This window comes from Aquarana catesbeiana, linkage group LG06 (assembly GCF_042186555.1).
Source record: "Aquarana catesbeiana isolate 2022-GZ linkage group LG06, ASM4218655v1, whole genome shotgun sequence".
Classification (NCBI taxonomy): domain Eukaryota; kingdom Metazoa; phylum Chordata; class Amphibia; order Anura; family Ranidae; genus Aquarana; species Aquarana catesbeiana.
The window spans coordinates 33,006,748-33,078,836 of record NC_133329.1 but is presented as its reverse complement, the minus strand read 5'-3'; the positions used below and the strand labels follow the sequence as shown (position 1 = coordinate 33,078,836).

The 72,089-nt window shown below is 43.9% G+C and overlaps 1 protein-coding gene across 1 annotated transcript; it reads left to right on the top strand.

The window, feature by feature from the left end:
* Nucleotides 1–11,379: 11,379 nt before the first annotated feature.
* Nucleotides 11,380–56,795, top strand: LOC141148284 (up-regulator of cell proliferation-like). The gene is made up of 3 exons (XM_073635573.1): nucleotides 11,380–11,787; nucleotides 23,097–23,154; nucleotides 50,378–56,795. Exons 2-3 carry the CDS (start codon nucleotides 23,139–23,141, stop codon nucleotides 55,135–55,137), a joined length of 4,776 nt encoding a protein of 1,591 aa, XP_073491674.1. The 5' UTR covers nucleotides 11,380–11,787; nucleotides 23,097–23,138; the 3' UTR covers nucleotides 55,138–56,795.
* The last annotated feature ends 15,294 nt before the right edge of the window (nucleotides 56,796–72,089 follow it).

Below are 72,089 nucleotides of genomic sequence, written 5' to 3'. Positions count from 1 at the left end.
CCTCGCCTTAGAAGTGATACCCCCTGACATTAGAGGGGGAGACCGCGACAAATCGCTATTACAAAGAGAAGCCCTCTGGATAGAAAGGCTTAATGCCACTATCCCACCAGGCTTGAATGAAGTTAATTCATTTAAATCATTTCTCTAATTTATGGTTGACCGACTCTCTGTCTACTTGCTACTCTCTTATCGATACCTGGCAGCGTTGGCCTTAAGTGATTTTGACTTCCCATGTTCATTGCCCTGCATACTATAAGTATTCCATGTACAGTTTTCATTCATGCTTGTTCCATTTATTTACTTATAGGCCCTCCAATGAGGTATTTATATTACTCTTCATGTATAATAATTTTTCATTATTTATATATTGTTTGTGACCGTGTCCGTTGATATGTCCATGTTTATATTTTGTTTTTCATATCTTACATGCACTTTCACACTGTATTGTATTCATGCTCTATTTTATTGTCCCTAATTTTTTGAGCTTCATTCCATGTTTGTTTAGGTGCGTGCGGTGCCCGCGACTCCCCGACTCTGTCTTCACGCGGCGATTGGTAGGCTCCCTGGTAAACAGATGAACCTCTCCTCTCCCCCTTCCCTGTTAGTTCCACTGGACACTTGTACATGCCCCAGCTTGGACCCCCCTTTTTGGGTCCTTATCGGCCTCCTTACATGTGCGTTCGTGATCCATTCGTGCACGGCCTTGCCGAATGACATTGGGATGCCCGCGCTCCTTACGTGGGCCCTATATGTCCACCGGTTCATTGTGGCGTTGTGTGCAGGCTCTGCGGGACCCTTGACCCTGCAATGCTGCTGCACGCCGCCGCCGGCGTTGCCGTGACGTCACAGGGTTGAAGGACACATATACTGTAGGTTTATCCCGCAGACCTCACAGGCTAGCGAGGGGCCCGGACGCATTTGGGAATGTACCTCTCAAAGTAAGTTTTTCTTTCCCATGTTTGGTTGCAGACCGCTCCTGCCCTATTCTGAATACGGACGGGCTGGCCTTGACGTATATTTATATTTAATACATGTTTTACCATTAATTCTTTAGATACATTACCTGGCTTGCTAACATTCTGGCACCCAGTTACATACATTAATGTACCATGAGTACTTACCTACTGGATCCATACTCACTCGTAGTCCTAGTCAACAGGATCTTATTCCCGGGCCCCCTCTCACCTATTTCCATCTGGTTCAGGTATATTTATATTTACCCCAGTGTCTGTCAGTGTTGTCTAGTTGCAACTTTGAGTTCATTCTGTGTGGTTTCCTCTTTGAATGCACATCCTGTTCACCCTCACATCCTTACCTAATTCTGACACCCTGTGTCTATGTACATCATTGTCACATCTTCCCTTCTTTTTTTTGGTCATCTTGCCTGACCTCTGTTCCACTAGCAGGATTTACCTTATCTCTTTGGCCCTCTCCCCTCCCTCCCCTACACCCTTTTTTCTTTTATCTTGCTTCCTCATCACATGTCTCCCTCCTTCATTTAACTTTCATTGGCATTTCTCATATTTGTCTCCCCTTCTACATTGACGATCAATGGCATTACCTTACATTGTACTACCTTATCCAGACCCTAGGTCCTGTGACCCCCCTATACGTGTCCTCCTCAGTCGCCGCTGGAGACCTTGCCGGGCTGGCCTGAGCGTTGCACACACAACATGGGTAAGCAGCCCTTTAGAAATGGTTACATTCCTTTTTTATCTTGCCCCCATCATATGTTTTGTATTAGTTTTCAAATTTTGTATATCTTACCGTATTGTATTTTATCTACAGATACATTTCCCAATGAAGTGTTCATTCTGCGAAACTAGTCGAAATCCCATGTTATCTGTGCATAATTTTTGTATTTTTTTTTTGTTGTATTAATAAATCTTGTCTTTTATATACATATTTTTTGCTCATTGCTGTATGCTCCCCTTATGTACCGAGATAGTCCGCCTACAAATTCTCCTGGTGAGTTCAGGGTTGGGGCCCTTACTCCCACATTTCTATCCCAATTAAATTCGGATTAGGGTACATTCTATCATTTTTAATACATTTCATGCTGCTATGTGAGGCCATCAAACCTTTCTAAGCAGGAACTGAAGACAGTTGCAGTAGAGGCCTGGCAGAGCATCACCAGGGATGAAACCCAGCGTCTGATGATGTCTATGCATTCCAGACTTCAGGCTGTAATTAACTGCAAAGGATTTGCAACCAAGTATTAAAAAGTGAAAGTTTGATGGATGATTGTTAATCTGTCCCATTACTTTTGGCCCCTAAAAAGTGGGAGGCACATATACAAACTGTTGTAATTCCTACACCGTTCTCCTGATTTGGATGTAAATACCCTCAAATTAAAGCTGAAAGTCTGCAGTTAAAGCACATCTTGTTTCAAAATTCCAAATTGTGGTGGTGTATAGAGCCAAAAAGATTAGAATTGTGTTGATGTCCCAATATTTATGGGTCTGACTGTATGTGTGCATGGGCACAGAGGCTAACATGAAGGGGAGTTTAGAGGCAGGGGAAAAAAATGGCAGATGCCCCTATGAGCAGCTGTAAAAACGTTCAGCGTGCATTAGGTTTTATCTGCAGTCAGGGGCGGACTGATAACTCATGGGGCCCCCGGGCAATAGGAGATTATGGGGCCCCCAGGCAATCAGAGATTATGAGGCCACACAGTATACACACACACACAGTATACAATCACACAGTATACACATACATGTACACACAGTATACACAGACAGATGTAAAAAAAACACAGACTTATACATACTGTCCCTGGTTTTACTGAGGCTGGCAACCCTGATGGGGCCCCCTAGTGGCCCAGGGCCCTCGGGCAGTGGCTCAATGGTCAGTCCGCCCCTGTCTGCAGTAACATCATTTCTTTTTAAATGGATATAGCTCGAAATAAAAGAAGTGTGTCTTGCTTGGTGTCGCTCCATTTTGTTGTCTAATGCCCTGCACACACATTAGGATTTTCCGATGAAAAATGTGTGATAGGACCTTGTTGTCGTAAATTCCAACCGTGTGTGGGCTCCATCACACATTTTCCATAGGAATTTCTGACACACAAAGTTTGAGAGCAGGCTATAAAATTTTCTGACAACAAAATCCGCTGTCCGAAATTGTGTACACAAATCCGACGCACATGCTCAGAATAAATTAAGAGATGAAAGCTATTGGCTACTGCCCCGTTTATAGTCCCGATGTACGTTTTTTAGTTCACCGCGTTCAGAACGATCGGATTTTCCGACAACTTTGTGCGACCGTGTGTATGCAGGACAAGTTTGAGCCAACATCCATCGGAAAAAATCCATGGATTTTGTTTTTGGAATGTCCGATCAATGTCCGACCGTGTGTACGGGGCATTAGGATTGCAAAAAAACAAATCATTGCTGTAAGACAAGCAATATATGTATTACATTGTTTTCTTAAGTAACGACAAAGTTATCACAGAACAAACAGGCCCATAGCTGAAATGTAAAAATTGCTCTGCTCCATAGGGGGGAAACAGGAGTGAGAGGCGAAGGGGTTAAGTTGAACAAAATCAGAATTGATGTTCTGATCTAAGAATGTCGCAGAACCGGTCATTATATCTTTTTCATTAAACTTTATGGGAATTCACACAATGGAGGGGTCACATGATAAGAAAGAAATGTTCTGCATTCTTCTGCTGAGTACAGAAACTTCAGCGTATATTGAAGAGATTCTATAAAGTATTAAAATAGAACCAGGAACAGAGAAAAAGAAAATTTCAATGGATGATGGCACTGTCATTATTTTAATTAAAAAAAAATCTAAGTACCCATTTCCTAATAGATATACAACTGTCACATGACCCAGCTCTCTCCCAGCCTGTCTACAGGGAAACATGAGCACTAAGAGATTCTAGTCCTCTGCTGCTGGTCACATGTTGAAATACAGAGTAAAATTAAATAAATTATATCAATAAACAGTTTTAAATTGTCATACAAATATATATTTGATATTAATCTTTTTTTTATTTTATGGAAATAACATGGTGTGAGCAGATTTCTGCCAGTCACAGGCTGTGTCACTCCCCTCCAGGCTGTGTCTTAGAATAAGAGGGAGGTGAAGCCTCCATTAATCTACATGTTATATCCCGCCCCCCATTGTGTTTAGCTGGTTAATGGACATGGAGGAGGAGGGAGGGAGTGGGCTGTCATTTACCATTTTGTATACGCCCACATGTGTGACTTTATAGTCACATGGGCTGCTCAGATGTGATAGAGAGGAAATGCTCAGCATAGAAACTCACTGAAAACTGAGCATGTGCAGAGCTGCCAACACTGCACTGCAAAATACCTAGCTGCATTGGGGACATGGACAGAAAACTCACTGAAACCTAAGCATGTGCAGAGTTGCCTCAGCAGCTGCAAAATCCCTAGCTGATATGGGCAGAAGTTGGAGATAGAGAACAGCAGGATCAACCAGGTTTTTTGCAGAATACAGAAAACTAATCTCATAGTGACTGCATGAAAAGCATGTGATACACCATTTATTCATAGTTTTTTATGATGTGGGTTTAATGACACTTTAAGCCTTGATGAAGGGGAGAGTGTTTGGCCCCATTGGCTTTATACTGGTATGAATTACTTTTATCATTAAATTACCCTGAACTATTGGACGTTTGTTTAGTGTTCTCATTGGATTGTATGTGTGTGGATTCTCAAATCTGGGTAGTTTCCCTTTTTTCTGAAGGTGGTCCCAATTATGTGCTGTGCTGCTGAACCACAACCTGTGTTTACTATGCTTCAGTTTATGACTGAGAAGGAGCCTCTGTATCCTGTTCATTCATCTGCGTCTGCAGCTGAGGCCACAGAAAGGAACCGGGGAATGTGTCTCCTCAGTCCCTTTCCCTGTTTCAAAAGTGAGACTTCAGGGGTCTGCTTATACCCTTGATATTTTAAAGATCCCCCTCCTCCCACAGCATTCTACAAAAATATATAACACATTATTTTAACAAATGGTAAAAAAAAAAAAAAATAATACATTTGTAAAAAACTCTGACTAAAATTTTTAATTAGACTAAAAAAGCCACGCCCAATATCTAGTATAATTTAACCACACTCACTGTTTGCCATCCCACCATCTCCCTGGTAGGGGCCCCCGTGCATTACTTTGCCCAGGGGTCCATGATGCCCTTAAGGTGACACTAGTGCCCAGTGATAATTTCAGTGACCTTTAGAAAATACAAATCCAACGTCCTGTTTTTATCCTTGTGTTTAGAAATGAAATAAAGATAGCTTAGAAGGGGGCGTGACCAAGATGGCTACCTGAGAGGACGCTGGAACCAGAGCTCTGCTGGATACGTTTAAAATATCCTGCTCCAGGTTAATTTACTGCCCTTAAACCTCTCCGGTTCTAGTCCGGATGCCATACAGGACAAGACACAGGGGGAAAAAGCTTCATTTTCTACAGACTGTGGAAGCTATATCTCCGAAAGTGCCTATACACGTGGCGGGTGGAGCTCGCAATATGGCGTCGCAGACTGCGGTGGAGGAGTCCACGACAGAGAGCCAGCTCGGATTTCAGGAGGTGATGGCGGCGATCGCTTCTTGCCAGGCGGCCTTGACTAACAAGATCGAGGCGGTGCAACTGGATGCCGGTTTAATAAGACAGGACATTGACAAGCTCCGCTCGAGGGTATCGGAGATGGAACAGAGAATCAGCCAGACCGAGGACGCAGCAGGAGAACATGCAGTGTCCATCCGCACCCTTCAAAGGTCCGAGCCTTGCAATATAAGGTCGATAATGCGGAAAATAGAAATAGGAGGAACAACCTCCGGATCGTGGGTATGCCGGAGGGTGTGGAGGGGAAAAACCTGACTGTGTTTGTGGAGGAGCTCCTGCGAGCCATATTACCAGATGCCCACTTCTCCCCTTATTTCACAGTGGAGCGAGCTCACCAGATTCCTCCGGTTCCTGGCCTGCCAGGTTCTAACCCCCGCACTCTGATCTTTTGCATGTTGAACTTCAGGGATCGGGACGAGGTCCTTAGGGTGGCTAGAAGAGCGGGTGAACTGAAATATCAGAATGGGAAGCTGCTATTCTTCCCGGATTATTCCCTTGAGACCCAGAAGTTAAGAAGATCCTTTGACCAGGTTAAGCTGGGGCTTCGGGCAAGAAATATAAAATATAACATCCTCTTCCCAGCTAAGCTGAGGGTGCAGGATGGAGAAACGGTGAAATTCTTCACCTCACCTCGTGAAGCTGCTGCTTGGCTGGTGTCCCTGCCTCCCCTCCGTTGAGGGGGGTGGGGGGAGAAGGATTCATCTGTCTCATCGAAACCCACTTGTTCAGTTACTATATACTTTTATGCCTGACCGCTTTACACCGCACGGTAATATGCGATGGTTATTCTCACACGTTTGTTCCTGCTATTGACGGTATTCAGAGTGGCTGATCTTTTAATGGGGCGGCAGACTACACTGGTTTTTCTACTCTCAATGCTTTAATTATGCTGCTCGAAGCTGTGAGGTCACGGGTGTGCTTCCTACCGCTGCAGGCTGACATGTGCAGGAGGCCTGGACTTTCATGCTATGCAAGAATTTGGAGATCCCTTATATGGCAGGCAGCGGCTGCCCGGACTTCCGTCGATGCTGGGGAGTGGTTTTTCGTACGGGCTATAGGATATAACTGTATGAGGATAAATGGTCGGGAGACAATATCGGCTTCCTGGGACAGTCATACCCGTGCCTTATCTGAACTTGTGCTGCCACCGAGGGAGAAGCGGCTTGTTTGTTCAGGGCGGACGCTGTTGACTGAGCTGCCCCTTACATGATCATGGAAAGGAACAATAGGCAGGATATGCACGTTAAAGCGGTCTAGCAAATTCCGTTATTTTGAGAATAGGCATGTTTGGTTTCAGGTTCCAATTACCTTTATACGTAACTAAGAATTGTACCCCTGGGATAACCAGGAGAACGTTAATAGCACTTTCAACCAGCATCTCTGAGGTGACTGTTAAGTAACAGGTCTCTGCCTTAAGTTCACGTCCTTTGAACAGTTCTACTAGTTGGGGTTCGGGGAGAATATGCATCGCCGTTTGATGTGGGGGATGCGGGGAGGGGGGCAAGGTTTTCTGCCGTTGCAGATAATGGGGTTTTTACTGTTATTTTTTCTTTTGGAGTCGCTTTACTATTGCTGGAAAAATGTATTTTTTTGTATGTATGATTATGATTACAAACCTACTTATGCTAAATTGAAGTACACACTATGGCATTGTGTCCGGCCAGTGGAGGTCTACTGGCTTGGGACTCCGCCTTCGGATCCTGGTTGGCGGGGGGAGGAGACATGCGGATCTTGGCAATATCTCTATCCCATGCTTAAAAATGACTAGCATTTCAATTACCTCTTGGAATGTGAGAGGTTTGAATTCAGCCGTTAAAAGGTCCCTAGTTTTTAAATTCTTGCAAAAAAATATCCCGCACATTTGTATCTTTCAGGAGACGCACCTGGTTGGTTGCAGGATTCTTGGTCTCCGTAGAGCATGGGTGGGAGCCCAGTATCATTCTACTTTCTCCAATTATGCCAGGGGGTGAGTGTTTTGGTCCGCAGGTCTCTTCCTTTCCAGTTAATCGATGTACGTACTGACCCTGGGGGCAGATATGTGATCCTACATGCACAGGTCTGTGATAAAAAGATGGTACTAGTGGGTTTATATCTTCCCCCCCCCCGGCTAATGCTCAACTACTATACAATATTATGCAGATAGTCATGGGTTATGGTACTAGAGAGGTTTTTGTATTGGGGGATTTTAATTTGGTGCCCTCTCAGGACTTGGACAGACTGCACCCTGTGGCCCGCTCCTCCTCTGAATTGCAGACTTGGGCCGATACATTTGCTCTAATGGATGCGTGGCGTCACTTTCACCCATCTGACAGTGAGTACACTTGTCACTCCACGTCGTATCGCTCCCTCTCCCGTATAGATTTGGCCTATGTGTCTACTGATGCATTGCGCTAGACAAGGGAGGTCAGACATTTAGCTAGAGGAATCTCTGATCACGCTCCATTACACTTAAATATATCTTTGTCTGAGTCCACGGGGCTGCGGCTTTGGCGTCTGTCCAGGTTCTGGGCGACAGATGAGAGATTGCAGGAAGATGTCACGGAGGCAATCTGCAATTTTTGGCACTCCAATGGGGACTCATCGAATGCTATAACCCTCTGGGACACTTTTAAGGCCTGGATAAGGGGAGAGTACATATCTCATATTTCATCGTTGCAGAGAGAGGCTTCTCGAACCTTGGAACAGTTGGAGGGGGAGGCGGCAGGACTTGAGACGGCGTACATTGCCTCTCCTAGTGCGGATAGTCATGAGTCTTGGCAGAGAGCATTGAGGGACTTATTACATAATATTGAGCAAACTAAAAAGTCCATGTTGTATTCTAAGCAGAAGGTTTTTGAGTACGGCAATAAAAACGGAAAGCTTCTGGCTTGGTTGGCTAGGGGGATGGAGGGATCCACACACATTGCAAACATAAGGGACGCTCAAGAGGTGTTATTGTCATCTCCTGAGGATGTCAGCTCTAGTTTTTGCAGCTTTTTCCAGAATTTGTACACATCACGGGCCTGTACTACACCTGTTGAATTGCAGGAATATTTAGATAAAATTCCATTCCCGACATTGTCTGAGGTCCACAGAGAACAACTGGAGGAGGAAATTTCCTTGGAGGAGGTTCAGGCAGCCATAGGAAGTCTGCAGAGCTGGAAAACTCCGGGGGTGGACGGCCTACCTACTGAGTTCTATGCCCAGCATATAGAGCTACTGGCACCTAGACTCACAAAACTTTTCTCTGGGCTAGTGGAGGGGGGACAGTTGCCCGGGTCTATGGAGGAGGCTGTTATAGTCCTCATTCCTAAGTCGGGCAAGGACCCCCAGGAATGTGCGTCCTATAGACCCATATCATTGATCAATGTGGATGCAAAAGTTTTGGCGAAAATTTTGGCCACCCGCTTATCTTCAGTTATATCCACATTGATCCATACTGACCAAACCGGTTTTATGCCTGGTAAGGGTACAGATATAAATATCAGGCGCCTGTTTATCAATTTGTCCCGAACGCATGACAATTCAGGAAGCAGAGTAGTGGCCTCTTTGGATACAGAGAAGGCGTTTGACTCTGTGGAGTGGGAATACCTTTGGGGGGTGCTGAAGCACTTTGGTTTTGGCCCTGTATTTATACGCTGGATTCGGATGCTATATAGGGCTCCGAGGGCTAGGGTACGCGTTAATAATAGAGTTTCGGAACTCTTCCCACTCCACAGAGGTACTCGTCAGGGGTGCCCATTGTCCCCAAGTCTTTTTGCTCTGGCAATAGAGCCATTGGCAATACTTATTAGAGAGTCCCAGGAAGTACATGGGTTACGGATAGGCTGCCTAGAAGAGAAAATATCTCTCTATGCGGATGATGCCCTGCTTTATCTGCAGGATGCCGGTCCCTCACTGGATGCTGCCCTGGAACTCTTTGATAGATTTGGTACCTACTCAGGTAATAGAATCAACTGGTCCAAATCAATCCTGTTCCCGCTGGAAAACCAATCTCCTAACGGGACAGGCCCCTCATCTTTAGAATGGGTCACTGAATTCAAATATCTGGAGATTAGGGTGGTTAGAGATACAGCTCAATATTATAGCCAAAATGTACTCCCACTGTTGCGTCTCATTAGAGAGAAATGTCAATCATGGTTTGCTCTTACTCTAAACCAATAGGTCGCATTAATATACTTAAGATGATAATTCTCAGCAAATTCACATATTTTTTTAGGATCAGCCCCACTTGGATCTCGGCATCCTTCTTCCGTGAGGTGGAACGGTGCATAATTTCCTTCATTTGGCACGGCTCTATCCCCCGATTAGCAAAATCTATGCTGTACTTGCCAACACAATTGGGGGGGCTTGCCCTCCAAAATCTGCAGGTATATTACTGGGCTGCGATGCTGGTTACGGTATATTGGTGGTTCGAGGGTAAACGCTCTAATGCGGCGGTGTGCCTGGAGGCAACTTGCCTGGGCTCCTTGCAGGCCCTACAGAATTTAGCCTACAGGGGAATAGGGGCCTATGAGGACCTACCTGTTCTAACAAAGGCAACGGTGCGAGTGTGGGGTGCGGCGAGACGTAGGTTTTCTCAGAGGGAGCGCTGGTCCCCAGTGCAGCCGTTATGGGGTAACCCTAACTTGCCCCATTTCAGGACCATTCCTGACCCTCAGATATGGGCGAGATATGGCATCAAGACTTTGAGAGATATTATGCCAGTGGGTGTGCTGCTCTCTTTTGCCCAACTTTGTAGATCACATGAACTACCGGGGTGGATGTATTTCCGTTACGTCCAACTCCGTCAACTAGGGCCCAATTCCCTGACCCTCCGGTTTTGCAATTCGATCCTGTGGAGGATCTCTTGTCTTGCAGTGATTTGGAGAAGCCTCTTTCTGCACTGTATGGAACCCTACTGACTACTGACTCCCCACAAATGGATAGGCTGTGGAGAATATGGAAGACAGATATTACTACTTTGGAGAGGGAGGATTGGGAGGAATGTCTGGAGGCAGGTCCCAGATTGGTGGTTGCGGCAGGGGATAAATTGATACAAATAAAATTTCTCCACAGAGTTTATTTTACCCCGGTGCACTTGTCGAAAATGTATTCTAATAGAGACCCTCAGTGTCCTAGGTGTCGTATGCATTTGGGCACATATATGCATATGTTTTGGGAGTGTCCAGCCTTAACAAAATTCTGGTCAGAGATATATGAACAACTTAATATTAGGCTGGAATTGGAGGTCCCTAGAACACCGGAGTTGGCCCTGCTGGGCATTCATGAAGATGAGCAGAGGCCACATCATAGTAAACTCCTGATTTCGTATCTCAAGTTTTATGCCAAAAAGGAGATTCTTTGTAGATGGTCCTCCTCGTCCCCCCCCCACTATATCGTCATGGGAAGATAGGGTTAAAACGGCCCTACTCCTATACAAATTGACATATATTAACAGAGGTTGCCCCTGGAAGTTTGATAAAGTGTGGGCATCCTGGACAAATTAGTAAGGTCAGTTAAATGTATTGGTGTTTCCTCCCTCCCGGCCAGGTAGTTAGCTGGTCTCGCTGGACAAAGTGCATATTGGTGAATGGCTTGGTCTCCCCTCCCTCCTATCTCTCGCTTGCCTCTCCCCCTGACCCCCCTTCTTCCCTCCTTCTCCCCAACCCCCTTTAATTTCATCTCCTTTTTATTTTCTTGTCCCTTCTTTATCACATGTATATGGGTTGCAGGTGCTCCGGAATGGCATGTAATATGCATAATACCTTTTAATGTGACGATAAACATAAGTAATATGGTGGATAGCCAAGCAATGTAAGATGTAACATAGCTGACTTATTGTAATGTGTTTTTATATGGTTATACTCGTGCATCTCAATTTTGTATGTACTTTTCTTCCTCAAATAAAGCACTCCTGATTGTTAAAAAAAAAAAAAAAAAAGATAGCTTAGAAAGAAATGAGGAAAAAAGCCCCACTGGGCTTGGCTGCAGATAAACTGCGCTGATAAGAGAAGTTGGTATTTCTTGACACATAGTTTTACTTTCACTTTGAGAGCAGCATACTTATAAAAATCTAAAACGCCCCCTCCTCAATCACTCTTCTTCACTCACACCACAACTTATGGCTCACCATTGCACGTAGCAGCAATACACCTTCATCTTCTTGAGGCAGAAGCCTTGAAAGCAACAAACAACTCTAGAAACCACCGCACCGGAACTCACTCATACAAGGTTAGTAATACCTAAAACAAATCAAGACATACATGGACAGACATTTTAAGACAAACAACCAACAAACATAAAAGACTACCTACAGAGTTAGATATGATGATGTGCAAACCTGTAGATTGTCTACATCCTCTAACAGCAAGATTCTCTAGACATAATAATGAGAATAGTGAATTAAGGTGTAGAGGGCGCTCTAAAAATTTTTAACTAAGCAAAACTGAATTAAACTCAGACAACTATCATTAAATAAAGTGCAATATGCCTGGCATGCCTTGCCCTTCCGGTGTTTGTGGGCAAGGCATGCCAGGAGTTGTAGCCTCGGCGCTCCTCTGCATTTGTTCCTCTCCTGGCAACAGGACCGCACGGATCGGGCGATCAGGCACTGTTCATATCACGTTACTTCACACACTTCCGGTCCCTTTGTTTGGTCTGGGTAGGACGGTGGAACGCACACCAGCTACGGGGGCTAGCCGCGAAGCACCTTCCGACAACAGTCAGGCTTGCAGCCCCAGTGCCGGGCCAAGGCACATCTCCATGTAAGCAGCCATTTGGTATTTGTATTTTATAACTTTTTAATAAACAGGATTACGCTATTGGTTCCTTATTATCTTTTCACATAACACATCTACGATCTCTGCGGAGGAGAGGTTCCTTATATCTACAGCTTCCATCATTGCAGCAAGCATTATCTTTCTAAAGCTTTATCTGACTCACTTTTTTATTAAAGGAGTCAATTTTCTCTGGTAAGCAGATCATATATAAGAGCACGTTGAGTGTATTCTTAACAGCCAGTGAAGGAACATTCACTATTTCTCTGGAAAAATTGAAAACAGAAGTTTATTCTGGATCTTTTTGTGTTTTTTTGGGACTTTTTAACTTTTCACGTCTTTCTGGTTTATATATTGCCAGCATCACTTGTTTTATCACCTATGTTATATTTATCTATGGCACATTGCACTTTATTTGTCTATTTAATGATAGTTGTCTGAGTTTAATTCAGTTTTGCTTAGTTAAATTTTTTTTTTAGAGCGCCATCTACACCTTAATTCATTGGTATCTTGAGTATCACAACTACTTAATTAGGGGAGCAGCTTTTTCTCAGTCAGTGTTAATTTTGGCAGCAAATTTCGATTTAGTTTTAGTCTTAGTCTTAGGACTAAAATGGCATTTTAGTTTTAGTCCCATTTTAGTCTTCTACAATTGTTTTAGTAGTATTTCAGTACATTTTAGTCGACTAAAATCTCCAGTACATTTTCGTCGTCTAAATTCTGTAATGTAATTAATTTGTAATGCACTAGTTAACATTTCTCTACAATTTCATTATATACTGCTGGAGTAAAATATCTAATATGTTATTGTTTAAGGTATTGAGATATGAAAATGCACTACAGACCAGCGTTAATTTTGAAGTCAAATTTCAATGTAGTTTTAGTCTTATGCCGCGTACACACGAGCGGACTTTCTATCCTACTTGGTCCGGCACACTTTCCGACGGACTTTGTCCGCCAGGTGCGCCGGACTTTAAAACGGACGGACTTGCCCACACACGCCGGGACTTTCCGGCGGGCTAAGTCCGCCCGTCTTTCCGACGGACTTTCGCCGGAGTTCCGGCGGACTTTCAGAATGAACGGACTTGCCCACACACGGACAAGTCCGTTCATTTTGAACGTGACTCAGGTGCGACGGGACTAGAAAAGGATGTCAATCTTGCCGCTTTTATCGGCGAGATTGACACCTTACTAGCCCCGTCGCGGGGCATACCAGGCCCTTAGGTCTGGTATGGATTATAAAGGGGAACCCCGCTACGCCGAAAAAACGGCGTGGGGTCCCCCTAAAATCCATACCAGACCCCGATCCGAGCACGCAGCCTGGCCGGTCAGGAAAGGGGGTGGGGACGAGCGAGCGCCCCCCCCCTCCTGAACCGTACCAGGCCGCATGCCCTCAACATGGGGGTGGGTGCTTTGGGGGAGGGGGGCGCCCTGCGCCCCCCCCCCAAAGCACCTTGTCCCCATGTTGATGAGGACAAGGGCCTCTTCCCGACAACCCTGGCCGTTGGTTGTCGGGGTCTGCGGGTGGGGGCTTATCGGAATCTGGGAGCCCCCTTTAATAAGGGGGCCCCCAGATCCCGGCCCCCCACCCTATGTAAATGAGTATGGGGTACATGGTACCCCTACCCATTTACCTAGGAAAAAAGTGTAAGTAATAAAACACACTACACAGGTTTTTAAAATATTTTATTAAACAGCTCCGGGGGGGGATCTTCCTCCGGCTTCGGGGGTCTTCTTCCGGCTTCGGGGGTCCCTCCGCTTCATCTTCTCCCGGCGTCCGGTTGGTTCTTCTCCGCTCTCTTCTCCCGGTGTTCCTGTTCTTCGGCCGGCTCCTCTGCTGTCTTCAATTAGCTCTCTTGCCAGCAGAGGTCCGGACTTCTGGGCTTCTGGGCTTCTCTTCCCCAGATGTTGACACGACGCTCTCTCCTGCTGGACTGCTCTCCGAGGGCTGCGTTGTGACTTATATAGGTGGAGACCCCGCCCCCTTTTGATGTCACAGTCCCTGGGCATGCTGGGACTGTGACGTTTTAGGGGGCGTAGTCACTGGGTGATGTTGACCACGCCCCCTAAAACGTCACAGTCCCAGCATGCCCAGGGACTGTGACATCAAAAGGGGGCGGGGTCTCCGCCTATATAAGTCACAACGCAGCCCTCGGAGAGCAGTCCAGCCGGAGAGAGCGTCGTGTCAACATCTGGAGAAGAGAAGAGAAGAAGCCCAGAAGCCCAGAAGCCCAGAAGTCCGGACCTCTGCTGGCAAGAGAGCTAATTGAAGACAGCAGAGGAGCCGGCCGAAGAACAGGAACACCGGGAGAAGAGAGCGGAGAAGAACCAACCGGACGCCGGGAGAAGATGAAGCGGAGGGACCCCCGAAGCCGGAAGAAGACCCCCGAAGCCGGAGGAAGATCCCCCCCCCGGAGCTGTTTAATAAAATATTTTAAAAACCTGTGTAGTGTGTTTTATTACTTACACTTTTTTCCTAGGTAAATGGGTAGGGGTACCATGTACCCCATACTCATTTACATAGGGTGGGGGGCCGGGATCTGGGGGCCCCCTTATTAAAGGGGGCTCCCAGATTCCGATAAGCCCCCGCCCGCAGACCCCGACAACCAACGGCCAGGGTTGTCGGGAAGAGGCCCTTGTCCTCATCAACATGGGGACAAAGTGCTTTGGGGGGGGGGCCACAGGGCGCCCCCTCCCCCAAAGCACCCACCCCCCATGTTGAGGGCATGCGGCCTGGTACGGTTCAGGAGGGGGGGGGGCGCTCGCTCGTCCCCACCCCCTTTCCTGACCGGCCGGGCTGCGTGCTCGGATCGGGGTCTGGTATGGATTTTAGGGGGGACCCCACGCCGTTTTTTAGGCGTAGGGGTTCCCCTTTATAATCCATACCAGACCTAAGGGCCTGGTATGCCCCGCGCTCGCCGCAATAGGAAAATGTGTTTTTCCTATTGCAGCGAGCGTGAGATGCAATACCCTGCCCTCGTGTTGTATCTGGTCCGTCGGACCAGCCTACACACGAGCGGGCTTTCCGTCGGACCAGCACACACACGAGCGGACTTTCCGCCCGAAACTGAGTCCGGCGGAAAGATTTAGAACTTTCTTCAAATCTAGGTCCGGCGGGCTTTTGGGAAAAAGTCCGCCGGAAAAGTCCGCCGGTGCCTACACACGGGCGGATTGTCCGGCACACTCTGGTCCGCCGGACCAAGTATGCCGGAAAGTCCGACCGTGTGTACGCGGCATTAGTCTTTTGACTAAAATGCCATTTTAGTTTTAGTCCCATTTTGGTCTTTTGACTAAAATGGCATTTTAGTTTGATGCCGCGTACACACAGGCGGACTTTTCGACGGGGCTGGTCCGACGGACTTTCGAAGGAACAGACTTGCCTACACACGATCACACCAAAGTCCGACAGATTCATATGTGATGACGTACGAGCGGACTAAAATAAGGAAGTTGATAGCCAGTAGCCTATAGCTGCCCTAGCGTCGGTTTTTGTCCGTCGGACTAGCATACAGACGAGCGGATTTTTCGACCGGAATCAAGTCCATTGTAAAGATTTGAAACATGTTTTATTTCTAGGTCGTCTGACATTTAGGGAAAAAAAAGACTAAAGGGAGGATTTTGTGAATGTCTGTGCAAGCATAACAAATACGCTTCGTAATGTTTGTATTATGTGTGTAATCATTTCCTTATCCCACTGAATGTAAAAACTCTAGCATTCGATCCTATGAGAAAAATAGTTTAAGAACATTTGACCCTATTAGTTAAGCAGGGTTCCCCACAGAGATGGGACTAGTTTATCATTTCCGGGAGCAAGTAGAGTAATCCTCCACGCCAAGGGATCCCGACCAGGACCATCTTTAATATCCATTGAACCCTGGGCAAACATTTTCTTGGGCCCTCCCGAATCCACTTATCAACTATTTGCAGGCAGTGTGGGCTCAAGGGGCAGCTGCTTTGGGCCTCAAAACAGTGACTGGGTCAGGGGGCAGCTGCCCCTTTTGCCCTGCATTAAAGATGGCCCTGATCCCGACCATAAACCTCTTCATGACTGGAGGTAAAACAAATCTTAATGCCTGCAATTTGGCAACGTTGACATGTGTTAGTAAAACTGTACATATCATCACAACTACTTAGCATATCCAGGTGTATTATAGTGCATTTTTTCAGGACGAATTGGTTGATATTTATTTGATAGTAAATAGTAATGGATATCTCCTAATTTTTTATTATCAAAGAAAAACTGTCTCAAAATATACAAAATATCATTTTTGCTGTCCCCTCAAAATAATTCAACACACAGCCATTAATGTCTAAACCGCTGGCAACAAAAGTGAGTACACCCCTAAGTGAAAATGTCCAAATTGGGCCCAATTAACCATTTTCCTCCCGGTGTAATGTGAATCATTTGTGTTACAAGGTCTCAGGTGTGAATGGGGAGCAGGTGTGTTAAATTTGGTGTTATCGCTCTCACTCTCTCATACTGATCACTGGAAGTTCAACATGGCACCTCATGGCAAAGAACTCTCTGAGGATCTGAAAAAAAGATGGCCTAGGCTATAAGAAGATTGCCAAGACCCTGAAACTGAGCTGCAGCACAGTGGTCAAGACCATATAGCGGTTTAACAAGAAACAGGCCTCGCCATGGTCGACCAAAGGAGTTGAGAGCAGTTGATTGCTCAGCGTCAAATCCAGAGGTTGTCTTTTTGGAAATAGACGTATGAGTGCTGCTAGCATTGCTGCAGAGGTTGAAGGGGTCGGGGGTCAGCCTGTCAGTGCTCAGGCCATACGGCGCACACTGCATCATATTGGTCTGAATGGCTGTCATCCCAGAAGGAAGCCTCTGCTAAAGATGATGCACAAGAAAGCCAACAAACAGTTTGCTAAAGACAAGCACGCTAAGGACATGGATTACTGGAACCATGCCCTGTGGTCTGATGAGACCAAGATAAACTTATTTGGTTCAGATAGTGGCAGCCAGGTAAGAAGTACAAAGACAAGTATGTCTTGCCTACAGTCAAGCATGGTGATGGGAGTGTCATGGTCTGAGGCTGCATGAGTGCTGCCGGCACTGGGGAGCTACAGTTTATAGAGGAACCATGAATGCCAACATGTACTGTGACATACTGAAGCAGGGCATGATTCCCTCCCTCCGGAGACTGGGCAGTATTCCAACATGATAACGACCCCAAACACACCTCCAATATGACCACTGCCTTGCTAAAGAAGTAGAGGGTAAAGGTGATGAACTGGCCAAGCATGTCTTCAGACCTAAACCCTATTGAGCATCTGTGGGGCATCCTCAAACAGAAGGTGGAGGAGCGCAAGGTCTATAACATCCACCAGCATCGTGATGTTGTCATGGAGGAGTGGAAGAGAATTCCAATGGCAACCTGTGAAACTCTGGTGAACTCCGTGTCAAAGAGGGTTAAGGCAGTGCTGGAAAATAATGGTGGCCACACAAAATATTGATGCTTTGGGCCCAATTTGGACTTTTTCACTTAGAGGTGTACTCACGTTTGTTGCCAGCGGTTTAGACATTAATGGCTGTGTGTTGAGTTATTTTGAGGGGACAGCAGTTTACAGTACAGCTGTACACTCACTACATTACATTGTAGCAAAGGGTCATTTCTTCAGTGTTGTCACATAAAAAGATATAATAAAATATTTACAAACATGTGAGGGGTTTACTCACTTTTGTGAGATACTATATTCTTATATATGTGATGAGCATCCATCACCTGTAAACTGAATGTTCAGTCATGAAGCAAGCACCCCTTATGGGAAGAATACACGCTTACCAACTAAATATGACCCCCTAATTAAAGAGAAGTAAACAGAGCTTGCAATTGAGCATCCAGCTTTAGATAACCATAGAGAAACTCCTCACTCTCTTCTTGCTGGCTGATGGTTATCAGTCGGTTCTCAATCAGTTATCATCCCATAAAGTTCATCTCCTTAAACCCAGTAGTCCAAACAGTATGGTCACCTGCTGACTTGGCACCATCCACAGGCAGCTTAAAGTGGTTCTTCATCTTATGTCTCTCTCTCTTTTTCTGTCTTGTAGGTGACCCTGTAGCCTAGGCAGCAGGAAACTACGACAACTTGCTGTCCACTTGCTTGATCAGTTTCAGGGTAGTGTGCTGTCCTTTATCTTCTTACCAGAATATCTTTGTGTTGTTGTCCTACTAAAGCTAATGCTGCAATATGATCCCCTGATGAAGTCACGTGGTGTGTGACGTCATGCGTAGGGACGGGACAGGCACTTTCCACTGATTGATTCACACGAGTTCGCTGCTCGTTGGTGTTTTGTCATTGCTGCTCTGCTTTATGTGAGTACCTTATGTTATAATAAACTCCAATTATGGTTAAACAATACTACACTATGTGGCACCCCCTTCTTTCTATTTACACCCCCCGCACCCACTGAGGGACTATGATGTTTGAAGAACAGGATTCGGTTCCAAGAACAATATTAGAATGAGCCAGTACCAGCACTGCTGCTAACGCTGACACCTCATTACTTTGAGGTAAGGGGCATTACTTATCAGTGTAGGATTTCTTTCACGAAGAGGAGTCACTATTTTTTCCTGGTCTAAGCACTTAACGGTTTCCATCTACCTAATAGAACGCTCTGTGGAGGAATACCTTCCTATGCTTGAAATCACTTGATGTTGCATTGGCACAATATGGATTAGAAACCTTCGTCACTGTATTGCACCAGGCACTTTATTTATATATGTATTCGTTTACTTGTTTTTTTCCATTTACTAGATACAGATGGATTTGTAGGTTTGTCACAGAGTTGATTTTCTGCACTGGACACTTTGCTATTACAGTGCGTTCTTATGCGTTTATGATACGCATAGCATTGTATTGTCTGCACTGAATTTTTGCACTTTTCACAATCTGTTTTCTGCTTTTATAGAAGTATGCACCTTTGCCTTTAGTGCATTTCTATTGAGTTTTATTGGTATGTATTTTTGAAGAAGTATTTATGCACCTTTATTGCACTCCGCACCTTACTTTTGTATATAATTATGACACTTAACCATTTTAGTTTCAGCTAAATACAAGCAGTATACTTATTTTCCCTCTAGGGATATTTGTGTCACTTATACACTCACCCATACTGCTACCTTTAGCACTATTAATATTTTTTTTTTGGATTAGCGCAGCACCACACTTTATATTGGCTTTACTGATGTTTTAGGGTTGATTTGGACTCTATTCGGTGCAAGCAGCTTTTCCACCTACTTTGCCTACCTGTACATGATAGCACAGGAATAACTACTTTACACAATGCTGCAATATGGATCACATTAATAAGTTGTATTCATGACTCCTTCTTTAAAAATCATCAGGCAAATATGGATCTTAGATTTTCCATATTGCAGCATTATCTCTAGTAAGTATATTCTGATAAGGAACAGCACACTACCCTGCAACTGGTCATAGCAACTGGAGGGAATGGACAGCAAGTTGTTGTAGTTTTCTGCTACCAAGGCTATGGGGTCACCTACAAGACAGAGAGAGACACACAGAAGGTGAAGAACCACTTTAAAGTGGAGTTCCACCCACTTTTACAACTCTTCAGCATCCCTCACTAAACTGTGCTCTGTAAACGAATTGGATATATATATATTTTTTTTCTCAGCACCTACTGTATATCTGCTGTATTCATTTTTCACTTCCTCCTCCCTGGCCGTGGCCCATCGCATCATTTCCTGTTTGCAGTGCCTTCTGGGAAGGTGCGGCAACTTCCTCTGACACTGCCGTTGCTATGGAAACCTGACCTGAAACTGCTTGTGCTGCACTGAGCATGTGCAAGATCTGCAAGGATGAGATGCAGGAAGAAATACAGTCTGGCTTCAGACGCCCACACTTAAGATGGCCACGGCCTGCCGTAAGTTTATAAAATAACAAACTACTGCTATAAACTAACAAAACAGACCTTAGTTTACAGACTTATGCCGCGTACACACGGTTGGACTTTACAGCAGACTTTGCCCGGCGGACTTTTCGACGGACTTTACGACAGACTTTCTGAATGAACGGACTTGCCTACACACAATCCACCAAAGTCCGTCGAATTCGTACGTGATGACATACGACCGGACGAAAACAAGGAAGTTGATAGCCAGTAGCCAATAGCTGCCCTAGCGTGGCTTTTTGTCCGTCGAACTAGCATACAGACGAGCTGACTTTTCGACTGGACTCAAGTTCGACGGATAGATTTAAAACATGTTTCAAATCTAAGTCCATCCAACTTTTGAGAACACAAAGTCCACTGGATCCCACGCACGATTGAATTGTCCGACGAAATCCCTTCCGCCGAGCAAAGTCTACTGTAAAGTCCGCTCGTGTGTACGCGGCATAACTTTACTAGAATACATTAAGCTTGTGTATTATAGGGGTATTTTTATTTAAAAAGTATAATTTCGGCCGGAACACCACTTTAAGCTGCCTATGGATGGTGCCAAGTGAGCAGGTGATCACACGGTCGACTGGGTTTAAGGAGATTAACTTTCTGGGGTGATGCCTGATTGAGAACTGACTCATAACCATTTGCCAGCAGGGCCAGACAGGCCTACCGGGATAGCGGGAAATTTCCTGGTAGGCTGCTTTCCCTGGGGCTGGCCGCTTTGAGCTGTGTCTGCGACTGCTTCATATTCTGGAAAGCTGGTAATCCACCTGTAGAGGTCTAACAGCGGCCTGCAGTGTTTGGGAGTCACCGCCATTTAGTTGTAGCCACCGGCTCACTATCGGGAAGAAACGCAACAGTTTCCGTGGCTGTAAAGGCTCTCGGTGGCATTTTGAGAATCTTGAGAAGCCTGAAGGGCTTGCAGAATGCGGTACAGGAGTGAGGGCGGCTCTGGTTAAGGGCTGAATTCCCAGCAGGCATGCGGAGCACTCGGCTTATGCGGCCATCTTCATGAGTAGTCACCACGCCCCCCTTCTGTGAACTATTAAAGGAGCATGGAACTCAAACTCAAATTGGGTCTTTAAAATCAGTAAACAGACATTTTTTCTAGGAGGATTAAAGAAACAAAAAACAGCCACCATCTCCTAGAATGCTACTAGATGTCCTTACCTACCCTAGGGAGAATAACTAAAAAAGCTATACCTTCATGGACTTTCAATGCTTAGCTACTTACCATATTAAAATAAATGCATATTAGCATATACAGTGCAAAATATGTATGTACCTATGACCACCTCCTGTACCATGTCTGCACAGCCTATGACTACCTCCTGTACCGTGTCTAGGGTTGCAACCTGTCTGGGATTTACCCAGACAGTCCAGGTTTTAAATCATGTGTCCAGGTTTCAGGTGGACTGAATCGCGGACACGTTATTCAGACCGGGCTGTTTTCCCCAAGGAACCAAGATAGTCACACACAAATCTGTTGCCGGAGCTGCAGGCGGCTGTCTGTGGGCAGGTACAGCATCACTGGGGGGCAAGGCGATGATATCAGCAATTTGGCCACACCCACTGTTGGCTGCGGCACACTATGCGCACTGCAATACTACTCACCTTTGTGGCACCCATAGGTGTCCCAGGCTGCTAAAGTGTTCAGGTTTGGCTTAAAGAAAAGGTGGCAACCCTAATCATGTCCGCACAGCCTATGACCACCTCCTATAACATGTCCACACAGCCTATGACCAGCTCCTGTACCATGTCTACACAGCCTCTGACATCTCCTGTACCATGTCCGCACAGCCACCTCCTGTGAAAAACTTGAAATTTGTTCTTATATATATAAAGCCCTATGTGCTTTCATATCCGTCTTATCTATACAGTGGGGACGAAAGTATTCAGACCCCCTTACATTTTTCACTCTTTGTTATATTGCAGCCATTTGCTTAAATCATTTCAGTTCATTTTTTTCCTCATTAATGTACACACAGCACCCCATATTGACAGTAAAACACAGAATTGTTGACATTTTTGCAGATTTATTAAAAAAGAAAAACTGAAATATAACAAAGAGTGAAAACTTTAAGAGGGTCTGAATACTTTCCATCCCCACTTTATATAAAACACTCTTCAAATGTGCTTTAAAATGCATGATTTTCCCTTTTATGAAGAAAAGAATTGCGTTATGCTGTTGGGCTGGTATAATAATGCTATGGGGCTTGCTTTATATATATTGTACATAAAGTGACACTTTCTGGCAGTGCGACTCCTTTTGATGTCAGATTATATATCAACAGTATTATTTTTAGGAAAAGTGCCATCTGTTCTCATTAAAAGGTATCGATGAGCTCCAGTCATTGACTTTGCCTAGGCTGAGATGATGTCATCAGTCTTCTGCAGGCAGGAGTAAGAATTTCCTCAGTCTTCGCTCTATATAAGTACAATAGATAAAATACAGCAGAGAACTGCAAAAGTTGGCAGGATTTACTTGACTGTGTCATTCCTGATCCTGAAGCATTTGACTTAATAAAGTATTAGAGCATGCTCACTTAGTAAATAAATTGATGCTGTTTTCATTTTGAATACCCAATTATGTCCAAGGAAAATTTTAAGGATATGTGCTTGCACCTGATTAGATAAGTAAAGTGAACACAGCTTCACATTATTTACTAAGCAAAGTGAACATTTACTTTGCAAAATGCTTATTCATATTCCTATATGAACAGCTTCAGCAACATAGGAAAAGAGATTAGCGTAATGAAAATACAATTTTTGTGTGTATATACAGTATTTATAGAGAAATATAAAGATCTATAAATAAGTATGTTCTGCTTTAAATCTTTTAGTCCGTGGATGTGGATCACGGAAGATAACTTCAAACCTTCCAGATGGCTGCAACAGGAGGTATGTTACGTTCTCAGTTAGGATGAGCTTCAGGTTTGGGTCTTCCATTGATTGGAGGCTAATCCAGCAAATTCATGGATCCTGCTCCTCGAAAACAAATGTAACAATCTGATCACCCAAATTCTTCATAACATTAATGCACTGCAATGGGTCAGCTGACTTAGAAGGGCCAATAATGGGGGCTTTGTTTTGTGCCATACCCTATAAAGGGGGGCGCAGGGTGTTAAAAACTGTTTTTATGGTATTATTATTGATAGTCTGTTAATTATATTTATGAGGAAAGTTCGAAGAAAGCCCCTTCAGTTCTTGTGTAAAAACTAAAAAATTGATTTAATAATAAAATAGCGAAATATTGCAAGAACAATATCAAAATGTTGAATGTAAAAATAACATCAATAGTGTAATATATTCTTAAGATGAAGATTGAATCAGATATGTGTCTTTGTGTGTGTGTGTCTGAAGCAAATCTGCCTTAATCAGTCTTTCTGTTTCTAGCTTTTACTCCTAAAATCTGACCCCCACTTTATCTTTAAAAGGGCTGGTTTAAAGTTCCTCTGAGACTCTTCAAATGAGACATAGCTTCCCTCCCACCTCTCACACAAGGATGGGGGTTGTTCAGTCTCTAGGCATTGACATTCCTGAGTAGGGATGAGCTTCGAGTTTGACTCAAACATCGGCTGTTCGCAAGTTCGCCGAACAGCGAACAATTTAGGGTGTTCACGGCAAATTCGAATGCCGCGGAACACCCTTTAAAAGTCTATGGGAGAAATCAAAAGTGCTAATTTTAAAGGCTTATATGCAAGTTATTGTCATAAAAAGTGTTTGGGGACCCAGGTCCTGCCCCAAGGGACATGGATCAATGCAAAAAAAGTTTTAAAATTGGCCATTTTTTCAGGAGCAGTGATTTTAATAATGCTTAAAATCAAACAATAAAAGTGTAATATCCCTTTAAATTTCGTAACTGGGGGGTGTTTATAGTATGCCTGTAAAGGGGTGCATGTTTCCCGTGTTTAGAACAGTCTGACAGCAAAATGACATTTCAAAGAAAAAAACTCATTAAAAAACTACTTGCGGCTATTGCATTGCCGGTCCGACAATACACATAAAAGTTCATTGTCTGGTATGGATTTTAAGGGGAACCCCGCGCCAAAATTAAAAAAAAAAAAACGGCGTGGGGTGCCCCCAAAAATCCATACCAGACCCTTATCCAAGCATGCAACCTGGCAGGCCGCAGGAAAAGAGGGGGGACGAGAGAGCACCCCCCTCCTGAACCGTACCAGGCCACATGCCCTCAACATTGGGAGGGTGCTTTGGGGTAGCCCCCCAAAACACCTTGTCCCCATGTTGATGAGGACAAGGGCCTCATCCCCACAACCCTGGCTGGTGGTTGTGGGGGTCTGCGGGGGGCTTATCAGAATCTGGAAGCTCCCTTTAACAAGGGGACCCCCAGATCCCGGCCACCCCCCTGTGTGAAATTTCACTGAAAAACTGTCAAAAATGTTAAAAATGACAAGAGACAGTTTTTGACAATTCCTTTATTTAAATGCTTCTTCTTTCTTATTTCTTCTATCTTCCTTCATCTTCTTCTTCTGGCTCTTCTGGTTCTTCCTCCGGTGTTCTCGTCCAGCATCTCCTCCGCGGCATCTTCTATCTTCTTCTCCTTGGGCCGCTCCGCACCCATGGCATGGGGGGAGGCTCCCGCTCTTCTCTTCATCTTCTTCTCTTCTTCATCTTCTCTTGTCATTTTTAACATTATTGACAGTTTTTTAGTGAAATGATACCCCCTTAACATTTCACACAGGGGGGGCCGGGATCTGGGGGTCCCCTTGTTAAAGGGGGCTTCCAGATTCCGATAAGCCCCCCGCCCGCAGACCCCCACAACCACCGGCTAGGGTTCTGGGGATGAGGCCCTTGTCCTCATCAACATGGGGACAAGGTGTTTTGGGGGGCTACCCCAAAGCACCCTCCCAATGTTGAGGGCATGTGGCCTGGTACGGTTCAGGAGGGGGGGGCGCTCTCTTATCCCCCCCTCTTTTCCTGCGGCCTGCCAGGTTGCGTGCTCGGATAAGGGTCTGGTATGGATTTTTGGGGGGATCCCACGCCGTTTTTTTTTTTAATTCTGGCGCGGTGTTCCCCTTAAAATCCATACCAGACATGAAGGGTCTGGTGTGGAATTTAGGGGGACCCTCACGTCATTTTTTTTTTTTAATTTTGGCCGGGGTTCTTCTTAATATCCATACCAGACCTGAAGGGCCTGGTATGGAATTTAGGGGGACGCCCACGTCATTTTTTTTTTAAATTTTGGCTCGGGGTTCCCCTGTGGGGAATTCCCATGCCGTTTTTATCAATTAACTTTTATATGTATTGTCAGACCGGCAATGCAATAGCCACGAGTAGTTTTACATGAGTTTTTTTCTTTGAAATGTCATTTTGCTGTCAGACTGTTCTAAATACGGGAAACGTGCGCCCCTTTACAGGCATACTATAGACACCCCCCCAGCTATGAAATTTAAAGGGATATTACACTTTTATTGTTTGAGTTTAAGCATTATTAAAATCACTACTCCTGAAAAAACGGCCGTTTTTAAAACTTTTTTTTGCATTGATCCATGTCCCCTGGGGCAGGACCCAGGTCCCCAAACACTTTTTATGACAATAACTTGCATATAAGCCTTTAAAATGAGCACTTTTGATTATTCATGTTCGTGTCCCATAGACTTTAACGGTTGTCGCGTGTTCGAACAAACTTTTTTCCTGTTCGCATGTTCTGGTGCGAATCGAACAGGGGGGTGTTCGGCTCATCCCTATTCCTGAGGAGTGGGCAAGAACAATGTGTGAAACCATTTATCGTATACAATATAAGTTTCATTTAGAATCTAAATCCATTACTACATAAATCAGTATGTATATTATATTCATTGAAAACCCAATGTTCTTATTAATATCTTAATCAAGAAATTTTGTAGTATAAAGAACTTACATTCTAATATATACACAAACTAAACTAAAAGATATATATATATACAACTCAATGATTCTAAAAGATCTAATCCATTCATTCATTTGTTAAATTGTTAATTGATGTATATTAGATGTATATTATTTATTAGACAAACTCACCTCTCTCCATGATATCTTTATCGCCAACTCATTTAACCTACTCGCCATTACCAAAACCTGGCTCCACGAATCCGACACTGCGTCTTCTGCTGCCCTATCCCATGGTGGCCTTCTCTGGACTCACTCCCCCAGATCCAGCGGACGTAAGGGAGGAGGTGTCGGAATCCTTCTAGCCCCACATAGCACCTTTCAGGTACTTCAGCCACCTCCCTCTCTGTCACTCTCCTCTTTTGAAGCACACTGCATTCGTCTTTTCACTCCAATTTCTCTAAGGATAGCTGTGATCTACAGGCCCCCTAGACCAGTATCAACCTTTTTTGATGACTTCTCTGCCTGGCTACCCTACTTTCTTTCTTCTGAAATCCCCACAATCATTCTCGGGGACTTCAACATCCCTATTAATACTAACACTCTTGCCACTTCCAAACTTCTTAGCCTAACTTCCTCCTTTGACCTGAAGCAGTGGATACATGCTCTAACTCACTTAGAAGGCAATATCCTTGACCTCGTGTTCTCTCACCTTTGCACTCCATGCAACCTCTCTAACTATTCATTGCCTCTCTCTGATCACCACCTTATTAGTTTCACTCTCTCCCTTTCCTTCACCTCCTCTCCCTCCAACCACCTTAACGTTACCCGCAGAAACCTACGTCAGCTCAACCCTTCTCTTCTCTACTCTACTAATCAACAACCTCTACGACAAAATCTCACCCCTATCCTGCACCAACCTAGCCACTTCTGTGTACAACGCTTCACTTCTAGCCTCACTGAACTCACTGGCCCCCCTCACTGCACACAGAATCAAGCCCAGACCCCTTCAACCTTGGCAAACAGATGATACTAGAAGTCTGAAAAAACGTAGTCGTGCTCTTGAGCACCTGTGGCGTAAGACTAAGTCCCAGAGAGATTTCAACCAATATAAATCTGCTCTCCAAAAATACAATTCCAGCCTCCTCTCTGCCAAGCAGACCTATTTTACCACTCTCATTAGCAACTTATCATCCTGTCCCCGTCAACTCTTCTCCACCTTCAACTCTCTACTTCGTCCTCCACCGCCTCCACCCACCAACTCACTCACTGCCCAGGAGATCGTCAATCACTTCAAACAGAAGATTGATACTATTCGCGTGGAGATCTCTACTGTTCCGATACCCTCCACGCTTTACACTTCATGCCCACAGGCACAATCATTATTTCCCTCTTTCAACCCCACCACTACAGACGAAGTTGCTAAACTACTTGCTAACGTCCACTTTACCACCTGCCCTCTGGATTCTGTTCCCTCACAAATGCTATAGTCACCCTCTGGCCCTATGCTACACTCTCTAACCCACATCTTCAATCTCTCCCTCTCCTCTGGCATCTTCCCTAACTCTCTAAAACATGCACTTGTCAGACCCATACTTAAAAAGCCCTCACTAGACCGATCCAATCTTAACAACCTACGCCCCATCTCCTTGCTCCCCTTCTTATCCAAACTCCTCGAACAGCTGGTCTACAACCGACTGAGCATCCACCTCACTGATAATAGCCTTCTTGATCCCCTTCAGTCTGGATTTCGTCCTCAACACTCCACAGGAACTGCTCTCCTAAAACTAACAAACGATCTACTAACGGCCAAAACCAATCGACACTATTCTATACTCCTACTCCTGGACCTCTCTGCTGCCTTTGATACGGTTGACCACCCCCTCCTCCTTAAAAAACTCCATGCCTTTGGTCTCTGTGACTGTACACTTCGCTGGTTCTCTTCCTACTTATCCAACCGCACCTTTAGCGTTTCTTATAACTCTACTTCCTCCTCTCCTCTTCCTTTCTCTGTTGGGGTCCCTCAGGGTTCTGTTCTTGGACCTCTACTATTTTCAATCTACACCACCTCCCTGGGTCAACTGATAGCCTCCCATGGCTTCCAATACCACTTCTACGCTGACGACACCCAAATCTATTTCTCTACCCCTCAGCTCACTCCCTCTGTCTCCTCACGTATCACTAATTTACTATCAGATATATCAGTCTGGATGTCACACCACTTCCTCAAACTCAATCTAGCCAAAACCGAACTTATAATTTTTCCTCCCCCATATGCCTCTTCCCCTGATCTCTCTGTCAAAATTGATGGCACAACTATAAGCCCATCCCCACATGCCAGGGTTCTAGGTGTAGTCCTAGACTCTGAACTCTCCTTCAAGCAACACATCCAATCACTGTCCAAATCCTGCCGCCTCAACCTCAACATCTCCAAAATACGCCCCTTTCTAACCAATGACACAACAAAGCTCTTAATTCACTCGCTGGTCATCTCTCGCTTCGACTACTGCAACTCCCTTCTCATTGGCTTACCTCTACATAGTCTATCACCTCTTCAATCCATCATGAATGCCACTGCCAGACTCATCCACCTTACCAATCGCTCTGTGTCTGCCACACCTCTCTGTCAATCTCTCCACTGGCTTCCGCTCGGCCAAAGAATTAAATTCAAAATTCTAACAACTACGTACAAAGCCATCCACAATTTCGCCCCCAGCTACATCACTAGTTTCGTCTCTAAATACCAACCTACTCGCTCTCTTCATTCCTCTCAAGACCTCCTGCTCTCTAGCTCCCTTGTCACCTCCTCCCATGCTCGCCTCCAGGCCTTTTCCAAAGCCTTTCCAATCCTATGGAATGCCCTACCCCAATCTGTCTGCTTATCTCCTACTTTATTAGCTTTCAGACGATCCCTGAAAACCCTTCTCTTCAGAGAAGCCTACCCTACCCACACCTAACAACTGTATTTTCATTTTTTTTTCCCATCAGCTCATCCCCCACAGTTATTACCTTTTTTGTTTCCACTTGACCCTCCCTTCTAGATTGTAAGCTCTAACGAGCAGGGCCCTCTGATCCCTCCAGTATTGATTTGTATTGTAAGTGTACTGTCTGCCCCCATGTTGTAAAGCGCTGTGCAAACTGCTGGCGCTATATAAATCCTGTATAATAATAATAATAATAATATTAGATTAAAGAAACTTTCTAACATTATCCCTCTCAAAATGATTGATTAAACAATCCTAATCATTTTCTTATCTAAATCTATTTACAACCGTATTTTATTCATATCCATACATGCTTTTAGATCTTAAAATAATTGATTTGAATATATTTTCAATTTTGATTCTATATAGGAAAAAGTGAACTTAATAAACCTTTTGCTTCATATACCATAAAAAATGTTTTCTCCCTTATTTTCTTTTTTTTTTTTTTTTCTTTTTTTTTTTTTTCTTTTTTCTTTTTTTTTCTTTTTTCTATTTTCTTTTTCTTTTACCAAATAATCAATACCCTTAATATTCATAAATGTAACATTGTAGTATGATACTTTGATGTATGGATGTCACTTCAAAATTATATATTTCATACTTTCCCTCCGAATTGTGTTTAGCATAAATCTATAATCCATACAAACTTGTCAAAATTTGAACCTAAAATATGTTTCTTAACTTCAATTCATTCATATATGTGGGATAATTTTAAAAATAAATACATATTACATATTACATATTAAAGTTAGTCCTAACTTGTCTATATGTAGGAAAATGTTCTGTTATCTTAATTAACACCAGATGTTCCTCCTAACGAAAGTGACTCTATTGTGAAGAGGTTTAACCCTTTCAACTCTGAAAATACACTATATGTGATTATAAAATTTGATGTGTAAAAAATATCATCTTGATATGATAAACATATCACGTCACATAAAAATGTTTATATATAAAAACTGCAATATATCTGATGGATAAATTATTTCATCAGTAATCAGAAATCAAAACTCAATTGTTTTTTATAAGTGTCTCTCTTATTAGAGGCCTTGAGGTTTTTTTCTTATTATTATTCTTCTTCCTGCACTCTATAAAGTTGGAAAAACTTTATTGAGCATAAAAAGACAACAATAATTATAACAAATGAATCTCTTGTGTCAAATCTTCTCCCAGAACTGATATTCTTAAGCTTTAAGGGTTTGTTTTCATCTGGAAGCTCTAGAAATATTCAATTTCTCTTCTTTTGGTGACTTATAAGTCAGATCCTAAAACAGAATGCAGTATCATTATTTTGAATTTACTAATACAAAATATACCTTCATTTACTTATTCATTTTACATATCACAATTCTAATATTTTATTATGCCATGATGCATGACTGCGCAATTGTCATTGAAAGTGGGACAGTGCAGAAAGCTGAAAATTGTTCTGGGCAGGAAGGGGGTGAAAATGCCCGGTATGGAAGTGGTATAGATAGAAAAGGTGAACATGCCCTGCCTATAGATGGTGCAACCCCACCAACACTTTGTCCAGCAGAATCTGCTTGCCCACTACCTAAATGTAATGGCACCTATGGCAGTAGGAGTAATAAATACAGTATGTGGTACTTTGGTGCTCACTACTTTATCTCTTACGTTTGCAGTGATATGCTGCAAACAAAAGGCAGCACTGAAACACTAAATCTCAGCATATATATTTTGTTTAACCTAGCAGAAAATAAAAACAACAAAGAGAATTCTGAAAAGAAAATGTGCACAAAGTTGAGGGCTTTAGCTTTAAGTTTTTAAGTACATTTTCATAACTTTTTTAACCACTTGCTGCCCTCCCGCCGTCATATGACGGTGGGACAGTGCAGCTGTTGTTCTGGGCCGCCGCCGGCAGCGTGCGCGCGCGCGCACCGCATCGATCGGGTCCCTGAAGAATAGGCCTGAAATTGGATATCTTGTCAGTTCATTGTGTGTTGGCACAGCCACCTGTAGTATTTATCTGAGGCCGATAACAGAGTGACAATACAGGAACACAGTTAAGACACATTTGTCAGCTTATAACACAAAGATCCCTCCTCTTCCCTGTACTCTGGAGGTCGGATGCCATCTGACATTATCAGGACCAATGCAGAGACCATAGGTCTGCATTTGGACTTAAGGACTTTGAGGGACAGTCCACCACCAGAGCATGAGGGAGCACCATATGCCAGGGAAGTGGAGTAAAAGTGCTTTTAACCAACGTAGTGCAGGTGCAGCCCCAGTGCAAGGGACGTTTTTACTTTTACTGGAGTTGGGATTTAACCCAATAAATAAGGCCAATCTGTGTTCATTTTAAATACCTAATCATGCGCAAAATGTAAATAAAAAACACATTTTGCCTTGCAAAGGTTTGCAAAAATATTATTTTTTAAAACGATATAATATTTTGTTAGCAGTCTCTTTTGTGTGGTAAGATATGTGGTAGTTGTGTGCTGCCACCTAGTGGTGTGTGAATATAAAAATACAAATAAACGCAGAAAATGTGTGACATAAACCATGTGCAATCAATCTAGCTGCTACTATCACCAGGATGTTATCACAAAAGAACAATGAATAAATATCTAAAAAATGTGATAGCACTGCTGCAATCTGACAAATAATAAATAAATCCAATAATATGCAATAAACGCATGTGCTGAATAAAATATACAATCCAATAGTAAATGTATAAAAAAGTTGATTGAAACAAAAAATCTTCTTATTATGAAATGTGTTTCAAATTACACTGTGCGAAAAAAGTTAAAAATGGAAATACTGTATTCATGGGCATATAACACGCTCCGGCGTATAACACGCACCCCAAGTTTAGGAGGGAATTTTAAGGAAAAAAACTTTTAGGAGGGAAGTTTAAGGAAAAAACTTTTAGGAGGGAAGTTTAAGGAAAAAAAAACGGAAAATTGTATACTCACCTTTCCGTAATTTTCCTTTCCTGTCGCATCTTCATGGCAGCATACACGTTGGGGTTGTGACTCCGCCTCCACAACCTGATAGGACCACATAGCTATAAATTAGAGAGTAGACACCTGCCCCAGTATTCTCTGTAAATATATACACATGTCACCTCAGAGGGTGGGTGATTGTATGCTGCCATGAAGATGCGACAGGAAAGGAAAATTACGGAAAGGTGCGTATACAATTTTCCGTTTTCCTGTCGCATCATGGCAGCATACACGTTGGGGAGTAACTCGCCAAACTGGGTGGGAATGCAAAATTAAATTTATTGACAAGAAACAGAAGAATTGGCCTGTATGATGGCCCTCCCAAATTCAACTGCTGCTAAGCGTGCAGCGTCTATTCTATAATGGGAAATGAAGGTGTTTCTTGAAGACCAAGTGGCCGCTCTACAAATGGTTTCCGCTGAAACTTTACAGTAAGCTGCCCATGAAGTAGCCATTGCCCTGGTGGAATGCGCTCTTAGATCTTCCGGAATCTGCAAGGTGCTTAAGGAGTAGGCCTTCTTGATAGCTTTCACGAGCCATGAGGCGATGGTACGGGCAGAAGCTGCCTGGCCCTTCCTGAACCCATGTGGGATGACTAAAAGGTTCTCGCATTTTCTGAATGACTTGGTTACCGAGAGGTAATGCAGAATGTTGCCCTTGACATCCAGGGGATGAGGGGCGCCCTGATCCGTGATCAAAGCTGGGAGGTCAATCTCCTGGTTAAAGTGGAACGAAGAGGAGACTTTTGGGATAAACCTGTCTGAAGGTTTCAGGGTTAGCCAGTCTGGGTAAACCATCAGATACGGTTCTTTGATCAGCAAAGCTTGCATTTCTGAGACTCTCTTCGCCGATGTGATGGCAATTAGGAATGATACCTTTAGAGTCAGGTCCCAGAGCGAGGTATCCTCAAGTGGGGAGAATGGCTCTCCGGATAAAACCTCTAGGACAGTTGATAGATCCCATGTTGGAAACAAAGGTTTTCTGGGAGGTCTTAGCTTCAGGCAGGCTCTTTGAAATTGTACCACCAGAGGGTTAAGTGCCCACTTAACCCCTGTCAAAGCAGAGATGGCAGAGACTTGGACTTTCAGGGTGCTGGACCTAAGGCCTTTGTCTAGACCTGACTGGAGGAACTCAAGCACTTGTATTGCTGATGGGGAAGAAGGGTCCCAACCTTGTTCCTGAACAAAGGAAGAGAACTTTCCCCAGATTCTCTCGTAGGTGCTATTCGTGGAGGATTTCCTGGCTTGAAGCAGGGTATCGACTACCTTCTGAGAACAGCCTTGATCTAGGAACCTAGACCTTTCAGTCTCCAGGCCGCTAGGTGCAATCTCTCTGGATTCGGATGTAGTAGCTGGCCCTGGGTTAGTAGCTCGGGTGTCTAGTTCGGCTCCCAGGAAGACCATCCTTTGGGTAGGTTGGATGTTGCTTTTTTGCCAGTTGATTATCCACCCTAAACTCGTTAGGGTGGAAACCAGGATCTCACGATGTTGGACGAGTGATTCCTGGCTGCTTGAGAGGAAGAGGATGTCGTCCAGGTAATGGTGGACCCTTAGACCTTTCTCCCTCAAAAAGGCTATTGCTGGTAGTAACACCTTCGTGAATGTTCTGGGGGCTGTTGAGACCCCAAAGGGAAGGCTTCGAAACTGGAAGTGCCCTTGACCCACCGAGAATCGCAGGAATTTCTGAAATGCCACGTAGATTGGAATGTGCAGGTAGGCATCCTGGAGATCTATGGAGAGCATCCAGTCTCCCAGGTTTATGGCCTGGAGGATAGACTGCAAGCTCTCCATCCTGAATGACTCCACTCTGATGGACTTGTTGAGGTTCTTTAGGTCTAGAACCGGTCGAAAGTCCCCTGACTTCTTCTTGACGAGGAATAATGGAGAATAGAATCCCCTGCCTCGTTGTGCTGGTGGAACTTCTATTATTGCTAGTTTTTGGAGACGATCTTGAATGTAGTTCAGTAGAGACAACCTTTTTTCCCGAGATGGAGGAATACGGGTTGGATAGAACTGATCCCCTGGGGGGCGGTTTTTGAAGGACCACCTGTGGCCGAAGGTGACAGTGGCCAGGATCCAGGTATCCCTTATGGTTTCCGCCCAGACCAGCTTGAAACTGGAGAGTCTTGCTCCCACTACCGCTGGTCGGACGGGCGCACCTTCAAAAGGGCTTCTGGTCACTGGAAGCAGGCGCTTTAGGCTTCTGAAACTTCATAAAGGAGGTTTGAGGGTTCTTCCAGCTCCTTCGATACTCCTTCCCTGGTCTGTACGCTCTCGCGTCCCTATATCTCTCTGGGAGGTTCCGCTTAAAGGGAGGAGGTCTCTGCTGCTTGGGCCTCCTGTCTGAGGGGATGAGCCCGGACTTTCCACCGGTTACTTTGGAGATGGCTGTGTCTAATTTTGTTCCGAAGAGGTGCTCACCATCGAACGGAATACGACACCAGTTAGATTTGGAAGCTGGATCCGCCGTCCAGGGCTTCAGCCACAATGCTCTTCTGGCCGTTACTGAGGCCAGCATAGATTTAGACGCAGACCTGATGGTGCCAACCGAAGCTTCAGCCACAAAGTCACCAGCCAAGCTTAGCTCTTGCAACGCCTTCACTATTCTTTCTTGGTCTGCACCCTCTAATACAAGCTTTTCTGCGCTTGTGGACCAGCTCGAGATGGCTCTTCCTACTGCCGCGAGTGCTATTGCAGGCCTGCAGGCGCCTCCAGCCGACAGGTAAGCCCGCTTGAGATCCGTGTCGATCTTTCTGTCGAGGACATCTATCAGGCTCCTACTTACCAGACCGGCGAGTCCTGTCGGGCAGAGGGTAGGCTCCCTTACCCTCCGGCTATCGGCCCCCTGGTAGAGTAAACAGGGGGTACGACAGTGCGGAGTGGTATGAAGGCCTGTGTGGCTGTCCAGGTATTGCAGTCCAGGTGTCACAGGGTTAACTGCTGCAAAGACTGAGTAGACTGAAGCACCTTCACTGAGCAGAGCAGGCAGGTGTGGACAACAGGCAGGAAGTCTGCAGACAGGCTGATGGGATCCCAGGGAGCAGGCAGATGGATGGTCAGGAGACAGGCCGGGTTTGGCAACGGGCAGACGGCAAAGGTACAGTGGAACAGGCAAGCGGATAGTCAGACAAGCAAAGGTCGGTGCAGGCAGAGTTCAGAGAGAGACAAGGCCGGGTCTTCAGGTATAACAGGAAACAAACAAGGTACACGGTCAGGCTCTGGACGACTAGCTGTTGATTAGGCAGCACTGGTCACCAGAACTCACTGGCTTAAATAGGGCTTTTGGCGCCAAACGACGTGCACGCGCGCGCCCCGGCACACACAGGCACGCGCGCCCGCCAACGCCCGCGCGCGCGCCCCCGCACACCGGCGTGCACAGAGGAACGATCCAGGACACACACACCGGCGCCGCGAGGAACCCGCACAGCGAGGTCCGCAGAAACGCGCGCGCCAACGCGCGCCGACGCACCCTGACGCGCACCACCGCGGGCGCCCCGCCTGCCGAGGTAAGAACCCTGACAGTGCCCCCTCCTCAAGGGCAGCCTCCAGATGCCCAGCTGGGCCAGCCTGGGAGCATGGGAGTTCTTGAAGGCTCGTAGCAATTCATCGGCATGCAGGTTACCTTCGGGTTCCCAAGAATTATCCTCGGGTCCAAACCCCTTCCACTTAATGAGGTACTGGAGCTGATTCTGCCTCTTCCTACAATCCAAGATTGCCTCGACTTCGAACTCCTCCTCATTATTGACCAAAACAGCCTCCGGTGGCTTGGCCTTACGGTCAGGAAAAGGATCGTGGATAACTGGTTTCAGTAATGAAACGTGGAAGACTGGGTGGATTCTAAGGGACTCTGGCAGACTAAGTTCAAAGGCAACATCATTCACCTTCCTTTTCACCCGAAACGGGCCCAGAAACTTAGGTCCCAACTTCCTGGAGGGACAAGCCAACTTTAGATTAATTGTAGAGAGCCACACTTGGTCACCAGGCTCAAGGACGAGTTCTCCTCGCCTTTTCTTATCGAACATCCTCTTGAAGGAAGCCTGAGATTGGGCCATGGTTTCCTGCAAGATCTTACAGTTACTCGAAAAGAACTCCATAGTTTCCGTTACTGCGGGTAGAGAACATTCCGGGATCGAACTGGGAAGGAAAGAAGGGTTGAATCCATAATTCGCAAAGAAAGGAGTCTGGTTGATGGCAGAGTGTAGGGAGTTGTTATACGAGAATTCAGCGACTGGTAACAAGGACACCCAGTCGTCTTGTGTAAATACAGAAAAACAACGGAGGTATTGCTCCAGCGTCTGGTTAGTTCTTTCTGTCTGGCCGTTCGTCTGGGGGTGGTAGGCCGAGGAGAACGCCAATTCAATTTCCAAAGCGGCACACAGTGCTCTCCAAAACCGGGAGGTAAATTGAACACCCCGGTCAGATACAATATTCGTGGGCACCCCATGTAATCTTACTACTTCCTTGACGAATATCTTCGCCGTTTCTACGGCTGTGGGAGTACCCTTCATAGGGATGAAGTGTGCCATCTTGGATAGCCTATCAATAACCACAAAGATAGTTGAAAAACCTTCAGAGGGGGGTAACTCCACAATAAAGTCCATTGATAGCATTCTCCAAGGTCTGTCAGGAATCGGTAAGGGTCTCAATAAACCCCAGGCCTTTGAGCGATTGCATTTATTCCGGGCACAAGTGCGGCAAGAACCCACATACCTCTTACAGTCCTCCAGGAGACATGGCCACCAAAAGGTGCGTAGCACCAATTCTGAGGTTTTCCGGGCTCCGAAGTGACCCGCCAGCTTGTGATCATGACATAGTTCCAGTACCAGTACCCTACATCTTTCAGGAACAAAAATCTTGCCTTCATGCCAGAGCAACCCATCACTTAAACTGGTTCCAGTAGGTAGAGGAATTTCAGTGGAGGCCTGTTTAATCCTAGAAATTAAATCTCCCTGGAGAAGTAAGAAACTACCTGCAGGCAAAATAGTATCAGGAGGGGTATTTTCCTTGGAGTCGTGAAACATTCGAGATAGAGCATCCGGTTTCCCATTCTTGGATCCGGGCCTGTACGTGATATGAAAGGAGAAGCGGGAAAAAAAAAGTGCCCATCTAGCCCGTCGTGGTCTGAGTCGCTTGGCTGCTCTTAAGTATTCCAAGTTCTTGTGGTCGGTAAAGATGAGAACCGGATGTACCGCACCCTCTAGTAGATAGCGCCATTCTTCCAAAGCCGCTTTGATGGCCAATAGTTCCCGGTCTCCGACATCATAATTTTTCTCAGATGGCGAGAGTTTACGGGAAAAGAATGCTACAGGAAACAAGAGGGCCTTGGGGCCCTGACGTTGAGAAAGTACTGCCCCCACTGCAATTTCAGAAGCATCCACTTCCAGCACAAACGGTAACGCAGGGTCCGGGTGCTTGAGAATAGAAGCAGAAGTAAACAATCCCTTTAATTTCTCGAACGCTGCCTGTGCTCGGGATGACCAACAGAATCGTGCCCCCTGTTTAGTAAGTTCCGTTATTGGTGCAATGATCTTAGAGAAGTCTTTAATAAATTTCCTGTAGAAGTTGGAAAATCCTACGAAACGTTGAACTCCTTTCTTGTCTGTAGGAGCCGGCCAGTCCAGGATGGCCGATACTTTTTGTGGGTCCATCTTAATTCCTTCAACAGAAATAATGAGTCCAAAGAACTGAATACTTTGGCGTTCGAACTCACATTTATCTAGTTTAGCGTATAAGCCATGTTGCCTGAGCCGGTCGAGAACATTCCTGACGTGCCTGCGATGATCCGCCAAAGAAGAGGAGAAGATGAGTATATCATCCAGATAAACGATGACGTAGAGGTCCAGGATATCTCTAAAGATGTCGTTCACAAAGTGCTGGAACGTAGCTGGGGCATTACAAAGACCGAAGGGCATGACCTGGTACTCGAAATGCCCAAAACGAGTGCGAAACGCAGTCTTCCACTCGTCACCTTCTCGGATGCGGATTAAGTTATAAGCACCCCGGAGATCCAATTTAGTAAAGATTCTGGCAGTGCCCAGCCTTTGAAATAACTCAGGTACCAGAGGGAGCGGGTAGCGATTTTTAATCGTTATCTTATTTAATTCGCGATAATCAATACATGGCCGCAGGGAATGATCCTTCTTTTCCACAAAAAATAAGCCCGCACCGGCCGGGGAGGTGGACGGGCGGATAAATTTCTTTTTCAGATTTTCGTCTAAGTACTGCTTCAGGGTGCCCAGCTCCTGCTCAGTCAGGGGGAAGATCCGGCCAAAAGGTACCTCGGCTCCCGGAAGCAATTCAATTGGGCAGTCGTAGGGCCTGTGTGGAGGTAGCAATTCTGCCCCCTTTTTGCTAAACACATCCGCAAAGTCTCGGTAAGGCTCAGGGATAGCTTGAAGCAGATCAACATCTGGATGTAGACAGAGGAGTTGAGTAACCTCACGGCCTGTCCCTTGCAAGCAGTGTTGAAGACAATATCCAGAGAGGAACTCGACATCACCTGAAGCCCAGTTGATTTGGGGGTTGTGCGCCTGCAGCCAAGGTATTCCGAGAATGACTGGAAAGAGGGGGGACGAGATGGCATCCAGACAGAGATGTTCGTGGTGTTGCTGGCCCATGATGGCTTCTAAGGGGACAGTCTCCAGCGTGACCGGGCCGGAACAGAGAGTAGAACCATCAGCAAGATGAACAGCAAGGCTTTGAGTTTTGGTTTGGAGAGGAATGGCATGTTGAGAGGCAAAGGTCTGGTCAATAAAACAGCTGCAGGCTCCAGAATCAATGATAGCTGGGACTTGGATGGCCTTTCCGGGAAGCTGTAAAGTGACAGAAATGGTTAGGTGCGTGCCCATAGGGGGTACAATAGTAGCACAGGTACGAACATCTGAATGACACTTACGCATCTTGTTGGGGCAACCGCTGGCGTAGTGCCCCGATTCCCCACAGTAGAGGCAGAGGTTGTGTGCCCGCCTACGTGTCTTCTCCTCTGGAGTCAAAGAAGGACGGAACAGACCAAGCTGCATTGGTTCAGGTGCATCATAGGTCGAGGCAGGTGGTGGAGCGGGAGATCTACTGGGCGGACAGGGTACTTGTGGAATCATCCAGGTGGGACGAAAGGTACTGGTGGTTCTTTTGGTACGTCGTTCTCGCTGCCTGCGGTCTATTTGGATAGACAGATTGATAAGCTCTTCCAGGGTCTGTGGTACCCCTACTCGTGCCAACTCATCTTTGAGGGGTTCTGACAACCCCATCCTGAACTGATGGCGCAACGCAGCGTCATTCCACGCCGTGTCAGAACTCCAGCGTCTGAACTCGACGGCATAGTCTTCAGCTGCTCGACGGCCTTGACGAAGGGCCTGTAAAGAGGCTTCTGCAGTGGCAGTGAGCAGGGGGTCTTCATATAGTTGGGACATGGCTCCAAAGAAGGCCTCCAGACTATCCAAGGCGACTGATTTTTGTTCCAAGAGACGGTGGGCCCATGTTTGTGGTTCACCAGACAGTAAGGAAATAACAAAGCCCACCTTAGTGGTTTCCAGGGAGAACGTGCGTGGCTGTAGGGCGAAATAAAGGTTGCAAGCATTCCGGAAGGCTCGATACCTACTTCGGTCTCCGAGAAATCTTTCGGGTACTGGTACTTTTGGCTCAGGAGGTAACATGACCACAGAAGGCGTTGGGGCTGCCGTGGACCCTGGTGGACCAGAAGGTGCGGACAAGGCCTGTACACGTTCTTCCAAACTGGAATATCCCTCTTGTAGGCTTTTCACAGCCTGGGTTAGACCCGCCAGATGTCGGCATAGCTCATCCATGGGAGAAGCCCCCTGCCCGGACTCGGTCATGGCTGCCTAATACTATCAGGCTCCTACTTACCAGACCGGCGAGTCCTGTCGGGCAGAGGGTAGGCTCCCTTACCCTCCGGCTATCGGCCCCCTGGTAGAGAAAACAGGGGGTACGACAGTGCGGAGTGGTATGAAGGCCTGTGTGGCTGTCCAGGTATTGCAGTCCAGGTGTCACAGGGTTAACTGCTGCAAAGACTGAGTAGACTGAAGCACCTTCACTGAGCAGAGCAGGCAGGTGTGGACAACAGGCAGGAAGTCTGCAGACAGGCTGATGGGATCCCAGGGAGCAGGCAGATGGATGGTCAGGAGACAGGCCGGGTTTGGCAACGGGCAGACGGCAAAGGTACAGTGGAACAGGCAAGCGGATAGTCAGACAAGCAAAGGTCGGTGCAGGCAGAGTTCAGAGAGAGGTCGGGAGACAAGGCCGGGTCTTCAGGTATAGCAGGAAACAAACAAGGTACACGGTCAGGCTCTGGACGACTAGCTGTTGATTAGGCAGCACTGGTCACCAGAACTCACTGGCTTAAATAGGGCTTTTGGCGCCAAACGACGTGCACGCGCGCGCCCCGGCACACACAGGCACGCGTGCCTGCCAACGCCCGCGCGCGCGCCCCCGCACACCGGCGTGCACAGAGGAACGATCCAGGACACACACACCGGCGCCGCGAGGAACCCGCACAGCGAGGTCCGCAGAAACGCGCGCGCCAACGCGCGCCGACGCACCCTGACGCGCACCACCGCGGGCGCCCCGCCTGCCGAGGTAAGAACCCTGACAACATCTCTAAACGTTACCCTGTCTTCTAACGGGAGGGTAACATGCCTGGCTAGGCGCATCAGGGATGTGTCCACTACCGGAGGGGACACTAGAGGGTTCACCTTAGGCTCCTTGAGTGGGTATAGCTTCAGGAGTCTGTTATTCAGACTAGACTTTTTTTCTGGCCTCTGCCATTCTTCTTTAATTAGGTCCTCTAGTTCGTCAATGAACGGGAAGGATTCTGGATCCTTTCTGAGCTGAGGAAAATACTTCCTTTGTTTCGGTTGGGCTTCCTGGGGTTCCTCCCATCCTATTGCCTCCTTAACCGATTTAACAAACGGCTCTATCAGACCGAAGTCGAATCCAGCCGATACCTCCAGACCCTCATTATCAGACAGGGAGTCTTGCTCCTTTGATGTGCTAGCGCAGGCTGGAGAGGTAGTAGTGGAGAAATCCACATCTGATATCGAGGCCTGGGGGGCTACGGCTCCAGCTGAATCTCCGACCTCCAAGACTCTCTCTCTTGTGGCCTCTTCCAGGCATTTTTGACAGACCAGTTTATCCGGAAGAGCCGCTGCGCCGCAAACCCAGCATGCGTTCCCAGCAGGACGGGAGTGGCGTGCGGGGGGAACGATGTCTGCGTTAGGGCGATCTTCTATGGCGGGATCGGCCATGTCTAGAGTGCGACCTAGAGCGGATTCTTCTGCGGCTTCCTCTCGAGCAGCTTCTTCTATGATAGGAATGGCTCCTTCTGTGTCTGGAGCGACTCCTCCTGCGTGAGGACTCTCTTTGTCTTGAAGCAGACGTTCTTGAAGACCTGGTAGGGCTGACCAATTTAGGCAGCGTTAGTCGCGCTCTCTTTTTCAATCTTCAATACTTACACTTGTCTCCCCCCCCCTTACCTAATAGGCTGGTGGTGATCTACTGGGGCAGCGGTCTCCATGGAGTGAAAGCGGACTGGAAACCTGCAGGGAGAAAAAGAAAAGCAGAGCTATGCAGAGGGAGCAGGAATCCTGACTTAAAACCCGAGTAGAGGAAGGCCACCTACCTTTGTAGAGCGCTTTTGTAGTCCAAAACGATCTGTCATGCACAGACAACCAGCAGCAGCAAATACAGCTACTGCTGGGCTTTTAAATCCGCCGCCATCAGCGTCAGATGCTCGCGCATGCGCAGTAGCGCCGCGGAACACCCCGCGCCATCTTGGAAACTGGAAAGCGGCACAGAGGTGCCCAAACGACGCACTGCGCATGCGCGAGGACGCCGAGAACGCTCGGCGCTCTGGACAGCAATTGGAGAACCACAGAGCCCAGCAGATGGGCAGAGATACTGGTAGGAGAGGGGGAAAGAGAGGGGGGGAGACCGCTGCACACAACTAAGCCTGTTTAAGGCTTATTTCATGAGGCCACACCGAAGCTTCCCTGGCCATTCCTCCAGCAAGCCTGTTTAAGGCTTTTGTGGACTGCTGCACTTGAAGCCTGTTTAAGGCTTATATTGTGGTCAGACAGCTGAGTGAGATGAGAGAGTGCCCCTGAGATCACCAGAGTGGGGCTCCTTCCATTTAGCTCGTTTAGAGGCTGTACAAGAAGGACTTCCATCCAGGAGAGGCTAGAACCTGGCTGGGGCGAAGCGGTAAGGGGGTGCTGATCCGTGCATCCTGACAGGTGAGGAAAAATAAGAGAATACTGGGGCAGGTGTCTACTCTCTAATTTATAGCTATGTGGTCCTATCAGGTTGTGGAGGCGGAGTCACAACCCCAACGTGTATGCTGCCATGATGCGACAGGAAACTTACATTAAAATGCCCATCAATGCAGCCTTATCAGTGTCCATCTGCAGCCTTTTCAGTGTCATTGCAGCCTTGTCAGTGCAGCTTTGCCCCAGTTCAGCCTTGCCCCAGTGCAGCTTTGCCCCGCGATCGCCGTGGACATACACATAGCGTGTATATTTAAATATGGCGCCGTGGAGTTCGCAGGTACTCGGCGGAGCTGAATGAGCGCCGCTGAGATCACAGTGACTGGGCGGAGCCGAGATACACATAGCCGAGTGTACTCGGCTCTTCTCGGCGTCGCTCACAGCCATGCCCAGTCCCGCCATTGGACCTGTGTTATGTTCATCATAGGGCGGGACTGGGCGTGACTGTGAGCGGCGCAGAGAAGAGCCGAGAGTACACTCAGCTATGTGTATCTCGGCTCCGCCCAGTCACTGTGGTCTCGGCGGCGCTCTTCAGCGCCGCCGAGTACCTGCGAACTCCGTGGTGCCATATTTAAATCTACACGCTATGTGTATGTCGGCGGCGATCGCTCACAATTAGCGGGGATCGGCGTATAACACGCACCCACGATTTTCCCCTGATTTTAAGGGGAAAAAAGTGCCTGTTATATGCCGATAAATACGGTAAATCCAATATTGATGTGCAATAAACGCATTTGCTGAAAAAATTAAAAGTCCAATATCAAATTTATATGAAAGTTAATTGGAACACAAAATCTCCTTATATAGAGTGTGCTTCAAATGTGAGAAAAAAGTGCTTCTCAAAGAGGTAGAGCCTGGCTGTGACATGCATGAGACCTGTTGGATTTTAAATATGTTATATGCTGTTTTTTTATTGAAATAAATGTGAGTTTATTAGATGAAGCTGGGTGTGTGAGGTCTATTCCATTCAACACCTGGTACTGCACTATTGGAGGCACTTTATATTTTTGCATGTCGGTCTGGAGTTGCTGGCGATCATCACGGAGGCAACTTTTAATGGAGAAGTATACGAGGTACAAAGCGTGTTGTATAGATCAGTGTGGAGACCTTTTTCCTAATGGGAATTATCATTAGTTGTGAGAGAATCTGACCCTTTCAGGGTCTAAGAAGGAGGTGAGCAGCCATTTCACCTGGTGAAGGGAGCACTAGTCACAGATTGTTGGTTTATCTGAGAAGCACTCTTTTCTCACAGTGGAATTTGAAGCACATTTTATATAGGAAGATTTTGTGCTCTTTTGTGTAGTGCCATTTATTCAGTCTTAAAAACCATAGAATTCAGCCACCATTCCTTAAACAGGTCATGCATTGAAATGCAGTTAGGTCCCCATTTATAACAGAGAGTGGATGTTGTTGCCTTTTCATGCATTTTACGAGGCATACATTGGTTCTGTAATAGGCGGGAAGGCCAATCACATAGCTTCCACTTTGCATGCTGCAGAGTTTAGAAGCAATTATAGTGCTAAACATATTTGTAAAGGACAGCACTGTGATTTATAAATGTGCATTATTTTTAATCTTTCACCAATAAAGACAAGAAGCACACAAAGCACTAGTCATTAGCTCACTGTTGCTAAACTTTTCCTCATTACTTACCATGCCATGTTCTGCACGGTGTCTCTGTGTGTAGGTGGCCATCTTGATTGAGGCAGGGCTTTGCTTCCTTTTGTTAGAATTCCCCCCCTGATGTTGTAATTAAGAAGCAGTAGGAGAGGTGGAAGAAGCACAGACCCACAGAATGAATAAAGCAGAAGCAGGCAGATCCTTGCACTACAAATAGATATAAATGCAGCGCTAAGTGATATAGAAAACAGGGTGACAGCATATCACCCTAAAATTAATGTAAAGTTACTGATGGTTGTAACTATATACCAAAACAAGTAAAGTGAAAAAACAATCTCTAATAGCTAGAAAAAGGTGTCCATAATGAAGTAAAAGTTCATCAATAAATGGAAAGCAATATTGTTCATAGGAAAAAGAGGGATATATGCGGATGATACCTTTCAACCGATAGGTAAACGAAACAGTGGTCTTCATGTAATCAGGGTCCACACACAGATTGTAATGGCAGAAGAGATGAATACGCTTACCATAAAGGGTGGACACACTCACCATACGGCGGTATGTCAATCAGGCATTTGGATCAATCAATCCTGAGGGTGCTTGATAGAAGGCAATGGTGGTGTGAAGATGCGTTCCAATGGCCTCATCTGGAGCAACCATGGATGGTGATGCTCAGATCCCCAGCGGATGGATGGGCTCACATTCACGATGAGCAGACAGCTGGAGCATGCACACTCCACCACACAGGATATCAGATAACATGGAGAAAAGAAAAAATCTCCACATAGTGCATGAATCCAGTATAAAAGGTTTATTTAAAAAACGCCAGGAAAAAAGGATATACAAACACCTGGTTTGGTGAGTACTAGCAGTGATCATAAATGGGTATAAACAATTGCGTGGTGACAGGGCACAAACGGCTCAGCAACCCAAAATCCTTGCACTGCAGGCCCCACATACAGCTTCCTCTCCTGCAATGAGAACAGTGAGCAGCACAGTAGTCACATCACCAAATCTCTGTAGTGATCGGGTATAGTATTATATACTGGGTGATATGATGTAGAGTGGGTATGATAATTAATATTTAGGTATTATAATGATGATGATGTAAGTACTCTTCCGCAGCAACCCAATTCTTCCAGAGAGATGCACTTTATTGACTTCCAACACAGAACAAAGTCCAAAGTCCACAGATGACAAAAAATCCGACAGAGTAGATATAATTCAGAGACCCATATTCCTAGGCCTGTGTGTTCCCAGCCATACACAGACAAGCCTCTCCTAAAACCTATAGACTGAAGGCCGTGTTATATTCACCAGGCATTGAATGGCTGAGCAATTTGATTGGCCGTTTCAATTTAGGACTTTGATAAGCTTTAGTCTATCAAACAGACAACAACCCCCAGCCGTGAACAGCCGTGAACCACCCCAATTTGCACTCCCGCATATCAACATCAACAAGTCCCCTTTAGATATGTGTAATTATATTAACAGATACCACCTGAATACCCTTTGAGATGTTCAAATAGACTTGCATAAGATTAACACATCAAAGAGTCTTCAGCTGTTAAAATTCAGTTGGACAAATCAACCATTCTGTCATTGTCATTCTGGCCTGGTCAACATTGACTGCATGTGTACATACACACAACAATGTCCCATATAAATCGGTGAACATATTACAACATATACAACATATACCCCCACTTGGGTTGGTTCTAACTACTAGAACTGACCCATAAATCAAACAACAAAAAATATCATTATGATTTAAGGTACTGGATGCTTTACAATGGCTCATATAAAATATGAAGTTGAAACTGGTTACATCTCTCTTCGCCAGCCTCTAAAATATCCCCATGAAACAGTTATTAGATAATATAACTTTTAGACCATGACTAGAAAAGGATTTGGTAAATGTCAGTGGCCCATATAGCTGTTAGGCTTTATTATATCACATCAAGATCTTGAATATTGCGCAAAGACGAGCTGATGTCACAGTCCATCCTTTGGTCTGACTTCCTCACATCTCTCACCATCTCACTGAAAGTAAACTTGGTATGCTCTGGGAACTCCAATCCACATAAGTCCAGGATTTTTTTCATCTCCAGGCTCAAGCTTTCCATTTTTAAAGATGCTTTTAAGCAAACACTCTACTTTCATCTTTATAGTAAGAAGAACTATCAATCTACCAGCACTCACTTTCAAGGTCAAAAGGTTTGGATATGGCAGTAAAAACTGTGCTTCAAACTATTTCCTTGCACTTGACATTCATGAGTCCATCTTGCAAGCATTTTACAATTCACATCTGCTTCTATCCATTTCCTATTTGAACAATGATGACTGGGATGTGTACCTGTCAAGTATCAGAATTTGTTGATTGCCAGCCACAATTTGCTTTTGTAATTTGCTGTAGGCCGACCCCTCATTGCCTTCAATAGAGCAGTTACTTGGATCATTCAGTCCATAATTACACTTGAATGGTATACCCACATATACATATATCCCCACACGATGGTTCAGATAGAATCAGCTTGACATCAGTGTTTATCAGATCTTCCATCCAGACAAAGCGGCAGTGGAAATTCTTGTCAGTATCTTCACCATGAAAGGTAGAAAGGTCTTTTTCATCCATATATGTCATAGCCTTTAGCATATTATAAACAACTGCATCAACAAAGTTTCAAATCATGACTAGAGTGATGAATTTCACTCACCCCTCTTATAAATTTAGGAAAACCACCCAACATACTAAAATTTATGCTATGCCAAGCCATTGTGCAGCATCTCACCTTAGATGTCAAATATATTGATCAATATGCATTATGTAATATGTACAGATGTTATGAAAATTATTTTAGGTTAAAATGCTTCTCTTTGGTTTTAAGATAAAGTTCAAGAAATAAAACATAAAGAAAATAAAAAAAATGAAAAGCAAAATATATCAGGAAAAGGGAGAAAAATTAAAAATTAGGGCGTTGAAGAAAAAAGAAAAAAAGGTCCATTGCTTGATGAATTTCGAGAGAGTCCATGAATACTTTATAATTCCATGTATAATGATATATTGTCTATTCAGCATTTCTCCCATAATTCTCCCCCACTAGCCAGCAATTTCAGACTGTGCTTCTGCTATTCACATGCAAGCATCTTCAGACGTCCCTGAAAGACAAAACTCTCCAACAAAACTAATTAGCAAGGTCCTTAAACGTTGTTTGAAGTTAAAACAAAACACTATTTACACGTTTACAGTTTGGAGCTAATTCACCCCCCACTGCTAGAGAAGTGTCATCTGCATTCAAAAACAGATCTGGAGAATGTACATCTTCTGCATTCATGACACCCTGAACCCCCTTCAACTGCTCTAATAATTTATCACGTTCCCCTCTCATCTTGTCATACTCAATCTTCAGGTGGTCATATTTCTGTTTTAACTGAGAAAACGGTATCCAAGTCTTGGACCTTTTCTTATTATTATTTTGGTCAGCTCTGTTTTTCATATTAATTTCACCTATGTTTGAGCCAGAGTGTCCTCTCTGGGTGTTATCATAGGATATTATCTTCTGATCTTTATGTTCAGTATTTGTCCTAAACAATGTGGCTAAATCAATTTTGACAGCCTGCTCATTTGACTTTCTCCATAAATGGTCTGCTCTCAACAATATGTCTTTTAAATCATGAGGATTTGGGGTAACTAATAAAATATTTTGTTTGATATCTTCATGCAACGCATCTAGAAACATACTCATATGTATCAAGCCACCACGCTCAAATGCAAGATTATTACCGACCAATAATTCCATAATAGTTGCTATCCTGTGTGACAATTCATAGGGAGATTCATTTTGCATTTGTTAGATCTTCCCATGAATAGTAACATCAGAACGTACGCCATACAAAACACATAATAATTCCAGTAATATGTCCCTTGTCCTCAGAGGCTGAATACAGATTTGTTTAATTCTCATCCAAAGACCACTTCCTAAAGAATGTTGCAAAACTCTTTCTAAGTCAGATGGGTTGAGATTGTACATATCTCTGACTTGCTGCACGTCACAAAACCATTTTAAAAATCTGTTTAAATCATGGTATGGAACCATTCCTATTTCTTTAAGAATTGCGTCTAATAATTTTGGTTTCAAAGGCTTCATTACAAGCTGAACTTCACCTGTATTATAATTATTGTTATAAACTGTGGTAGTCACAGTGGGGGCAGCTGGTAATGAATTATCAGATTTAATATGAGGTTCTGTTTCATTTGATAGAGAGTCTGTGTCTGTATTTTGCTGCAGATTGCTGAATCCAAGATTTGATGCATATCTGCATTCCTGAGATCTCTTCTCTAATACCATAATTCTTAATTTTAATCTCTCATTTTCCTCTAATAATTCATCACAACGTTTAGATTTCTCAATTAAGGCTTCACCAATGGTAACCGCATGCAACTTTAAATTTACTGTCTCAGTGTCTGATTGGTTTTGTAACCTCTCACAAACATTGTTGCTATTATCAACTGCCTTCTGTAACTGGGTAATTTCCTCAACCTTACCTTTTAAAGAACTTTCTATTGTTAAACAGCAAGATAATAAGCCCTGTATAATACAACCTTTTCTTTTACTTTCTGAAATTTTGCTATCAAAAACATTTTTCTCTAAAAATTCCTTCATCATCGTCCACGTCTGCTTACATTTTTCTGGAATTTCATAAGGACCGCCATGGCGCTTAATACATTTTAATACCCATCTGTTAACTTTATCAGAACTGACACTAGCTTCACACTGAGTAAGCATTTTGACTATATTACTAATAATTAAAAAAAAGGAAATATTTTACTCACCGCATTTGTTACTCCTTCAGCTTCCACTTCAGGTCTTCTGGTACACGACACAGTCCTTTTTTTGTTGTTTCCAATCTCCAGAGAATAATCCTGGGGTTCCCAACTTGTTTAAATTTGTAGACCAGACTCTTTTATGTCACAACCAGACATTAGAGTCACAGCACAGCTCTTGGTTCTTCATCAGACTTCTGTCCACCTCACAGGATTGTTGTCAGTGTAGTGATCAGGTATATTAATATATATTGGTGGATATGATGTAGAGTGGGTATGATAATTAATTAGTAAGTACTCTTCCGCAGCAACCCAATTCTTCCAGAGAGATGCACTTTATTGACTTCCAACACAGAACAAAGTCCAAAGTCCACAGATGACAGAAAAATCCGACAGAGTAGATATAATTCAGAACCCCATGTTCATAGGTCTGTGTGCATACACAGACAAGCCTCTCCCTTAGTGCTATTGCCACCACCAGACACAGCCAAAGCCATTGTAAAGAATATAATGACAAAAAAAAAAATTGCTATTTAAAAAATACCAATTGTTAGGTTTCCTAGAACTTCCTTCCTGGGTCCTCACGGTCTTCTGTCACCTCACAGGATTGTTGTCACCACCGACTTCTGTTACTAAGTCCGAAAATGCTCTTCTGGTCGCTTGAACGGCACCAATGTAGTGATCGGGTATAGTATTATATACTGGGTGATATGATGTAGAGTGGGTATGATAATTAATATTTAGGTATTATAATGATGATGATGTAAGTACTCTTCCGCAGCAACCCAATTCTTCCAGAGAGATGCACTTTATTGACTTCCAACACAGAACAAAGTCCAAAGTCCACAGATAACAAAAAATCCGACAGAGTAGATATAATTCAGAGACCCATATTCCTAGGCCTGTGTGTTCCCAGCCATACACAGACAAGCCTCTCCTAAAACCTATAGACTGAATGCCGTGTTATATTCACCAGGCATTGAATGGCTGAGCGATTTGATTGGCCGTTTCAATTTAGGACTTTGATAAGCTTTAGTCTATCAAACAGACAACAAGCCCCAGCCATGAACAGCCGTGAACCACCCCAATTTGCACTCCCGCATATCAACATCAACAAGTCCCCTTTAGATATATGTAATTAGATTAGATTAACAGATACCACCTGAATACCCTTTGAGATGTTCAAATAGACTTGCATAAGATTAACACATCAAAGAGTCTTCAGCTGTTAAAATTCAGTTGGACAAATCAACCATTCTGTCATTGTCATTCTGGCCTGGTCAACATTGACTGCATGTGTACATACACACAACAATGTCCCATATAAATCGGTGAACATATTACAACATATACAACAATCTCAAGCAGTCAGAGGCAGCAGTGCCTTAGATGATATTATACTGCAGTTATACAGCAATTAGTCTACAGAACCGGTGTGCCTGAGCAAAGGAAACAGCTGTACAGCTATTTTTTTTAAGAAGAATTCCATTTAAAAGGTAGAATTTTCAGGGTACTGCTTGCACAGTCACCATTTCTAGATGTCCCTATTGGATAGCAAATTTTCACTTTCTAAGTTTAGCTCTATTTCAGTGTTGAATTAATGTTCATTTTTTTCTCATTACAGAAAAAGGAGAGGCCTTTGAAAACCTTGTTGTCCAGCTGAAGATGAAAAGCTGTTTAGTTTCAAAGCTGACATTAAAGGCCATTCTAGATATTGGGCCACAGATCCCAAAGAACAATAAGCCCCAGAAAATAGAAGATGTACCCTGGTGTACTCTGAGGAAGATCATGGCTCTGGACAGTACAGCAAGGAACACTCTGTTCGAAACAGATTTGTCTGGCCTGGATAAAGATGAAGATGATCTCTTTGACATTGATAAGTATGAAGATACACAAAATGCAAGTTCCATCCACCCCTTGGATATCCTCTGTATTCTCCTGCATTGTTCAGATAATTTTCTACAACAAGAAATTGTAAACAAAATGGCCATGTGTCAGTTTTCTGTCCCTCTACTGCTCCCCCCAGCTGGTAATGGATCACCATTCATCTTCATGCTGTGGTCAGTGAGAGACATTGTGAAGAAGTGGAGACCTCAGTGTTTAGCTGACAGTAAAGGGTTCAGAGAAGAAAATGTGGTGAATATTTCCATGCCAGTCATTTCCTTTGTAAGATTGGGGAAAACCAAGTTGTCAAAATCAAAACTCCTGAATCAAGTTCTTAATCCAGTCCAGCAGCATCACAACTTCTTTATCCATGACAATGTGGATGGTGGCAACATTGAGAGAAAAATATCTGAGGGACTTGTGGAAATGTCCTGGTATTTTCCCTCTGGTAAATCTGATGTTTTTCCAGAACCGTGTGCAGTTACCAACCTGCGTGGAGACCTAGAGTCCAATTGGGACCAGTTCACATTTCTAGCAGAAGTTTCATCAGCTATGTTTATATTTATTGAAACAATCGATGAGAGAGAATTCCAGCTGTTATCCAAATGCAGTCAGAGTGACACCAAGTTTTACATTGTTTTTACTCCAAATTCAGGAAAACATATTGAGAAAGAGACACAAAAACTTCTAGGGGACCTTCTTCCAGTGTTAAGAATTGATAAAGCTAATGTTATCCTGAAGAAGAGGACAGAAAATGATGTTATGTTAACTAACAAAATCCAAGAAAAAATTAAACAAATTCTAGAGAGCACCTCCAAATCTATTTCACTGAAAGATTTACCAAGATATTTCAGTGGGCATCCTTTTGTGACAGATGAAAGCACTGATGAATGCCAGAAAGGAAGAAACTATGCAGATAAAATCACTAGAGAAATAAAAGACGTGGCAGAGTATAAAATGACAACTATGAAATTACAAGGACATCTTTGGAAACAGTTGTCTGAAATAGATAAAGAACTTTGTAGAATGAAAAACCAAGGAGAGAAAGATGCAGAAACGCATCAGTCTCATCTCTTAGAACTGCGCAATGACCTTCATGCAAAACAATCTGAACATAAATTTCCCAAGGGTATAAGGCTTTTTACCCAAGCTTTAACTAATTTGTCTCATAAAGGGAGACAATATTTTCTAAAGTGGATGAAATTTAACCTTGATGCAATAGCTAGAGACAATTTGTCTAAGCTGCAAGAAAACTACAAGGAGAAATGTAACAATCTGGCCCAAAACAAAAAAGAACTCAGGGACTTAGATCAGAAAATCTCTGACAGCTGTTTAGGAGTGGAACACTTTCTACGTGAAATGGGCCAGTTTTATGAAGCTGAATGCTCTATAGCAAAACATACAGTAATTGACCAAAACAAGAAAAAATTTGTTGACCTTCCAAGAATAGCTGCTGATCTTCTGTTGGATGGGTTTCCATTAGAGCTGATTGATGGAGATGCCGCCAACATTCCCCTGCAATGGATAACGGATGTCCTTACTGAGCTTAACAAGAGAACAGGGGGGCAATGCAGACTGAGAGTGATAACTGTACTGGGAGTGCAAAGTACAGGAAAATCTACCCTCCTCAACACAATGTTTGGTTTGCAGTTCCCAGTGGCAAGTGGAAGATGCACACGAGGAGCCTTCATGACTCTTCTTAATGTGAAAGAGGACTTTCAGGAAAAGCTGGGCTGTCAGTTCATCCTGGTGATCGATACGGAAGGGCTGAAAGCTCCAGAGTTGACCTCTTTGGAGGGCAGCTATGAACATGACAATGAACTGGCCACATTTGTGGTGGGGTTGAGTGATATCACCATAGTCAATATGGCCATGGAAAACACAGCAGAAATGAAGGATGTTTTACAGATCGTGGTCCATGCTTTTCTTAGAATGAAAGAAATAGGAATGAAACCAAACTGCCAGTTCGTACACCAGAATGTCAGTGATGTATCTGCTAATGATCAGAACATGAGACACAGAAAGTTATTACTAGAAAATCTAAATGAAATGACAAAGGTAGCTGCTAAAATGGAGAAAAAATATGGGATATCAAATTTCAATGATATGATGAAGTATGATCTAAATAAAGACAACTGGTACATTCCTGGCCTGTGGCAGGGAGACCCACCAATGGCTCCAGTGAATCTTGGCTACAGCTCAAATGTACATGAGCTTAAAATGTATTTGTTGAAATTTATGGAAGCTCAGAAACCTAATAACAATCCTTTGAACATCTCTGATTTTATTACTTGGATAGAAAGTTTATGGAGATCGGTCAAACATGAGAAATTCATCTTCAGTTTTAGGAATAGCATGGTGGCCAAAGCCTACAATAAATTATGTGTACAGTATTCCTTGTGGGAATGGGATTTCTGTAAAACAATTCACAACTGGATGATCAGTGAAGAAAATAACATAAAAAATCAGTCTGAAGATAAATGTGAAAGTAACACAGAAGAGCTGCAGAGAATTCTTCTGGAGGAAGAAAACAAAATGATTGCATCACTAGAAAAATATTTTGAAAACACTGAAAATACTAATCTCATCGAAAGACACAAAGAAGACTTCAAAATAAGTATACAGAGCCTGAGAAAAAGACTTGAAATAAATGCTCTTAGCAAGTGCCATGAGGCTGTATGTATCCAGAAAGCGAAAATTAAGATCCAGGACTTTAAAAAAACATCCCAGACATTGATTGAAGAAAGAATAACAAATCTTCTGCGAAGATATAGACTGAATAATCGTGAAGTAAGTGAACAAGAAAGGCAACAGGATTTTAATTTGGTGTGGAAGAAGTTGTTATCAGATTTGCAGTTTGAAGGACTTAAGAGATGTAATGTGGATCATTCTATTCTTCTCCTTCTCAAAAATGACATGAGCAGTAAAGGACCTCATATAAATGAAGCATTAATCAAAGTTAAAAGTTTAAGTCAAAATGCAAAGGAAAGTCTTACAATGGATATACGGTATGTTGATTGTGCATGTACCTCATTACCACAAAAATCAATATTTGTTCAGCAAGAGCTTTATGCCAAGATTGGCATTCTAGCAGAGTCCATCATTGAAATGAGTAACAAGTATGTAAAAGAGAAGATTTCTTCCTCTAAGGATTACAATGAAATGTACTCTAAAGAGCTACTACGCAAGATCAATACAAAGCTAAACAGTAAAGATGTAAAAAAGCTTCACTTTACTTCAGAGTTTGAGCTGGATCTCAAACTTTTCATTTTTGGAACAGCATCTCAAGCCTTCCAAAAGCTAAATGACAAGTTTATCCAAGAGAACGACCCTAAACTATGTCTTGAAAAACTAAAAGTTCAGTACTTGTCCACATTTCTCAGTATGTTTCAGGAGATAGAACCAAGCAGAGCTAATCAGTTTTGTGAGCTGTGCTTGAAACCAGCAATAATGGATTATCTTTTCAAACATCTTGGACAAAAAATAGTGGATGAGATTTTAGGTGATCCAGAAAATGTCACATTTAGCAGCAGAAGTTTTTTCCAGTGTACTGTTTTGGAGGAACTGCTAGAAGAAATGTCATTCCAAAAATATGATGAATACATCAATTCTTATGAACATTTTGTAAACAAATGGATCCTAACTCGCATTATGAACAAATACTGCAACTCACCAGCTTTAGAGACCTTGCAGGGACATATTCTGTCATCTATTAACAAGAAAATAAAAACAGTCCTTAAAAATGAAAGATGCCTGAAAAGTCAAACAGTGCCAAGTTTTCTGGAGAGTTTCTGTAAACTCTTAAAAAAAGACTTAGTGATTTCACAGGAAGAGATGAAAGTCATCACTTTTCAACACACAGGAAATGTTGAGAAGTTCTCATCAGAAATTGAACACTACCTCAAGGAGACACAACGACAAATCAAATCAGAACTTAAATCTAAGGCTCTGAGTTCTATACTTGACACAGTGACCGTGAAACCTCAGGATGAATTGTTCAGGAAGGTGGTTGGTTGTAGAATGCAGTGTCCCTTCTGCAAGGTCCCCTGTGAGCTTGGAGGTGAAGACCATGTAAATCATGCAGCATCTATGCACAGATCCCAAGGGCTGGGAAACTACAGGTGGGATGAGGATAAGAGCCTCATTGTTAGCATCTGTTCCACTCATGTTGTAGCTAACTGTACATTTAGAAGTGTAGACACAGAATGGGAATGGCATCCATGCAAAGAATATAGTGAAATATATCCAAATTGGAATATTCAGCCAGATGCCAGTATTGAGAGCTCAGATTACTGGAAGTATGTCTTTGTGCAGTTTAATAAAAACTTTGCAGAACTGTATAATGCAGAACCAGCTGAGCTTCCAGAAGTCTGGAGACAAATAACCAAAGAGCAAGCTCTTCACAGCTTGAAGAAAGAATTTAACATTTCAAGCTCCTCTACAACAGTTTGTGGTGGTGTAGGAGAAGAGAAGCATCACATCAAAGGTTTTAGAGTCTGAAAATATTAATTATCATAAAAATCGAAGATAACAATCCAACACATGTTGGGGGCTATAAAATACACACTTCTTTGGTGCTAAAAATGCTGTTAATAGAAATGTGGACTCTGAAACTGTGAAGTAAATTACATTTGTAATAATATTGAGCTTTTTAAAGCATGCCTTTTGCTAGTCTTGTTTTATTTTGTATAGTTTGAGTAGGGATTACATCCCTGTCAGGTTTTCACTTTCTATTGCAAAGATTTCTTCTTAACTACTGTCCCGATGACAATGAGCTCACCAAATTGAAAATGAGGAAAAAACACAGATAGAAATTAATGAATTGAAATTGAAGATTTTTCCTCACTTCCTGTCTGAGAATTTCTCTAAGGAAGCTCCAGATAGCAGTAAACACCCAAAAGAGTTCTAATGATTCCCCACCACATCCAAAATGAAAATAATATGTTTGACTGGACATTCAGTTTAACTCCAGAATTTCCTAATCTGCATGAATACACCATTTCATCATGAATGAGGATGAGCTCAAGCGTCGATCCAAGAAAAAGTTCAGATTCCACTTTGGGCATTTAGGCAATAGTCTGAAAGTCCGACTGGTTTTTCCATTGGAGCTGAAAGTCATATATATAGTAGCGGTAATTCTTTCCCTAACACATATGATAGCTTCCTTCCTGTCAATGGTTTTTAAGGAAGCAGTGGGCCCCATGTCCTTAGCAACCAGTGACATACATTTACTGGATGGGAATCCCCAGCCATATAAACAAGGGGGCAGGAATAGTGCTGACATCACTCACCAAATATAGCCGTATGTCACCCAGGAGACCCCGCCCCTTTGTTCACATTTAATGTGGGGGTCTGGGAGAGGTCATTCAGCGAGAGTGAGCCAGGTTGATGAGCATCTTTCATCATAAATTATCTAGATCTGCATCACTGGATGTCATGATTGGCAATGGGTTTACATCTTCGGACTTTTTTTTTTATTAAAGGACATGCCCAAAAGTCTGTGGATGTATTTGTTGTTAGCACTTTTTTTGTAAATGAGCAGGGGTTGTATGTACCTCTCTTTTTCACAGGGGGTGGGGCAGTATCTAAGGGCCTCCTTATCTTAAATTGAGCCAGGGTTGTGTGGAAGAGTTCTTTGTCCTCATCAATATCATCAACAAGATATCCTCCAATTAACATCAATACTAGACCCTCATCTAGGTTAAGTTCCTCATTTAGAGGAAGGGAATCCCCAGCTGCTTTTTTTTACAAACAGAAGTAAAGCAGTTGGGTGCTTTCTCATTTGCCAACAATTTAAACAACATTTTCTCTCTGTTATTCCATTTTTTTCAATAGGTATTTTGTAAAAATGGTAATTTTTTTTTGTTTGGTATGTGTTTCCCAGGGCAGCCCCCATGCTATATATTTAACAATTCATCATCTATTAGCCTAGAAAATAACCATTACTGGTTTTTAACATTCAGCTCTTATTGAATTCAGCGGGGTTTGCACTTCAGTAAAGTTTGCCGAACCTGCCTCAAACTTTACTCAGGTACGCTCAGCTCATCCATAATTGTGAACAGCATTTTGAACCCTGACGAAGAATAAATTTATAGCTCCTGAAACATGTTGGCTTGTTATCTAGGATCTCTGTAAATAAATTAATCTATTAACATGGACTCTTTCAGTTTCAGTCATATAATTTACCTGAGGTATATGTATATATGTATATATATATGTATATATATACATTGTGTGAATACCTCATATATACCTCATATATATATACATATATACATATATATATATATATATATATATATATATATATATATATATATATATATATATATATATATATATATATATATATGTATATATATATATATATATATATACATACATATATATATACATATATATATATATATATATATATATATATATATATATATATATATATATACATACACACACATATATATATATATATATATATATATATATATATATATATATATATATATACATATATACATACATACATATATATATATATATATATATATATATATATATATATATATATATATACAGGGATCAGATTTTAGTTTTGGATAGAGCAGGGAAGGGTTAAAACCCCTGTCAGTATATTTGTCATTGTCTGTGTCCTCTTGGAGAGTTTCTCTTCATTTCCTGCCCCAGAGGTACAACAGGAAGCAAAAGAACATTTCCACCAAGTGAGGGGAAATCAGTTGTCACCGCAATCAGGGTCCCCATTAAAAGATTTTCTTTCTATTTCTCTACTGGTGTCAACTGTAAAAAGTCAGATTTCACATGACTTTCTGTCGCTGTAGCAACGTTCTCCAGGACAAATAGAGAGGCTGAAACTCCGACACAGGGACACAGACAGCAATAAAAAAACCTGACTCCATCCAAAATGAAAATAAATGTTTTTTCTATATACACATTGATTATATTTAGTAAGTGCAATCCATTTTTAACAGACATATGCTCCAATTTCACTGTTGGTATATATTATAAATTGTAATCCCAGTAAATAAATGAAGCTGCACAAACCAAAGGACAAAATCAATAAAACATGTTGGTACTCGTTTTCTCTCCTTGTTTTTAAAGCAGTTTGTTAGACTTTTTCCCATTTGAATTTCAGTTTCAATTCATTTTCATTAAATAAACATTATTGTACAAGAACATGTCATTTTTACAGTCTTATGAAGGCGTATGTTTGAGAAGAACCAGGGCTTTTTTCTCAGAAACTAGGTGCAAGAACTCAGACCACGACTTCCCAAACCCCCACACACCCTCCAAACAGCACCAAATAGTGGGTGTGGTCAAATTTTACTAACAGTGGGAGGATCTTAATGCACTCCTGGTATTTAGTGCCCCTTTAGGTACCAAATGCAGAGTTGGGAGTTCAGCCGTCCTCCAAATCTCACTTAAATCCCTCCCTCAGCTCTGACCTCTACATGCAACCCCCCTCCAACTCCCCATATGTTCCCCTCATTAAAAGCGCCACCATCTTCCATGTGTCATACTTTTGTTGCTGTATTAAGCTGAAGCACCCAGCCAGCTCTAGTACCTCTCACACACTGTAGGTCGCTCTGGCTCTCTCACTTGCAGGGAGATCATCCAGTAGGGGTGTAGGAATCTGCACTGCACCCTGGGCACCTGCATCTCCCTTGTCCCCATCCTGCACTCAGTGGGAGCCGCTCGGGGTAACAGATCGTTGGGAGATGAGCTGTCACTTGTAAACACAGAAGCCGAACATGTGTTTACAAGTGATAGTGATGAGCAGGGAGCAGAAGACCTGAGCCAAAGATGGTGGAACTGAGTTCCACCAAGTTCCAGCTGAAAAAAAGCCCTGTAAAGAAAATATAAGCAGAAAATAATGGGTATACAGTCGTTAAAAGAATAAACAAATATAACCTCACTGTCGCCACCAGTCATTAAAAACCCTCTCAGGAGAAAACCATTTCCACTGACATAACAGTAGGGAAGACAGTCATAGCCAGGAAATGGTAAAGTGCAACCAGATATAAAACCTTGCCAAGGCATATGATTTAAGTGGATTAGACAAAGGACCTGGTGATGTCACCGGCGTCTGATTGGTCAATCAGACGCCGGTGAGATCACTTCCTGTTCCACGGCCCATGCTGGTCAGTGTGAAGCTTCCTGGTTCCTGGAGAAACACTGCGACCCATTCCAGCCAGCTACCCAATCCTTTCCAGCTATCCAGAACAGCGGTGGGACCCGCAGAGCCATGTGGAATGCCAGGACTGCATTTTACTTTGACGAGCATGCATCTTCTATCATCTTGTAAGTGTTTAATGTAATCCTATTAAAGTGATCATTTTAATAATCATCTAACTCAAGTCGGCGCCTCCCCTTCCCTTGTCCTGGCCAATCCCTGGGGAGGGGAGCCCAGATGGTGGCTGGAATGCCATTAAATAGTCTGGAGACTTGAGGAGATTGTCTTTACCCTTCTGTTTGGGGAATGGATCTGTAAGCTGAATGGCGGGGGCTTCTTGCCCCTGGAGCCTCTTTTGCTGGATTGCTCTGCAAGAGGCTGTACCTATGTACTGATCCTGTTTCAGGGTTCTGAGAGTAGAACCTCCTTTGCTTGTGCTCAAACCTATTTCATGAACTCCAGTCGTGAATCTATAGACTGTTCTAGACTATCTTTACTTTAATCTACTTCAGGGTCCCTAGCTGAGAACATATAGGCTGTTCCAGACTACCTTTGCTTGTGCTCAAACCAACTTCATGGTTTCCAGCTGTGAACCTATAGACTGTTCAAGTCTAGCTTTGCTTGTGTTCAAACATACTTCATGGTCCCTAGTCATAAACCTATAGACTGTTCTGCTTGTTACTTGTGCTGCTGCCACTGAGCGAGAATTGTCCTCTGCTAATAATACCTAATTTAAAAAGACATTTCCTAGACTGTTTAATACAGGAGTGTATGGACTGGCTGACTCTGTACTGTTGGGGAAAGAACCAGTTAAAATCAGTGGCTCCTATGGGGTTAGCGCTCCATATGTGACGGTTCTCATTTATCCAGATCATGGTTTAGCCATTAGTAGATGGCAACAATCAACTGAATGTGTTCTGTAATGTTAAAGACAATTCACTCCTTATTATAGATGGGCCAAACACCCCCCTGTTTAGTTCGCAGCAGAACTCACGAACAGGGGAAATGTAACCCGAACAGCAAACTCCATTGAAATCTATGAAAGCCAAAAAGGAAAAACCAAAAGTGCCCATCTGAAGGCTTATATGCAAGCAATTGGCCATACAAGGGGAATGGGGGTCTGGGTACTGCCCTGGGGACATGTATCAATGTATCAATGCAATTTTTCAATTATCATTTTTTTCAGGAGCAGTGATTTTAATGATGATTAAGTGCAACAATAAAAATGAAAAATGCCTTTAAATATATTGCCTGGGGGTCCCCTTATGCCCCGTACACACGGTCGGATTTTCCGATGGATAATGTCCGATCGGAGCGTGTTGTCGGAAATTCCGACCGTGTGTGGGCGCCATCGGACATTTTACATCGGATTTTCCGACACACAAAGTTGGACAGCAGGAGATAAAATTTTCCGACAACAAAATCCGATCGCGTCAATTCCGACCGTGTGTGGCCTGTTCCGACGCACAAAGTGCCACGCATGCTCAGAAGAAATTCCGACACGGGACAGCTCGTTCTGGTAAACTTAGCGTTCGCAATGGATACAGCACTTTCGTCACGCTGCAATGTAAAAAATGGTTTAATACAGCGCACTCTCTTCTTCTTTATAATGTGACAAGAATTAAGTCGTTTTGATGCTCATATTCACACACACTTCTCACAAACTTTTATTTGTGTTTTTTTAGTGGGATTCCCTCAATATATTGTTATTAGTTGTCACATCTGACAGTTTTATATTTTTTAGGTTTTTTTTTTTTTTGTTTTTAAGCCTTTTTTTTTTTAATGTTTGGATTTTTTCCAAGGCTGATCTTTGCTCAATGTTATTTTTCTTTTTACTCCAGAATATTTTTGGGTGTGTTTTGTGTGTCAAGTTACCCCAACACCATTATTATATTTTATTATTTAATCTCCAGGAGATTGTTTGGTGTTGGTGTCCCTTGTTCATTTCACATTGTATATTAGAAATGTACCTGAATCCTCACAAACCAACTGTCATTTTTGAAGTAAAACACATAGAAGAGTATAATTCAAAACAAAAATCCTTTATTAAGGGATCTGAACCAAACAAAGAGGAAGGCAACACTGGATCAACAGGAGAAATTAGCGAAGCCTGGGACCCCCACGGCAGACATCAATTCTTCAACATCAAAATTGGTGGCCTGAGGAGTCCATATGTAAGGGAGGGCAGTCTGGTTCAGAATTCACAGAGATCCGGATAGCAGCAGATGACATCTGTGTCCCCAGGCTGTGGTACCACAAGAGGCTGCATCTTTTGGCCGACCAGACTGAACCCAGGGCAATCACTGTCTGGTCTTCCTTTCACACTTACTTCCGGGCTGTGGCTGTGCAGTTGGAGATGTGGCAGGAGGAGGAGTAGGACCTGGAGGAGGAGGAGGACCGGGAGGACCTGGAGGAGGACTGGGAGGACCTGGAGGAGGACTGGGAGGACCTGGAGGAGAGGGAGGAGGAGGAGGAGGACCTGCAGGAGGAGGAGGAAGACCATCCCAAAGCTGTGTGTGAGGTGTAATTTGGCCCCTCATACCTTTCTCCAGAGCCTCTGATATGAGGGCCTGACACAAGGCTTTTTGGCCCTCCTCCATCCTCTGCATTTTATAGGCTATGAAGGCAGCAATGTTCTCCTGCCTGGTGTGGGGTTCTCCCAGGACCTCTGTAGCCCTCCAAAAGAATCTGATAACCGCCTCCTCTAGGGCACTCGTCCTACTGCCACTTTCTGTTTTCAGGGGGGGTGGAGGGACCTGCAGATCAGCCAGCCGGCTCGGCCCGGCCACCTCCTGGCTGAGACTTCCCTGTGTATGAAAAAGGGACATGGTTTTAGTTTTTGCATCATCAATCACAATCCTAAATTAGTACTCCCAACTAACATCTAGTTAACATCATTGATTGGACAAGCAGAAATATTTAGAGGAATGCTATACCTGGCTCAATCTGGGCTCCTCCACATGTGGCCTGGAAGGCCCAGGTTGGGCGTCAGAAGCCTCAGCCAGGGGGGAAGGAAGCGTGGAAGGAAGACTGGAGAGGGATGGCCTGGGTTCAGTCTGGCCTGCCAGAAAATGCAGCCTGTCGTAGTACAACATCCTGGGGACATAGATGTCATCTGCTGCTCCGGATCTCTGTGAATCCAGGACTTTCTTGCGCTCCCTCAGATATGTGCTCCTCAGGCCACCAATGAAAATCTTTAAATAAGTGATGTCTGCCGTGGGGATCACCTGCTTCACAAATTCACACAATTGCTCCAGTGCTGCCTTCCTCTTTGCTTGGTTCTTGTAATGGGGGTGGGTAATCTCCCACAGACATGGCAGCTCACTTAGCATATCAATGAATAGTGACATGAAGTCAGTATCTCTCATTAAGATATCCATGTTCACTGCAAGACACAACACAAGACAAAGCCTAATGTCAGACAAAACTCTCCTAATCTTGGTACAATATAGGCCTCAATCTAGAAGCAGTATAGGCACAAGTTTGTCTCTTACCTTCGTTCTTACGATCGGCGCGTCCAATGCTCCTTCCTCCGCTCACAGATCGTACGTAATACGCACGCGTGTTACGCTTTATACACACTGCGCATGCGTGTAACTCCGCCCGCCCCTGACGTTCTTTCTAGTGTATTCCCCGCCCCTTTTCGTTCGGCGCAGTGGGTGAAGAGCACATGGCGGAGTTACAACAGGTGCGTGATAATAATTCTAACAACGAGGAGGAGGAGGAGGAAAGGCCGGATCCAGGCACGTCCCGATCCAGATCCATTTTAAGGCCACAAATATGTCATTTGGGGAGATGTTGGAGATGGTACACATCATGAGGAAGTCCGACTATGATGGAAAATATGGGCCTTACCCCAACCCCAACATTAGAAAGGCCAAAATCATTGGTAAAGTGGTCAGGAGTCTAGAGCGGAATTTCGGGGTACGAAGGTCTAAAGATCAGCTCAGGAAGCGGTGGTCGGACCTGAAGTTGAGAGAGCCAGAGCAGTACCGAAAGATCCGGAGAGTGCTGCAAAAAAGTAAGTAGTTGTGCTGTGTTCATATTCTTTCTGTCTTTATTACGTTCGTTCTGCTCCATATGCTTTTATTAATTGTAACGTTTAAATGTGTTTAGGCCATATGCATTTTCCCACATTTTTTTGGGCCTACTTGGATGCCAAAGATTTTTTTGTGTAGATGGGTTTGTTACTAGAATGAAATGCAAACTAGATTGTGTGTAAGGAGAGGACACTGAGCAGCTGTTTTCACATCTGGACACTGGAGCACTAGTGTGGGACACAAGAACACCATTTTTATTAGGGGGCCACACAGGTACAGGACACCAATAGCATTTTTTTTTTTTTGCATTGGTGTCAGTTTGTGTCAGTTAAAAGTTTTAGGGCAGTTAGGTTAGCCCCCTTTAGGTCTAGGGTACCCCCCCTTAGGTCCAGGGTACCCCCCTAACCCCCCCTAATAAAAGTTAACCCCTTGATTACCCCCCGTCACCAGTGTCGCTAAGCGATCGTTTTTCTGAACGCTGTATTAGTGACACAGGTGACGCTAGTTAGGGAGGTAAGTATATAGGTTCGCTGTCAGTGTTTTATAGCGACAGGGACCCCCATATACTACCTGCTAAAGGTTTTAACCCCCTGATTGCCCCCTAGTTAACCCTTTCACCAGCGATCACCGTATAAGTGTTACGGGTGACGCTGGTTAGCTAGTTTGTTTTTTGTAGTTTATTACAGTTTATTACAGTTTATTATAGTTTTAGGGCACCCGCCGTTTATTACCCTATAAAGGTTTAACCCCCTAATTGCCCGGCGATGATATAAATTACATTTTTAGGGTCAGCTAAGGTCTGCGTCGCCCCAGGCAGCGTCAGGTTAGCGCCAGTACCGCTAAAACCCACGCACGCAGCATACACCTCCCTTAGTGCTATAGTATCTGAGCGGATCGATATCTGATCCGATCAGATCTATACTCCCCAGCAGTTTAGGGTTCCCTGAAACGCAGTGTTAGCGGGATCAGCCCAGATACCTGCTAGCACCTGCGTTTTGCTCCTCGGCCCAGCCCTGCCCAGCCCACCCAAGTGCAGTATCGATCGATAACTGACACTTACAAAACACTAAGCACACATAACTGCAGCGTTCGCAGAGTCAGGCCTGATCCCTGCGATCGCTAACAGTTTTTTGGTAGCGTTTTTATACAGTCGCTGACAGTCAGGAGCTTTTTTGCCTGTGAGTCTCACTAGTGTACCCCTAAATTTAGAGGCCAAAATGGCAAATCGAAGGTACACTAGTGAAGAGGCCTACACGTTTCTGAGTATGACAGATAGTGAAGAGGAAGTCACTCATCCGTCAAGTTCAGGCTCAGAATACGAACCTGTAGAGGACAGCGGCTCCATGACAGATAGCTCTGACGACAGAGTTGTGGTCCCTGCTAAGGTCAGGCGTACCAGACCCCAATCTTCTTCTGTCCTTGAAGTACAAGAACCGCAGGGCTCTCGTATGGAGCAGAGAAGTACTAGCGCCGCTATTCCTTCTGGTGAACTGGCAAGCACCAGCGGCCTAGTACACCCTGGTCGTACATCCAGCACTGCAGTATCACGTGGTGACGTGGCGAGTCCCATAAGTGCAGTTCAAGCTGGCGAGGTGGCAAGCACTAGTAGTGTCCCACTGCCACCAAGAAGACAAAGACAGGCCCGTCGTGCCCATAGTGCCCTTCCTGCTGCATTGGCCAATCCGAATTGGGAACCCTGCACTTCTGCAGCACCCGTACTTCCCCCTTTCACTGGCCAACCCAGAATTCAGGTGGAAACAGTTGACTTTACGCCACTGGATTTTTATTCACTGTTTTTCACCGAAGATCTCTATAGATCTATTGTAGACCAAAGCAATTTATATGCTGGTCAACACATCGCCGCTAATCCCCAGTCCTCCCTTGCCAGAGATTGGAGACCAATTACGGTCTCCGAATTTAAGACCTTTCTGGGCCTTTCCCTCCTCATGGGGTTGAATAAAAAGAGTAAGTTGCGGTCATATTGGTCCACTGACCCAATTTACCATTCACCCTTGTTCTCTGCTTCCATGGCCAGGGCACGATACGAGCAGATTTTGCGGTTCATGCAATTCAACGACAATGAACTCTGTCGTCCTCGTGGAGACCCTGCATACGATCGGCTCTACAAAATTCGGCCCCTCGTAAACCACTTCAACCAACGTTTTGCAGACTTGTTTACCCCCCATCAAGTTGTCTGCATTGATGAGTCCCTGATTAAATTTTCTGGCCGCTTGTCATTCAAACAGTACCTTCCCAGCAAGCGTGCCAGATACGGGGTCAAGATGTATAAGCTCTGTGACAGGGCCACAGGCTATACATATAGTTTTATGGTTTACGAGGGCAAAGATAGTCACGTAGAGCCGAAAAACTGCCCTGACTACATAGGAAGCGCTGGCAAGATAGTGTGGGACTTGGTGTCACCCTTATTCGGAAAGGGGTACCACTTGTACGTGGACAATTATTATACGAGCGTGCCACTTTTTAGTCACTTGTTTGATCAGCAGATTGGAGCATGTGGCACCGTGCGACCTAATCGCCGAGGCTTTCCCCAGCGGCTTGTAGATTCCCGTCTTAGGCTGGGGGAGAGAGCCTGCTTGAAGTATAATAATTTGCTCGCTATGAAGTGGAGGGATAAGAAGAATGTTTTCGTTCTCACCTCCCTTCATGCAGACACGATGACCCAAATTCCTACGGTGACTGGTGTTGTGGAGAAACCCCTCTGTGTCCACCAATACAACCTTAATATGGGAGGGGTGGACCTCAACGACCAGCTGTTGGCGCCGTACCTAGTTGCCCGTAAGGCCAGACGCTGGTACAAAAAAGTGTCTGTATACTTATTTCAATTGGCTTTGCTGAATGCTCATGTGCTATACAGAGCTTCAGGACAGACTGGATCCTTCCTTAAATTCCAGGAAGAGATCGTCAGAGCCCTTCTGTTTCCAGACGGTGCTCTACCTCACCTTCCCCAACCAAATGCAGTAAGCCGGCTGCATGAGCGGCATTTTCTTTATGCCATCCCGAGTACCCCTACCCAACGAGCCCCCCAAAAAAGATGTCGTGTCTGCAGCAAGCGCGGATTTAGGCGTGACACCCGGTGTTATTGTCCCTCCTGTCCTGGCAATCCTGGTCTTTGCATGGGTGAATGCTTTGAACGCTACCATACATTAGTTGAGTATTAGCGTAGGGTTCAGCACTGCACAGACTAGGCACACTAACACAGGGTCTCCCAAGATGCCATTGCATTTTGAGAGACCCAAACCTGGAACGAGTTACAAAAGTTAAAAGTTACTAAAAAAAAAAGTGTAAAAAAAAAAAAAATTAAAAAAAAAATTAAAAAAAATAAAAACACAAAAAAAAATATAAAATAAAAAAACCAAAAATAGTTGTTGTTTTATTGTTCTCTCTCTCTCTATTCTCTCTCTATTGTTCTTCTCTTTTTTACTTTATTCTATTCTCCAATGTTTTATTGTTATGTTTTACCATGTTTCCTTTTCAGATTTTTTATACTTTACCGTTTACTGTGTTTTGTTGGTAACCATTTTTTTGTTTTCAGGTACGCTATTCAGTTGCAGCGCGGATTTATTTATCTTGACAGCAACAGCGTTTGCTCCCACGATATATAAAGCCGTGACTCCAGCGCTGTTGGAGGTGATTTCACCACCACAGTTACATACTTCAGCATATATGCCGAAGCGTGGGGGCAGCAGTGGGTGGAGGAGCAATTTGCTCCTGCCTTTTGCGGGAGGATGCCCCCATGCTTCGGCATATATATATTTTAGGCACAGGTTGCGTTAAATGTTTTATTTTTTACTATGTTTTTTTTTGTATTTGCTTTGCAGGTATGGTAAGTGTTACTGTTATACTGTACTGTTACTTTGTTTTATTGTTAACCATCATTTGCTTAGCAGGTACGCCATTCAGTTGCAGCGCGGATTTATTTATCTTGACAGCAACAGCGTTTGCTCCCACGATATCTAAAGCCGTGACTCCAGCGCTGTCGGAGGTGATTTCACCACCACAGTTACATACTTCAGCATATATGCCGAAGCGTGGGGGCAGCAGTGGGTGGAGGAGCAATTTGCTCCTGCCTTTTGCGGGAGGACGCCCCCATGCTTCGGCATATATATATTTTAGGCACAGGTTGCGTTAAATGTTTTATTTTTTACTATGTTTTTTTTTTTTTTGTATTTGCTTTGCAGGTATGGTAAGTCTTACTGTTATACTGTAATGTTACTTTGTTTTATTGTTAACCATCATTTGCTTAGCAGGTACGCCATTCAGTTGCAGCGCGGATTTATTTATCTTGACAGCAACAGCGTTTGCTCCCACGATATATAAAGCCGTGACTCCAGCGCTGTCGGAGGTGATTTCACCACCACAGTTACATACTTCAGCATATATGCCGAAGCGTGGGGGCAGCAGTGGGTGGAGGAGCAATTTGCTCCTGCCTTTTGCGGGAGGATGCCCCCATGCTTCGGCATATATAAATGGTGCATGTATGCCCATCATTAGAAGTGGGTGGATGAAGGGAGGTATTCTAATGGTGGGCATACCCACCGATCAATATCTTTTTTTCGTTCAGCCCACAGGCTGCATGAAAAAAAAGTTTACAATATATGCCTAACAAGGACCAGCAACGTACTGGTATGTTGCTGGACTTTGAGTGGTTATACCAGAATGATGCCTGCAGGTTTAGGTATCATCTTGGTATCATTCTTTTCAGCCAGCGGTCGGCTTTCATGTAAAAGCAATCCTAGTGGCTAATTAGCCTCTAGACTGCTTTTGCAAGCAGTGGGAGGGAATGCCCCCCCCCCCCCACCGTCTTCCATGTTTTTCTCTGGCTTTCCTGTCCCAACAGGGAACCTGAAAATGCAGCCGGTGATTCAGCCAGCTGACCATAGAGCTGATCAGAGACCAGAATGGCTCCAAACATCTCTATGGCCTAAGAAACCGGAAGCTACGAGCATTTCATGACTTAGATTTTGCCGAATGTAAACAGCGCCATTGGGAAATTGGGAAAGCATTTTATCACACCGATCTTGGTGTGGTCAGATGCTTTGAGGGCAGAGGAGAGATCTAGGGTCTAATAGAGCCCAATTTTTTAAAAAAAGAGTACCTGTCACTACCTATTGCTATCATAGGGGATATTTACTTTCCCTGAGATAACAATAAAATTAATTAAAAAAAAATAAAAATGAAAGGAACAGTTTAAAAATAAGATAAAAAAGCAAAAAAATAATAAAGAAAAAAAAAAAAAAGCACCCCTGTCCCCCCCTGCTCTCGCGCAAAGGCGAACGCAAGCGTCGGTCTGGCATCAAATGTAAACAGCAATTGCACCATGCATGTGAGGTATCACCGCGAAGGACAGAACGAGGGCAGTAATTTTAGCAGTAGACCTCCTCTGTAAATCTAAAGTGGTAACCTGTAAAGGCTTTTAAAGGCTTTTAAAAATGTATTTATTTTGTCGCCGCTGCGCGTTTGTGCGCAATTTTAAAGCATGTCATGTTTGGTATCCATGTACTCGGCCTAAGATCATCTTTTTTATTTCATCAAACATTTGGGCAATATAGTGTATTTTAGTGCATTAAAATTTAAAAAAGTGTGTTTTTTCCCCAAAAAATGCGTTTGAAAAATCGCTGCGCAAATACTGTGTGAAAAAAAAATATGAAACACCCACCATTTTAATCTGTAGGGCATTTGCTTTAAAAAAATATATAATGTTTGGGGGTTCAAAGTAATTTTCTTGCAAAAAAAAATTATTTTTTCATGTAATCAAAAAGTGTCAGAAGGGGCTTTGTCTTCAAGTGGTTAGAAGAGTGGGTGATGTGTGACATAAGCTTCTAAATGTTGTGCATAAAATGCCAGGACAGTTCAAACCCCCCCCAAATGACCCCATTTTGGAAAGTAGACACCCCAAGCTATTTGCTGAGAGGCATGTCGAGTCCATGGAATATTTTATATTGTGACACAAGTTGCGGGAAAGAGACAAATCTTTTTTTTTTTTTTTTTCTTTTTTTGCACAAAGATGTCACTAAATGATATATTGCTCAAACATGCCATGGGAATATGTGAAATTACACCCCAAAATACATTCTGTTGCTTCTCCTGAGTATGGGGATACCACATGTGTGGGACTTTTTGGGAGCCTAGCCGCGCACGGGACCCCGAAAACCAAGCCCCGCCTTCAGGCTTTCTAAGGGCGTAAATTTTTGATTTCACTCTTCACTGCCTAGCACAGTTTCGGAGGCCATGGAATGCCCAGATGGCACAACCCCCCCCCAAATGACCCCATTTTGGAAAATAGACACCCCAAGCTATTTGCTGAGAGGTATAGTGAGTATTTTGCAGACCTCACTTTTTGTCACAAACTTTCGAAAATTGAAAAAAGAAAAAAAAAATACATTTTTCTTGTCTTTCTTCATTTTCAAAAACAAATGAGAGCTGCAAAATACTCACCATGCCTCTCAGCAAATAGTTTGGGGTGTCTACTTTCCAAAATGGGGTCATTTGGGGGGGGTTTGTGCCATCTTGGCATTTTATGGCCTTCAAAACTGTGATAGGTAGTGAGGAGTGGAATCACAACTTAATGCCCTTAGAAATCCTGAAGCCGGTGCTTGGTTTTCGGGGCCCCGTATGCGGCTAGGCTCCCAAAAAGTCCCACACATGTGGTATCCCCGTACTCAGGAGAAGCAGGAGAATAAATTTTGGGGTGTAATTCCACATATGCCCATGGCATGTTTGAGCAATATATCATTTAGTGACAACTTTGTGCAAAAAAAAAAAAAAAAAAATTGTCACTTTCCCGCAACTTGTGTCAAAATATAAAATATTCCATGGACTCAACATGCCTCTCAGCAAATAGTTTGGGGTGTCTACTTTCCAAAATGGGGTAATTTGGGGGGGTTTTGTGCCATCTGGGCTTTTTATGGCCTTCAAAACTGTGATAGGCAGTGAGGAGTGAAATCACAACTTTACGCCCTTGGAAATCCTGAAGGCGGTGCTTGGTTTTCGGGGCCCCGTATGCGGCTAGGCTCCCAAAAAGTCCCACACATGTGGTATCCCCATACTCAGGGGAAGCAGCTAAATGTATTTTGGGGTGCAATTCCACATATGCCCATGGCCTGTGTGAGAAATATATCATTTAGTGACAACTTTGTGCAAAAAAAAAAAAAATTGTCACTTTTCCGCAACTTGTGTCAAAAAATAAAATATTCCATGGACTCAACATGCCTCTCAGCAAATAGCTTGGGGTGTCTACTTTCCAAAATGGGGTCATTTGGGGGGGTTTTGTGCCATCTTGGCATTTTATGGCCTTCAAAACTGTGATAGGAAGTGAGGAGTGAAATCAAAAATTTATGCCCTTAGAAATCCTGAAGGCGGTGCTTGGTTTTCGGGGCCCCGTATGCGGCTAGGCTCCCAAAAAGTCCTAAACATGTGGTATCCCCATACTCAGGAGAAGCAGCAGAATGTATTTTGGGGTGTAATTCCACATATGCCCATGGCATGTTTGAGCAATATATCATTTAGTGACAACTTTGTGCAAAAAAAAAAAAAAAAGTGTTACTTTCCCGCAACTTGTGTCAAAATATAAAATATTCCATGGACTCAACATGCCTCTCAGCAAATAGTTTGGGGTGTCTACTTTCCAAAATGGGGTCATTTGGGGAGGTTTTGTGCCATCTTGGCATTTTATGGCCTTCAAAACTGTGATAGGTAGTGAGGAGTGAAATCACAACATTACGCCCTTAGAAATCCTGAAGGCGGTGCTTGGTTTTCGGGGCCCCGTATGCGGCTAGGCTCCCAAAAAGTCCCACACATGTGGTATCCCCATACTCAGGAGAAGCAGCTAAATGTATTTTGGGGTGCAATTCCACATATGCCCATGGCCTGTGTGAGAAATATATCATTTAGTGACAACTTTGTGCAAAAAAAGAAAAAATTGTTACTTTCCCGCAACTTGTGTAAAAAAAGAAAGTATTCCATGGACTCAACATGCCTCTCAGCAAATAGCTTGGGGTGTCTACTTTCCAAAATGGGGTTTTGTGCCATCTGGGCATTTTATGGCCTTCAAAACTGTGATAGGTAGTGAGGAATGAAATCAAAAATTTATGCCCTTAGAAATCCTGAAGGCGGTGATTGGTTTTCGGGGCCCCGTACGTGGCTAGGCTCCCAAAAAGTCCCACACATGTGGTATCCCCATACTCAGGAGAAGCAGCTGAATGTATTTTGGGGTGCAATTCCACATAGGCCCATGGCCTGTGTGAGCAATATATCATTTAGTGACAACTTTTTGTAAATATTTTTTTTTTTTTGTCATTATTCAATCACTTGGGACAAAAAAAATAAATATTCAATGGGTTCAACATGCCTCTCAGCAATTTCCTTGGGGTGTCTACTTTCCAAAATGGGGTCATTTGGGGGGGTTTTGTACTGCCCTGACATTTTAGCACCTCAAGAAATGACATAGGCAGTCATAAACTAAAAGCTGTGTAAATTCCAGAAAATGTACCCTAGTTTGTAGACGCTATAACTTTTGCGCAAACCAATAAATATATGCTTATTGACATTTTTTTTACCAAAGACATGTGGCCGAATAAATTTTGGCCTAAATGTATGACTAAAATTGAGTTTATTGGATTTTTTTATAACAAAAAGTAGAAAATATCATTTTTTTTCAAAATTTTCGGTCTTTTTCCGTTTATAGCGCAAAAAATAAAAATGGCAGAGGTGATCAAATGCCATCAAAAGAAAGCTCTATTTGTGGGAAGAAAAGGACGCAAATTTCGTTTGGGTACAGCATTGCATGACCGCGCAATTAAAAGTTAAAGCGACGCAGTGCCAAATTGGAAAAAGACCTCTGGTCCTTAGGCAGCATAATGGTCCGGGGCTCAAGTGGTTAAAAACCTTTGGTAAATGCGCATGTGATTGTGCAGGTATAAAAAAGTGCCTTACTCAAGAATGTGTGGATTATTGTCTCAACACTACAACACTTTTGGGGTGATGTAATTGTTGTTTTATGCACAAATGGGGGTTATTTCCTAAGGGCAAATCCTCTTTGCACTACAAGTGCAGGTTCAGTGCAGTTGCAAGTGCACTTGTAGTGAAATGTGTTTTTGCATTTAGGAAGTACCAGCCAACACTATTCTTTATAAGGTTACCCAATCACGACATTTTCTGCACTCAACACATTTCTGTCAGGGTCAGCTAAAACAAACACAAGCAGT